Source organism: Phaethon aethereus, assembly GCF_964289735.1.
Source record: "Phaethon aethereus genome assembly, chromosome: 1".
NCBI classification, from domain to species: Eukaryota; Metazoa; Chordata; class Aves; order Phaethontiformes; family Phaethontidae; genus Phaethon; species Phaethon aethereus.
The window spans coordinates 223,153,061-223,224,145 of record NC_138575.1 but is presented as its reverse complement, the minus strand read 5'-3'; the positions used below and the strand labels follow the sequence as shown (position 1 = coordinate 223,224,145).

The window sequence follows — 71,085 nt, the reverse complement described above, 5'->3', positions numbered from 1 at the left end:
AGAAGCTGGACTGTCCTTGACTGCTTAGCAACAACTCGAAACATCAGCACATTATCAACATTTTATCATCCCAAATCCAAAACATAGCCTCACACTAGCTTCTAAGGAGAAAATTAACCCTCAGGTCCACGTTGCCACCTCTGTGTGGAGAGTGCGTGACTTGCCAAGCCCCACTGGATACAGAGGGGATCTATTGGGTGTATTGACCCTAAGAAGCCTCAAAGATGAACAATTTTAAGGCTTCTTCATGAATGGAGGTCCAATCCCAGGTGGCCCTTTTGCATGTCAAATCGTACAGGGCACGGGCTATGATGGAAAAAACTGGGATGTGTTTTCTCCAAAAGACAGCAGGCCTAGGGCTGTAGCTCCTTCTTCTTTCCAGGCATTTTTTCTTGCTCAAGGGTAGTCAAGGTTTTGGGAGGAGTACACACCGTTCTTCCCCTCCACCACCAGACATCCAGGAACTTTACCTCAGAAGATGGGAGCTGTCTTGAATCACCTCCCTGCCCTCCATGTGCCTCAGCATAGCTTCTAGGAGGATCCGCTCCATGACCTTCGCAGGCACAGACGGGAGGCTGATGGGTCAGCAGTTCCCAGGGTCCTCCTCACAGCCCGGAGCAACCACCTGTGGACCAGGACCTCTCAGCCCTGCAGCCAGGCCAGCCCCGGCCAAGGTGGGGGACCACTGTCGAGCTCCTCTTCCGTGGCACTGGTGAAGCTCCCACTCTGTAGCTCCATGGGGGCCCAGCTTGCTCAGGGAAAGCCACGCTCATGGGGCACCCGCGGCAACTGCCGGTTCTGGTGCTCCACTGGGGGGCAAGTGGGCAGGGGTGCAGCGGGGCCTCTTCCCTCTCCTCCTCTGCAGGGCCAGCATGGAGGTGTCGAGCAGGGACCGCCTGTCCCCGCGGGCTCCGCTGGCCTCCAAGGCCTCTCTGGGCTCCCTGTCAGGGAGCAACTCCTCTCCCCAGGGCTCCTTCTACTCCTCCCCAGAGCCCTGGCCCGGTGCGATGGCGGAGCCAGCAGCACTTACCCATGTGGGATTGCCCTGGACCCCCAAGGCTGTCGGCGAGCCGGGGCTGCAGCCAGGGTCAGTCCTTGGTCAGGACCCTCCACTGGAGCTGCCGTCAGGGACAGAGCAAGAGTGGCTCCCCGGGGATCATAGAATCACCGAATCACACAATCATTCTGGTTGGAAAAGACCTTTAAGATCATCAAGTCCAACCAGTAACCCAACACAATTGCCGTGTATTTCTCTCCCTAACGCTACAAATTATTTTCTTTTTCCCCTCTTCATTCCTTGGAGGGATCTGGGTCCTAATGTAGGGCACGAAGCCGTTGGCCTCGTTGACAGTAGTTTGCCACCAGTAGGAGTCTTTGCTCAAGCAAGAGCAAAAGACACACCGAAAAGCGTGACGGAGCAATCGGGTAGGGCTATAATCGTGCCTGGGAGCCGATTGCGCACATGAAGGTTTTGTGTCTCGCTCTGTGTAGTGGCCACAGAGTCAGTGTGATCTCCCTGTACAGCACTAGGAGACATCAATCTGTTTGCTTCTTTCCTCGACCAAGCTTCAAAGGCTGGCTTTGAAAGGAAAATGTGGTTAAAACGTGACATTCCTGCAGGAAGACCTCGTGTAACTGATTTACCAAAATTAAAACTTTTTTTCCCTGTGAAGCTTCATTTCCTCCATAGCAAGAAAAAGACCAGGTTTTGGACCAAATTGGTTGTGTGGGGTTCTAAGACATTTACTTTGTATATGCTGCCTGGAAGAAGTAGACTGCTCTGGCTTTTGCATTTGCTGATGGAAGTTGGGAATTGTCAGCGTTGGGCTTCATGTTAGGATTGTCTCATCCTCGCGTTACTGAAACGAAACTTTTGCTGCACGCAACTCAAAGAAAAACACCTCAGTGTCTTGCAGAACCCTGCTCTTCGGCCTGCTTTCACCACCACAGGCAAATAGCTGCTGCTTTTTTCTGCACTGGATGTTTGAGACCTCATAGCTTTGCATGAGGGACAGCTATGGGATCAGAGAGTGAAACAGAAGCAGAAGCCTCAGAAGTTCACGTTTCTCCAAAACTTTCACCAACGCCTCAAGTTCCAAAGCAAGGAGAAGATACTGGCAAAGGTGTCATTTCCTACCTCAGGGATAAAGTGGTGGTAGGAATCGTGTTATGGAACATCTTCAACAGGCTGCCTATTGCTCGAAAGGCCAGCACAGGGCTAGTGTGCTGACGAGTGGGGCTTGCTTAGACGGGGGATTTTCTTGTGGAAAAATCAATCTACCGGTTTAAAATGAGGATAAGTAAATGCAGACGCCCTGTCTGGAGCAGAGCTGTGCAACACCCAAGGGTAGCCCTGTCTCGGGTGAATTATGAGAGAAGTCCTTGTGCTTTTCTGCATGTTTGTTCAATATTCTTATGGAAACAACTTGGAAACTCCCCACCATGGGGAGCCATGGCAGCCTGTCCCCATGGTGGGACGAGGCCGGGCTCTGGCTACCCTGCGGCGCTGCATTTGGCTGCCTGTGGCGTGCCTGCGGCGTGCCTGCGGGCAGGAGGAGGAGAAGGCACGGGATGGAGGCGACCGCCTTGGCGCAGCAGCCCCCACAGTGCCAGCGAAGCCCGGCACCAAGGCAGCTCCGTGTGGCCCCGTCCCAGCGCCGGCCTCTCCCTCCTGCCCCGTCCCTCACCTGGTGCCTCTTCTGCAGGCTCGGCAGCCTGGTGTCAGGCTGGGAGCGGGCGTTCGCCTCCTCGTCCATGGGCATCTTTGGCGTCTTCTGCCGCAGACCTTCCACGGGCACCCAGGGGAGATGCTGCCTCCTGAGGGAGGTGCTGTCCTGGGATTGGGCACCCCAGGGCGCTCACTCCTTAAATACACCCCGTCACCGCGGGGACCCATGTCACAATGGCCTCTGGGCACGATGCGGCCCCCTGTCACAGAGCCCTGGCGGTCGCCGTGGAGACGCCCAGGCCCGGGACCGGCAGAGGCAGCTGTAGGCCTGCGCCCCTTGGGCACCTTCCTGCGGGGCTTGTGCTGGGCCAGTGCCACGGCCGCGGGTGCACGGCCCGCCACGGGCAGGGCCTGGCTGCTGCTGCTTTCCCCCCGAGAGGGAGAGCGCAGCCCCTGCCGGCGTTGCGTGATGTGAGCTGGCTTTTTCTCCCTTGCTTCAGGGCAACAAGCCGCGGCTCTCCCTGCCCCGTGGAAAGGGCATCCGCCCGACCGTTGCTGAAGAGAGAGGCGGCCAAGCAGAGCAGCGGGTGAACGCCAGCTCGGGCCGGCAGCGATCCTTTCGGGGTGTTCATTAAACCCTTTACCGCGTGGCTGTGTGACTGGCTGGGGCGCACGGCAGGGCTGGGGGCAGCCATGCCGTGCCAGCGTGAGGCCGCGCTCTGCCCGCTGATCTGGGGAGACTCCCGGCGATCCGAGCAACTGCCAGCGCCGTCTTCCAGAACGGCAAGGAGGAGCGGTGGGAGAACCTGCGGGCTGCGCCGGGGCTGCGGGGGCAGGCAGAGCGGGCAGAGCACAGGGGCTCTTCCCTGCCCGTGGGCACCGGCAGGCAGCAGGGAGGACGGGGAGAGGATGGAGCCAGACCCTTGCCAGAGGCATCCATCTGGGTGAGAAGCAATTGCGATTAGTGGCTAAGGGTCGGCAAGAAAACCCTCTAACACTTAGTTTGAAGCTTTAGAAGGCAGGCGTTCTTTATTGCAGTGCTGGATGCACGCGGGATTGCTCCGCCTAACATGTGTGCCTTGAAACAAAAGTTCATCCTTTAGATACCTTAAAGACATGAATATTCACACATTTCCCGGGAAATCTCCACCTCCCTGCCTACCTACTACATTTACGTAAGGCTGGCATTGCAAAACTACACTACGCATGCGCAGGGGTCTCGGGTGGTCCTCAGTGGTCGTTTGGGGAGTTAGCCCCCTACTCCTTTTTCCCTTTTATGGTCACAGGCCTCCCGAGGATAGTTTCTTCTCCTTGCATATTTGCCCCTTCTGTTGTACAGCCAAGCGATTTCTTTCTTCTCATCCTTGTTTGAGCACTCCTGCTAGGATGTTTCTATTCCCAAGGTTACTTTCTCAGTCCTTGCTCTTAACTCTTCTTTGTTTTGATTTCATGAGGCCACTTACCAATAAATTAGGAATAAAAATGAAATCCGCGAAGCCAAGTCAAAGCACAGCACCTGAATCGGAATCTCTTGCACATGGCCGCTGCCATCGGGGCTGTGTTTTCCCCGTGTGATAAATGATTGAGTCCCAAACAGGATTCCAATTTAAGTTTACAATTTATTAAACGAATAGAGGCAAGCAAACAGCGCTGGGTGCGCCGGGAGTCTCCGCTCCACCAAGACGCACGCGGTACAGTTCCTGTTCTTGGTTTATATGCTGTCTGCCAATACATATTCATGAATAGGCGTGCCTTCTTCGGCACATGCCCTCTTCTCCTTCTAGAGTCTTCTCGAATCTTCCTCAGCATGATCCTGTCTGCTAATACTTATTCATGAATAGGCCTGTCTGCTAATACATATTCATGAATAGGCGTGTCTTCTCCAGCACATGCCCGCCTCTCCTTCTAGAGTCTTCTCGAATCTTCCTCAGCGTGCCCCCAGGATGACCCCAAACTTTATGCATGCACTTTACAAGTTTCTCTTTACACAATACTATGCGGTCAGTGGTCAAACTGGTTTGTGCTGATATACCAGCAAAATAGTTTGAGTTTCTCCTGTAAAATACCCCTTTTTATGGTGCAGGAGAAATCCATAAAAGTACAGAAGGTTACACTTCATCACATGAAGTCAGATGAACATATTTCACAATCCCCCATCTTCTTCTTTACAGTATTGATTCGTGTTTTCATTTCCTGTCGAGTACTGCAGATATCTGCATTCCTTGTATAACCGAGTGGATTAATCTAGTAACAATCCCCCACGTATCCCCGATACAACTATCCCGATTTTAGTAAGCTAATCGCCACCCATAAAATGTCCCCAAAATCCTCCTAGATTGACTCCATTCCAAGTTTGTCTCTCAGGAGGCCATTCGTTATACACCTGGACTCCTAGTCGCTCTCCCTAATTTATGGGTAACAGGAAAAAACTAGGTCTTATAGTTCCAATTCTTTGGCAAATATGCATATGCTAGCTTGCCACAAATCCAATAATGTCCTTCAGGAGTTGGCCAGCTGCGGGAGAAGGATGGACTTCACAACTCTATGAGAGTTATATTCCGAAGCCCCTTATTGTCTTGTCTGACTCCAATATATATCATAATCTTTGTTTAGTCACTGCGCACACACTCAGGATTGGTTACAGCTTGTTACACACATTATTGCAGTTGGCTATATACAAAATATCACGCGCTGTCCACGCGCCTCTCACACAGTCAGGATTCGCTGCTTGCAGGTGTTCCTGTTTTCCTCCCTTCTTCTTAGTTGTTTTCCACAGCTCCTTCTCCTCAAGGCCGAGCCGTGCAGCTATCCAGCTGTTTACCAGCTTCTCAGTGCCACAGCTCCTTCTCCTTAAGGTCGAGCTGTGCAGGGTGATCCCAACAGCCAACCATTTGGTGTTTTGCCAACAACTCCTTCCAATTATACTCGTTTGCAGTACCCATTGTGGCCTCCTATTAGCCTTTCCCATTGTTTTCCAAACTTGGGGATAACTTCTATTGCTCTCCATAGCTTCCCCTGGCCATCGTTCACCTTGATTTGTTCCACCACAAACATAGCAATGTTTTCAGCAAGGTTTACAAATAGATTTTTAGCAACTGAGGGAATTTCATGTTTCCCTCCTGTTTCTATTTCATGATCAAATGAATTAAATAACAGTCTATGCTGTACCGATTCTTTTGTTCTTTCTTTTATTTCAATACTAATAACTATACCTGGGTCTTCTCCAGGTCCATATATCGTAAGTCCCATTTTGGTTACTTTTTCCTGTTTCCACTTTTCTAAGTTTATAAGAGTCACATTTATCGGATTACAGGTACGGGCTGTACAATTAGAAAAGGTCCTCAGTTTTTCAATTTTTGCCTCTAAGTTAGTTCCTACACACTTCTGGGGTAAACCCCAGCTGGATGCTGTTCAAATTGGTTACAACCTTACTCGTTCCAATTAATCTTCCTCCTTCTGTCTTCATCTCTACCCAATATTGATAAGGGAGTTCTTTTGGATACACGTTGACTACAGTTATTTGCCGTAGTCAGAGTCAAGGAACTCACCCCAAGTAGAACCAGAAGAGATCCGGTCAGGGCCATAGTGATCGGCGGTCACAGCCCAAAGGGGTTGCAGCCCTTGGCAGACCCTTTTTAAGCCGCAACACCAGTTCCCCTCCGGTCTTGCCCTCTTCCTTCCTTTAAGGGGGTGCGTTCTTAGTACCTAAATTAATTCTTCTAAGGGGGTGGATGTTCCACAGCGGATGCACCTGAAGTCTATATTATTTAAACTATCTTCTTGTCCTCCTCTTGGAGAGATACTGAGAACATTTTGCTTCTACACAAAGGCTTTGCTGATCCTCCCATACACTAGTATATTTGCAAAACTGATCCCTGTTATTAGACTCCCTGTTCACCAATTCTACAGGAGTAGCCACAATAAAATTCCCACAGCAATTTAGACGTTCTACTCCTTCAGTGGACCTTTCACTCGCGATACATGTGCCCATCCTTTTTCAGCAGTTCTCACAGCTGTTTCTGTAATTGCAAATGCTAAAGGCGGTGTTTGGGCCACCATCCCAATCTCTCTCAATTCTTTTACTCTTTTTCCAATGGTAATTATATATTGTTGGATACTATGATCCTCAATTACATCGTTCCCCAGAGGCATTCCTTGAAAATAAGGCATGCCATATAACATTTCGTATGGCGATAATCCAGTCTCACTGTCCAATGGTAAACATTTTGTCCAGGGCATTTGTGTCTCAATCATTAATTTATTCATTCTTTCTACCTTCCCCGAGCTTTGTGGGTGCCACGGAGTGTGGTATTCCCACTGAATACCTAATGACTGACATAATAGTTTTATTATTTTAGAAGTAAAATGTGTGCCCTGGTCAGAATCAATGTACTGGATTATCCCATATCTAGGTATCAAATGTTCCAATAAAATTTTTACCACCATCTGTGCCGTAGCTCGTGCTACAGGGTAAGCTTCTACCCGCTGTGTTAAATGATCTACTATTACCAATAAATATTTTTGAAATCGACTTGTACTTTCTCAAAGGGTCTGTAAGCTGTTTTTCTCCCTCCCGTGGAACATTTCTCGCCCATCGGGCAGTGTCCATTTTCCTTGTTCTAATTTAGCTCCTATTTTCTCCAATTTTGTTTGTTCTTCTGGGGTAAACGTCTCTCTTTCCTCTCGTCCTTCTTTGCTGGTGTCCTCCTTTGTTTGTATGACATTAATTTTGGCAACTTTAGTCCTCAAGGCTGCTTTGCGGGCCTCTTTATCTGCTAAGTTATTTCCTCTAGTTCGGTAATCTAATCCCTTTTGGTGTCCCCTCACATGTACCACTGCTATCTCCTTTGGTTCTCTTAACGCCTTTAAAATTTTTACTAGCAGTTCTTGATGTATTAAATTCCTCCCTTGGGAATTAATCAAAACCCCTTTCTTCCCAAATTTTTCCAAAAGTGTGACCACCCCATATGTGTCCTTTTAATAATTCCAGGGCCCTACATAGGGCATACAGCTCACAAGCCTGAGCTGACCATGATGGACTCAGAGGTCCTGATTCCACAAGTTCCAAGTCCTTAGTAATTATTGCATATCCCGATTTTCTCTTCCCTTCTACCACTCGGGAGGAGCCATCTATAAACAGTGCTTCTCCATTTTCCAACTCAGTATCTCTTAAATCTGGTCTCACCTTAGTCTGGGTCTCAATTGCCTCTAAACAGTTATGTTGTAATTCCTCTGATGGTTCTCCAAACAAAAATTGTGCTGGACTCTGAGCAGAAGTCACCCTCAGTTCTAAGTCAGGGGAGTCTATTAGTATTGCTTCATACTTTAGGATCCGGCTGTCCGTTAACCATTTTTCCGCTTTTTGTTGTAAAACATTTCTGACATTGTGTGGGGTATACACCTTTAAAGGAGCACTAAAGGTAATCTTCCTAACTTCCTCTATTAATAATGCTGTAGCAACCAAAGCTTGGAGACAAGCAGGCCATCCTCTGCTTCCTAATAATCCCAGTATTTGCCTAATTTCCTTTTTAGCTTGTGGGGGTCTTAAGGATAGAATCCCAGATACCCTATCAGGATCTAACTTCTTCCTTCCTTTACTCAGCCCATGTCCTAAGTATTTTACTTCTTGTTCTACAAACTGTAGCTTTGATCGGGACACCTTTAATCCCTTTTCCCCTAGAAAATTTAACAATTTAATGGTGGCTTTTCGGGTCCCCTCTTCAGTTTCTCCTGCTACTAATAAATCGTTCACATATTGCAATAATTTTACCTCCTTGGGTATTGTGAAATCTTGTAAGATTTTCTCTAAAGTTTGTCCAAATAGATCTGGTGACTCCGTAAACCCTTGTGGTAACACAGTCCATCTTAATTGTTGTTTTCGTCCTCCCACTCAAAGGCAAAATAATCTTTGGATCCCTCATCCAGAGGACAGGCCCAAAAAGCATCCTTCAAATCTATTACACTATACCAAGTATGTTTGGGCAACTACAGGTTTTAATCCTTTTCGACCCTCCATAGGTATAGGGTATTGCTTGATTCTAATTGGGCAATTTGTCCCCTTGACTCCGAATGCTCAAGTTTAACTTCAAAATCAAATCCCTTCCTAATAAATTGTATTTGGCTTCAGGGAGCCGAAGTAAATCATTAAGCAAGATATTTACTTTAAAAGGCTCTCCTTTTGCCCCTACTACTGACATACAGCTCTTCCCTTTTTCTATTCCTTTTGGAAATTTTTGAATGGTTGATTTTTCGGCCCCTGTATCCTCTTTATGGGGACCAATTAATAAGGCTGGCCCCGGGGTGTCTGCTCTATTCTTTTTTTTCGCTTTTCTCTCCAGACGGAGTCTTATTTTTCTGACTTTCTCTTGCTGCTGCTACAAAAATTTTTGCTTTTGCTTTTTGTTTTTCTTCGTCCCTCCTAACATGGACTTTCTGGGCTTCTCGAAGTCTTATATCCCCCCAGCATTTAGCTACAAATTGTGTTCTAAGGAATGCGGTCCCAGCCACTGTATTTGGCCTCGGGGAACCTCTTCCCTTATTCCCTGTATGATTATTTAATGGGACTGCCACAAACCCGATGCCTCCCTGATTGCCTCCGAGGGGTACTTCTCGTAAGGGATATAGAGAAGCTCCCTCAGACACAGCAGTCCTACTTCTCGTACATGCAGCCGGAGGTCGATCTATTTCCGGTGCTGTTGGTGGTGGAGGTAGGGGCAACGGTGGTACAGGTAGAGGTACTACGGCCACCGGAGGGGGAGCCGCTGCCGAAGACGGATATGGAAGCGGTAGGTTACCCAGTGGCTCCCATTTATCATCTTTTTCTTTCTCCTTTTCACTTTTAAATAGTGAGGCATAATCGCTTTCCTCTTGACTAAAAGCTTCCTTCGAATTAACATATATAAAGCCTGGCAGACCCAGTCTTCAAAAGATCCAAAAACCGGCCAAAAGACATGTGGTCTCAAAGGTTCTTTTGGCCATTCTACCATACAATATTGAACTAATTTTAATTGACTTTTTCCTTTTCTGGGGCCCCTATCATTTCAATTTTTAATCATTATTCCTAATGGACTCTCCGGAGGTATTTTTAGTAATTTGCTCCCTTTCTTCTGGTCCTGGGTTCTCGATTTCGTCTGACCCATCTAGGAAAGTTTACTGTGGCAATTCCTACAGCCCTTGCTTACCAGTAAGAGTGTCTTGCAGGGGGTTTAGGACCTATCACCCACCCACGAATCCCATAGGAATCCCTTCGGTCCTTCACCGGCCAAGTCCCTCGTGCGAGATTGGAACCGCGGTTAGAAGACCTCAGTCAGTGGTCAAACTGGTTTGAGCTGATATACCAGCAAAGTAGTTTAAGTTTCTCCTGTAAAATACCCCTTTTTATGGTGCAGGAGAAATCCATAAAAGTATAGAAGGTTACACTTCATCACACGAGTCAGATGAACATATTACACCCCCACAACAGGGGATATTCCTCCTCAAGAGAGATGAGAAATTTTAGTAGCAGCCGCGGGACAGCCCCAGGCTCCAGTGCGACGGCTCCCCTCGCACAGCCCTCAGCGGCCCGTTACAAGAGAAGGACCGTGCAGGTGGAGCACGACCTGCCGCAGCACCAGCTGGGCTTTGGCACCGTGCAGCTGGGATTATGACTCTGCCACTGGGGCAAGACCCCAGGCTTGCCTCCCGAGACATCTCATGGAAGCACGTGCTCTCCCAAGCTCCACGCCTGGGCCGGGACTCCTGGGGTCCAAGCTCAGTCGTGATTCTCTAACGGATCCTCACTCCCTGCAGCAGCAATCCTGGAGCCCTTCTTCCACTGACACTTGGTGTCCTGTCCCGTGTCAGTGTCCGGGCCCTGCGAGGATGCGAGCCGGACCTCTTGGCCCGGTGGTCGAAGGTCTGCAGCGCTCGCCCTCCCCGCAGCCGACGTAGCAGTTTCCCACAGCTCCAGGCCAAGCAGAAACAATCGCAGATCGTGGGATGAGCTTCCTGGCAGCGCTGGGGCACTCCTTGTGGTAGGGGAAGCAGGGGCAGCCGACGGACCCCCGGCTGTGCACCCTTCCCCTCACGTGCCAAAGGCATCAACCTGTCTCCAAGCACACGGTGAAACGCTACTTCTCCCTGCGAGTCCCAGCCCGCTGTGCAGTGTTGCGGCCTCTTCCTGCAGCCCTTTTACCTGGCACACACAGCCGAGAGCTCAGCGTTACCAGAAGGCACCCAAATTCCCACAGGGTGGCATAACATGCTCCTGACATCATCACACCCCCTGCAGAGAGCGCCGCGGCTCGTTGCCCTGAAGCAAGGGAGAAGAAGCCAGCTCACATCACACAACGCCGGCAGGGGCTGCGCTCTCCCTCTCGGGGGGAAAGCAGCAGCAGCCAGGCCCTGCCCGTGGCGGGCCGCGCACCCGCGGCCGTGGCACTGGCCCAGCACAAGCCCCGCAGGAAGGTGCCCAAGGGGCGCAGGCCTACAGCTGCCTCTGCCGGTCCCGGGCCTGGGCGTCTCCACGGCGACCGCCAGGGCTCTGTGACAGGGGGCCGCATCGTGCCCAGAGGCCATTGTGACATGGGTCCCCGCGGTGACGGGGGGTATTTAAGGAGCGAGCGCCCTGGGGTGCCCACTCCCAGGACAGCACCTCCCTCAGGAGGCAGCATCTCCCCTGGGTGCCCGTGGAAGGTCTGCGGCAGAAGACGCCAAAGATGCCCATGGACGAGGAGGCGAACGCCCGCTCCCAGCCTGACACCAGGCTGCCGAGCCTGCAGAAGAGGCGCCAGGTGAGGGACGGGGCAGGAGGGAGAGGCCGGCGCTGGGACGGGGCCACACGGAGCTGCCTTGGTGCCGGGCTTCACTGGCACTGTGGGGGCCGCTGCGCCAAGGCGGCTGCCTCCATCCCGTGTCTTCTCCTCCTCCTGCCTGCAGGCACGCCACAGGCAGCCAAATGCAGCGCCGCAAGGTAGCCAGAGCCCGGCCTCGTCCCACCATGGGGACAGGCTGCCACGGCTCCCCTGCCCAGAGAGCTCGCAGGCCGCGGGGAGCCACCAAGCACAGGTAGGGAGCCTGAGGGAGACGGGGCCGAACGTCTTCCCAACGCGCAGGCGGGAAGTGCAGGCGGGGACAGGTGGGCCTGGCCCCCGTAGCAAGAGCAGCCCCTCGTGCCATACCCGGCAGGATGGCCAGGTACATCAGGGGTGCTCCCGCGAGTGGCCGTGGGCCACACGGGGACCAGCTCTCTCCTCAGCGGGCTCTGGGAGCAGGGCAGCAGCCGCCTGCGGGGCCGAGCGCTGCCCTGGGGGTGGCAGGGGAGCCCGGCTGCAGGAGCTCTCCCAGCGGGGACGCAGGGGCAAGGGCTGCAGTCACGCAGCCTCTCTCCTCGGCTTCTCTTGCAGACAGAGAGCCTGGCGCACTGGGTGGCACTGCCCAGCAGTACAGCATTGCAGGAGGAGACAGCCCTTTCCAAATCCCCCTCTCTCTTTCAGCTATGCAAGGGCCACTCATTTTCCAGTCTGCAGCAGCCAGAGCTGACACCCCTGCAGCTCCCAGAGGCCACCACAAGCAAGCAGGACCTGCTGGAGCGACTGGAAGCCCATGTCCCCAGCAAACATCAGGCAGGGGCAGCAGTGGGGGCAGTCCTGCAGGTGCCAGAGGAGAAGCTGGAGGCCTTCGCCAAGGAGGAGCAGCGGGCAGATGACAGTAGCACAGAGGTGTCCCAAGCAGAAGTCACCATCTGCAACACTGGGGTCAACCCCTTGGGCCCGGAACTCTTCCAGGACCACCCCCAGGAGGGGCACGCCCAGCCCAGCAGCTTGGGACCGGAGGTGGTAGGAGAGGCAGCCGGAGAACTGCAGAACGTGTCTCCTGCCCCGGCGAGTCCAACAGATGCCGAGCCGGCAGCTTCTGCCCAGGCCGCAGCTCCTGAGGAAGAGGGGCAGGGCGTCCCTCTCTCTCCCGCGGCACAAGAGGATGCACCGGCACCAGCTGCCAGCGAGCGGGCCGCAGCTGCAGAGGCAGAGATCCAAGCACCTGCCCCACATGGCCCCATGGCCGACGAGGAGGCTCTGCAGGCCATGGCCCAGTACATAGTGCGGGAGGCCGTGAGGAGGGCGGTGCTTGCAGTCCAGGGACTTGAGCAGCAGCCGCCGCAACAGCGGGACCTGGAACAAAGCACAGATCTGTCTGTGGCTGCAACACCTGCAGCACTGCAGGACACCGAGTCTCCCCTGGCTGAAGAGCCTCAGGGAGAGGACACCACAGTCCCTCTGGTCCCAGCAGCGCACGAGGACGAAGAAATCACTGCTTCTCCCCGGTCTGGCCACCAGCAAGGAGAGGGCAGCTCCACCACTGTCTCCCCAGAAGCGCACGAGTGTGCAGTGGCTTCATTATTGCCTCAAAGCCCTCCGGCACGTGCTGGCACGCCCCACCTTGCTCCAGCAGCAGGCAACAAAGAAGATGTAGTGCCTTCGTCCTTGGAGCGGTACCAGTGGCACCAGGCGAGACAGGCACACATGGCTGGCGCTCAGCACCCCGAGGCGCCAGAGGCAGACGCAGTGCCCAGGGTGCGAGTGATAGGGAGATTCCTGGTGGTCCCTGTGTCACCTCCTCCCTTCCCTGCCTGTGCCTTTGCTCTCCCCATGCAGGCGGCCTCCATGCGCTCCTCCGGCTGCAGGGACATGTACGACGATGACTCAGGTACGTCCACGAGTTGAGCGCCAGCCTGGTGAGTGGCAACCAGGCCAGGCCAGGCCAGCAGCACTGCGCGCATGGAGGCTGGCCGCACCATGGCCATCCCTCCCTGGGGAAAGGCCTGGCAGGCGCGGGGCAGGCAGCAGCTTGTCTGTCGCCCACCCGGCCCCTCACCTACAGCTCTCCTCCCCCCACAGGCATCGCCACCCTCGTGCTGCCCGCCCAGGCTCAAAGGCAACGGCCGCCCTCCCTCTTCAGGAGGGCTCTGCGGGCTCTACACAGGGCTTTCCGCTGCAGCTGCATCACGGGACAGCAAGAGCTGCAGCCCCCCACTGCCAGCCCCCGGCGGGTCCCCGGAGATGGCGGCTGGCCCTGAGACTGCGCAGTGTCTGGAGGGAGCGGCACGGGGAGGCACGCGAGGGATGGGCGCATGGACGGTGCCCCATGCATCCTGCTGCCCTGAGGTCATCGTGCTGCCAGCGCCGCTCGACTGCGAATGCTTGCTCAGGACCATAAAAGACATCAATTGTCCCCCAGTGCGCGTCTGTGCCTGGTCTGTCTCGGGAGAAAGACGGGTGCGGGCAAGGCCCGTGCCGGTGGTGTGTGCTGGGAGGAGCAGGAGAGTCTCCCCAACAGCTTTTCCAGCTTGTCAACGGTGTCCCCCTGCTCCACGGTGCAAAAAGACAGTGCTGCTGGCTGAGCACCGCAGCACACGCCTGCCCCACGGCCCAGCTGCCTGGGGGCAGCTCTTGGCAGGCAGCCTCGCTGTCGCCCCTTGCTGACGCACGGGCTCAGGCCGCCACGCAAGGAGCCCTGCCCGCAGCGGGCATCAGACTCGGGACAAGGAAGGAAAGGCAGGAGACGGGGAGAGCCAGAAAACCCGAGACTGCCCCTTCCTCAGTCCTGTCAGCAACTCTACAGTGAAACTGTACCATCTGCCAGGATGCAGCCCTGCGCCGTGCCCACTCTCTCGCAGAGGGGTGCGGGGAATGGGGCAAGGCTGAGCAGAGGCTGCGCAGGGCAAGGAGGGGGTCTCCGCAGTGGCGAGAGCCCCGGGGCAGGGGGTCAAGCTCCCGGGAAGTGTGGGTTGCGCTCAGGGGCCGCAGTGGCACGAATGAGGTGCAGGACAGAGCCCACTGAGAGGATGGAGCAGCGGGGGTGGCTCTCGGCTGGCAAGTGAGCACCTGCCAGCACCAGAGGCCAGCTCCAAATCTAAGGGACGTGGCTACCCCGGGCTCTCCGCCCAGGTGATGTAATGCTCCACTCTCTCAGGAATGACATCTTTCCTAATATCCAATCTAAAGCTCCCCTGGCGCAACTTGAGGCCATTTCCTCTCATCCTATGGCTGGTTACTTGGGAGAAGAGACCAACCCCCTCCTCGCCACAACCCCCTTTCAGGTAGTTGTAGAGAGCGATGAGGGCTCTCCTCAGCCTCCTCCAGACTGAACACCCCCAGTTCCCTCAGCCGCTCCTCATCAGACTTGTGCTCCAGACCCCTCCCCAGCTCTGTTGCCCTCCTCTGGACACGCTCCAGCACTTCAACGTCCTTCCTGTCGTGAGGGGCCCAAAACTGAACACAGGATTCAAGGTGCGGCCTCACCAGTGCCCAGTACAGGGGCGCGATCCCTGCCCTGCTCCTGATGGCCACACTAGTCCGCATTGTTTTGGTTTAGCCCCAGCCGGCAACTAAGCCCCACGCAGCCGCTCGCTCACTCCCTCACGGTGGGACGGGGGAGAGAATCGGAAGAGTAAAAGTGAGGAAACTCATGGTTTGAGATACAGTTTAAGAGGTAAAGCAAAAGCCGCGCACGCAAGCAGAGCAAACCAGGGAATTTATTCACCACCCCCCGTTGGCAGGCTGGGGTTCAGCCACCTCCAGGGAAGCAGGGCTGTATCATGCGTAATGGTTTCTTGGGAAGACAGATGCCATCACTCCGAACGTCCCTCCACCCCTTCCTTCCTTTTTCATCCCAGCTTTATATACTGAGCATGATGTCATACGGTATGGAATATCTCTTTGGCCAGCCTGGGTCAACTGTCCTGGCTGTGTCCCCTCCCAGCTTCCCGTCCCGTGCACCCCCTGCCTTCTTGCTGACAGGCCAGCATGAGAAGCTGGACTGTCCTTGACTGCTTAGCAACAACTCGAAACATCAGCACATTATCAACATTTTCTCATCCCAAATCCAAAACATAGCCTCACACTAGCTTCTAAGGAGAAAATTAACTCTCTCCTGGCTGAAACAAGGACACTGATACAGTCCAGGATGCTCTTGGCCTTCTTGGCCACCTGGGCACACTGCCGGCTCATGTTCAGCCGGCTATCAACCCGCACCCCCAGGTCCTTTTCCGCCGGGCAGCTCTCCAGCCACTCCTCCCCAAGCCTGGAGCGTTGCACGGGCTTGTTGCGACCCAAGTGCAGGACCCGGCACTTGGCCATATTAAACCTCATACAGTTGACCTCTGCCCATCAATGCAGCCTGTCCAGATCCCTCTGCAGGGCCCTCCTACCCTCCAGCAGATCAACGCTCCCGCCCAACTTGGTGTCATCTGCAAACTGACTGAGGGAGCACTTGATCCCCTCATCCAGATCATCGATAAAGATATTGAACAAGACCGTCCCCAGAACTGAGCCCTGGGGAGCACCACTTGTGACCGGCCAACAACTGGATTTACCTCCGTTCACCAGGACTCTCTGAGCTCAGCCATCCAGCCAGCTCTTAACCCGGTGAAGAGCACGCCTGTCTAAGCCACAAGCTGCCAGCTTCTCCAGAAGAATGCTCTGGGAGATGCTGTCAAAGACTTTACTAAAGTCCATGTAGACAACATCCACAGCCTTCCCCTCATCCACTAGGCGGGTCACCTAGTCATAGAAGGAGATCAGGTGGGCCAAGCAGGATCTGCCTTTCATGAACCCATGCTGGCTGGGCCTGATCTCCTGGTTGTCCTGCACATGCCCTGTGAGCACGCTCAAGACCAACCGCTCCATGATCTTCCCCAGCACAGAGGTCAGGCTGACAGGCCTGTAGTTCCCAGGATCCTCCTTCCAGCCTTTCTTGTAGATGGGCGTCACATTGGCAAGCCTCCAGTCTTCTGGGACCTCCCCTGTTAACCAGGACTGCTGATAAATGATGGAGAGTGGCTTGGCAAGCTCCTCCGACAGCTCTCTCGGTACTCTCAGGTGGATCCCATCAGGCCCCATAGATTTGGGGTTGTCCAGGTGGCATAGCAGGTTGTTAACAGCTTCCTGCTGGATTACAGGGAGTTTACTGTGCTCTCCATCCCTGTCGTGCAGCTCAGGGGATGAATACCCTGCGGATACCTGGTCTGGCTATGAAAGACTGAGGCAAAGAAGGCATAAGTACCTCAGCCTTATCCTCAGCCTTGGTGACAATGTTCCCCGCCATATCCAGTAGGGGATGGAGATTCTCCTGGGCTCTCTTTTTGTTGTTAACATATCTGTAAAACCATTTTTTGTTGTCCCTTACGACCGTGTCCAGACTGAGCTCTAGCTGGGCTTTTGCCTTTCTAATTTTCTCTCTGCATGACCTAACGAGATCCTTGTATTCTTCTTGAGTTGCCTGCCCCTTTGTCCAAAGGTGATAAATTCTCCTCTTTTCCCTGAGACGCAGAAAAAGCTCCCTGTTCAGCCAGGCCGGTCGTCTTCCCGGCCAGCTCTTCTTAGGGCACATGGGGACCGCCTGCTCCTGCGCCTTTAAGATTTCCTCTTGAACGCTGTCCAGCCTTCCTGGACCCTTTTGTCCTTCAGGACTGTCTCCCAAGGGACTCTCTCAACCAGTGACGTGTACAGGCCAAAGTCTGCCCTCCGGAAGTCCATGGTAGTGGTTTTGCTGACCCCCCTCCTCAATTCATCAAGAATTGAGAATTCTATCATTTCGTGGTCACTAGGCCCAAGGCAGCCTCTGACCACCACATCACCCACTGGTCCTGCCTGTTCGTAAAGAGCAGGTCAAGCAGGGCACCTCCCCTGGTGGGCTCACTTACCTGCTGTGTCAGGAAGTTATCCTCCACACACCCCAAGAACCTCCTAGACTGTTTCCTCTCTGCTGTGTTATACTTCCAGCGGATGTCTGGTAAGTTGAAGTCCCTCACGAGAACAAGGGCTCATGGTTGGGAGACTTCTGCCTTGTAGAATGCTTGTCAAATGCTTCATCTGCCTCTTCGTCCTGGTTGGGTGGTCTATAACAGACTCTCAGCAGGATATCTGCCTCATTGGCCTACCGCCTCATCCTTACCCATGAGCCACTCGACCTTGTCACCACAATCGTTGGCCTTGAAAGGTCCCTTCCAACCCAAACTCGTCTGTGATTCTATGACTCTGTGACTTCTGGTTAGCGACGTTTAGGATTTCTTCCCATTTTTCTCATTGCCACACTGGTCGTGTCAGTGAACTATATGATCTTGAAGTGGGGTTCAAATGGCGGGGCAGGTTTTGTATAAGAAGGAGGAGGCCCTAGGTCTGGTTGATTACCAGGTGGCTCTAGTATTTGGAGCATTCTGGGTGCTCCCTCCTCTATCTGATACATATGGCAGTAACGATCTAATTGCGCATACCACTTTTTTACTGTTTCTCGTTGCGCAGCCCCCATGGCGGGGGCGGGTCCGGCCCATACCGGTTTCAAGGTATTGGTCCTCGTAGGGTGCTTGGTTGCTACCATATGATTTTTTCAGCTTCCTGTAGAGCTAGACTAACCAGAGAGAGGCCCTTCTCCCAAAGTGAACATCGGTTTTCTGCATCTTTGAAGCTGTGCAAATAAAACCCGATAGGGCGTTTCGGACCCTCGGGTCCACGTTGCCACCTCTGTGTGGAGAGTGCGTGACTTGCCAAGCCGCACTGGATACAGAGGGGATCTATTGGGTGTATTGACCCTAAGAAGCCTCAAAGATGAACAATTTTAAGGCTTCTTCATGAATGGAGGTCCAATCCCAGGTGGCCCTTTTGCATGTCAAATCGTACAAGGCACGGGCTATGATGGAAAAAACTGGGATGTGTTTTCTCCAAAAGACCAGCAGGCTTAGGGCTGTAGCTCCTTCTTCTTGCCAGGCATTTTTTCTTGCTCAAGGGTAGTCAAGGTTTTGGGGGGAGTACACACCGTGCTTCCCCTCCACCACCAGACATCCAGGAACTTTACCTCAGAAGATGGGAGCTGTCTTGAATCACCTCCCTGCCCTCCATGTGCCTCAGCATAGCTTCTAGGAGGATCCGCTCCATGACCTTCCCAGGCACAGACGGGAGGCTGATGGGTCAGCAGTTCCCAGGGTCCTCCTCACAGCCCGGAGCAACCATCTGTGGACCAGGACCTCTCAGCCCTGCAGCCAGGCCAGCCCCGGCCAAGGTGGGGGACCACTGTCGAGCTCCTCTTCCGTGGCACTGGTGAAGCTCCCACTCTGTAGCTCCATGGGGGCCCAGCTTGCTCAGGGAAAGCCAGGCTCATGGGGCACCCGCGGCAACTGCCGGTTCTGGTGCTCCACTGGGGGGCAAGTGGGCAGGGGTACAGCGGGGCCTCTTCCCTCTCCTCCTCCGCAGGGCCAGCATGGAGGTGTCGAGCAGGGACCGCCTGTCCCCGCGGGCTCCGCTGGCCTCCAAGGCCTCTCTGGGCTCCCTGTCAGGGAGCAACTCCGCTCCCCAGGGCTCCTTCTACTCCTCCCCAGAGCCCTGGCCCGGTGCGATGGCGGAGCCAGCAGCACTTACCCATGTGGGATTGCCCTGGACCCCCAAGGCTGTTGGGGAGCCGGGGCTGTAGCCAGGGTCAGTCCTTGGTCAGGACCCTCCACTGGAGCTGCCGGCAGGGACAGAGCAAGAGTGGCTCCCCGGGGATCATAGAATCACCGAATCACACAATCATTCCGGTTGGAAAAGACCTTTAAGATCATCAAGTCCAACCAGTAACCCAACACAATTGCCGTGTATTTCTCTCCCTAATGCTACAAATTATTTTCTTTTTCCCCTCTTCGTTCCTTGGAGGGATCTGGGTCCTAATGTAGGGCACGAAGCCGTTGGCCTCATTGACAGTAGTTTGCCACCAGTAGGAGCCTTTGCTCAAGCAAGAGCAAAAGACACACCAAAAAGCGTGACGGAGCAATCGGGTAGGGCTATAATCGTGCCTGGGAGCCGTCTGCGCACATGAAGGTTTTGTGTCTCGCTCTGTGTAGTGGCCACAGAGTCAGTGTGATCTCCCTGTACAGCACTAGGAGACATCAATCTGTTTGCTTCTTTCCTCGACCAAGCTTTAAAGGCTGGCTTTGAAAGGAAAATGTGGTTAAAACGTAACATTCCTGCAGGAAGACCTCGTGTAACTGATTTACCAAAATTAAAACCTTTTTTCCCTGTGAAGCTTCATTTCCTCCATAGCAAGAAAAAGACCAGGTTTTGGACCAAATTGGTTGTGTGGGGTTCTAAGACATTTACTTTGTATATGCTGCCTGGAAGAAGTAGACTGCTCTGGCTTTTGCATTTGCTGATGGAAGTTGGGAATTGTCAGCGTTGGGCTTCATGTTAGGATTGTCTCATCCTCGCGTTACTGAAACGAAACTTTTGCTGCACGCAACTCAAAGAAAAACACCTCAGTGTCTTGCAGAACCCTGCTCTTCGGCCTGCTTTCACCACCACAGGCAAATAGCTGCTGCTTTTCTCTGCACTGGATGTTTGAGACCTCATAGCTTTGCATGAGGGACAGCTATGGGATCAGAGAGTGAAACAGAAGCAGAAGCCTCAGAAGTTCAGGTTTCTCCAAACCTTTCACCAACGCCTCAAGTTCCAAAGCAAGGAGAAGATACTGGCAAAGGTGTCATTTCCTACCTCAGGGATAAAGTGGTGGTAGGAATCGTGTTATGGAACATCTTCAACAGGCTGCCTATTGCTCGAAAGGCCAGCACAGGGCTAGTGTGCTGAAGAGTGGGGCTTGCTTAGACGGGGGATTTTCTTGTGGAAAAATCAATCTACTGGTTTAAAATGAGGATAAGTAAATGCAGACGCCCTGTCTGGAGCAGAGCTGTGCAACACCCAAGGGTAGCCCTGTCTCGGGTGAATTATGAGAGAAGTCCTTGTGCTTTTCTGCATGTTTGTTCAATATTCTTATGGAAACAACTTGGAAACTCCCCACCATGGGGAGCCATGGCAGCCTGTCCCCATGGTGGGACGAGGCCGGGCTCTGGCTACCCTGCGGCGCTGCATTTGGCTGCCTGTGGCGTGCCTGCGGCGTGCCTGCGGGCAGGAGGAGGAGAAGGCACGGGATGGAGGCGACCGCCTTGGCGCAGCAGCCCCCACAGTGCCAGCGAAGCCCGGCACCAAGGCAGCTCCGTGTGGCCCCGTCCCAGCGCCGGCCTCTCCCTCCTGCCCCGTCCCTCACCTGGCGCCTCTTCTGCAGGCTCGGCAGCCTGGTGTCAGGCTGGGAGCGGGCGTTCGCCTCCTCGTCCATGGGCATCTTTGGCGTCTTCTGCCGCAGACCTTCCACGGGCACCCAGGGGAGATGCTGCCTCCTGAGGGAGGTGCTGTCCTGGGATTGGGCACCCCAGGGCGCTCACTCCTTAAATACACCCCGTCACCGCGGGGACCCATGTCACAATGGCCTCTGGGCACGATGCGGCCCCCTGTCACAGAGCCCTGGCGGTCGCCGTGGAGACGCCCAGGCCCGGGACCGGCAGAGGCAGCTGTAGGCCTGCGCCCCTTGGGCACCTTCCTGCGGGGCTTGTGCTGGGCCAGTGCCACGGCCGCGGGTGCACGGCCCGCCACGGGCAGGGCCTGGCTGCTGCTGCTTTCCCCCCGAGAGGGAGAGCGCAGCCCCTGCCGGCGTTGCGTGATGTGAGCTGGCTTTTTCTCCCTTGCTTCAGGGCAACAAGCCGCGGCTCTCCCTGCCCCGTGGAAAGGGCATCCGCCCGACCGTTGCTGAAGAGAGAGGCGGCCAAGCAGAGCAGCGGGTGAACGCCAGCTCGGGCCGGCAGCGATCCTTTCGGGGTGTTCATTAAACCCTTTACCGCGTGGCTGTGTGACTGGCTGGGGCGCACGGCAGGGCTGGGGGCAGCCATGCCGTGCCAGCGTGAGGCCGCGCTCTGCCCGCTGATCTGGGGAGACTCCCGGCGATCCGAGCAACTGCCAGCGCCGTCTTCCAGAACGGCAAGGAGGAGCGGTGGGAGAACCTGCGGGCTGCGCCGGGGCTGCGGGGGCAGGCAGAGCGGGCAGAGCACAGGGGCTCTTCCCTGCCCGTGGGCACCGGCAGGCAGCAGGGAGGACGGGGAGAGGATGGAGCCAGACCCTTGCCAGAGGCATCCATCTGGGTGAGAAGCAATTGCGATTAGTGGCTAAGGGTCGGCAAGAAAACCCTCTAACACTTAGTTTGAAGCTTTAGAAGGCAGGCGTTCTTTATTGCAGTGCTGGATGCACGCGGGATTGCTCCGCCTAACATGTGTGCCTTGAAACAAAAGTTCATCCTTTAGATACCTTAAAGACATGAATATTCACACATTTCCCGGGAAATCTCCACCTCCCTGCCTACCTACTACATTTACGTAAGGCTGGCATTGCAAAACTACACTACGCATGCGCAGGGGTCTCGGGTGGTCCTCAGTGGTCGTTTGGGGAGTTAGCCCCCTACTCCTTTTTCCCTTTTATGGTCACAGGCCTCCCGAGGATAGTTTCTTCTCCTTGCATATTTGCCCCTTCTGTTGTACAGCCAAGCGATTTCTTTCTTCTCATCCTTGTTTGAGCACTCCTGCTAGGATGTTTCTATTCCCAAGGTTACTTTCTCAGTCCTTGCTCTTAACTCTTCTTTGTTTTGATTTCATGAGGCCACTTACCAATAAATTAGGAATAAAAATGAAATCCGCGAAGCCAAGTCAAAGCACAGCACCTGAATCGGAATCTCTTGCACATGGCCGCTGCCATCGGGGCTGTGTTTTCCCCGTGTGATAAATGATTGAGTCCCAAACAGGATTCCAATTTAAGTTTACAATTTATTAAACGAATAGAGGCAAGCAAACAGCGCTGGGTGCGCCGGGAGTCTCCGCTCCACCAAGACGCACGCGGTACAGTTCCTGTTCTTGGTTTATATGCTGTCTGCCAATACATATTCATGAATAGGCGTGCCTTCTTCGGCACATGCCCTCTTCTCCTTCTAGAGTCTTCTCGAATCTTCCTCAGCATGATCCTGTCTGCTAATACTTATTCATGAATAGGCCTGTCTGCTAATACATATTCATGAATAGGCGTGTCTTCTCCAGCACATGCCCGCCTCTCCTTCTAGAGTCTTCTCGAATCTTCCTCAGCGTGCCCCCAGGATGACCCCAAACTTTATGCATGCACTTTACAAGTTTCTCTTTACACAATACTATGCGGTCAGTGGTCAAACTGGTTTGTGCTGATATACCAGCAAAATAGTTTGAGTTTCTCCTGTAAAATACCCCTTTTTATGGTGCAGGAGAAATCCATAAAAGTACAGAAGGTTACACTTCATCACATGAAGTCAGATGAACATATTTCACAATCCCCCATCTTCTTCTTTACAGTATTGATTCGTGTTTTCATTTCCTGTCGAGTACTGCAGATATCTGCATTCCTTGTATAACCGAGTGGATTAATCTAGTAACAATCCCCCACGTATCCCCGATACAACTATCCCGATTTTAGTAAGCTAATCGCCACCCATAAAATGTCCCCAAAATCCTCCTAGATTGACTCCATTCCAAGTTTGTCTCTCAGGAGGCCATTCGTTATACACCTGGACTCCTAGTCGCTCTCCCTAATTTATGGGTAACAGGAAAAAACTAGGTCTTATAGTTCCAATTCTTTGGCAAATATGCATATGCTAGCTTGCCACAAATCCAATAATGTCCTTCAGGAGTTGGCCAGCTGCGGGAGAAGGATGGACTTCACAACTCTATGAGAGTTATATTCCGAAGCCCCTTATTGTCTTGTCTGACTCCAATATATATCATAATCTTTGTTTAGTCACTGCGCACACACTCAGGATTGGTTACAGCTTGTTACACACATTATTGCAGTTGGCTATATACAAAATATCACGCGCTGTCCACGCGCCTCTCACACAGTCAGGATTCGCTGCTTGCAGGTGTTCCTGTTTTCCTCCCTTCTTCTTAGTTGTTTTCCACAGCTCCTTCTCCTCAAGGCCGAGCCGTGCAGCTATCCAGCTGTTTACCAGCTTCTCAGTGCCACAGCTCCTTCTCCTTAAGGTCGAGCTGTGCAGGGTGATCCCAACAGCCAACCATTTGGTGTTTTGCCAACAACTCCTTCCAATTATACTCGTTTGCAGTACCCATTGTGGCCTCCTATTAGCCTTTCCCATTGTTTTCCAAACTTGGGGATAACTTCTATTGCTCTCCATAGCTTCCCCTGGCCATCGTTCACCTTGATTTGTTCCACCACAAACATAGCAATGTTTTCAGCAAGGTTTACAAATAGATTTTTAGCAACTGAGGGAATTTCATGTTTCCCTCCTGTTTCTATTTCATGATCAAATGAATTAAATAACAGTCTATGCTGTACCGATTCTTTTGTTCTTTCTTTTATTTCAATACTAATAACTATACCTGGGTCTTCTCCAGGTCCATATATCGTAAGTCCCATTTTGGTTACTTTTTCCTGTTTCCACTTTTCTAAGTTTATAAGAGTCACATTTATCGGATTACAGGTACGGGCTGTACAATTAGAAAAGGTCCTCAGTTTTTCAATTTTTGCCTCTAAGTTAGTTCCTACACACTTCTGGGGTAAACCCCAGCTGGATGCTGTTCAAATTGGTTACAACCTTACTCGTTCCAATTAATCTTCCTCCTTCTGTCTTCATCTCTACCCAATATTGATAAGGGAGTTCTTTTGGATACACGTTGACTACAGTTATTTGCCGTAGTCAGAGTCAAGGAACTCACCCCAAGTAGAACCAGAAGAGATCCGGTCAGGGCCATAGTGATCGGCGGTCACAGCCCAAAGGGGTTGCAGCCCTTGGCAGACCCTTTTTAAGCCGCAACACCAGTTCCCCTCCGGTCTTGCCCTCTTCCTTCCTTTAAGGGGGTGCGTTCTTAGTACCTAAATTAATTCTTCTAAGGGGGTGGATGTTCCACAGCGGATGCACCTGAAGTCTATATTATTTAAACTATCTTCTTGTCCTCCTCTTGGAGAGATACTGAGAACATTTTGCTTCTACACAAAGGCTTTGCTGATCCTCCCATACACTAGTATATTTGCAAAACTGATCCCTGTTATTAGACTCCCTGTTCACCAATTCTACAGGAGTAGCCACAATAAAATTCCCACAGCAATTTAGACGTTCTACTCCTTCAGTGGACCTTTCACTCGCGATACATGTGCCCATCCTTTTTCAGCAGTTCTCACAGCTGTTTCTGTAATTGCAAATGCTAAAGACGGTGTTTGGGCCACCATCCCAATCTCTCTCAATTCTTTTACTCTTTTTCCAATGGGAATTATATATTGTTGGATACTATGATCCTCAATTACATCGTTCCCCAGAGGCATTCCTTGAAAATAAGGCATGCCATATAACATTTCGTATGGCGATAATCCAGTCTCACTGTCCAATGGTAAACATTTTGTCCAGGGCATTTGTGTCTCAATCATTAATTTATTCATTCTTTCTACCTTCCCCGAGCTTTGTGGGTGCCACGGAGTGTGGTATTCCCACTGAATACCTAATGACTGACATAATAGTTTTATTATTTTAGAAGTAAAATGTGTGCCCTGGTCAGAATCAATGTACTGGATTATCCCATATCTAGGTATCAAATGTTCCAATAAAATTTTTACCACCATCTGTGCCGTAGCTCGTGCTACAGGGTAAGCTTCTACCCGCTGTGTTAAATGATCTACTATTACCAATAAATATTTTTGAAATCGACTTGTACTTTCTCAAAGGGTCTGTAAGCTGTTTTTCTCCCTCCCGTGGAACATTTCTCGCCCATCGGGCAGTGTCCATTTTCCTTGTTCTAATTTAGCTCCTATTTTCTCCAATTTTGTTTGTTCTTCTGGGGTAAACGTCTCTCTTTCCTCTCGTCCTTCTTTGCTGGTGTCCTCCTTTGTTTGTATGACATTAATTTTGGCAACTTTAGTCCTCAAGGCTGCTTTGCGGGCCTCTTTATCTGCTAAGTTATTTCCTCTAGTTCGGTAATCTAATCCCTTTTGGTGTCCCCTCACATGTACCACTGCTATCTCCTTTGGTTCTCTTAACGCCTTTAAAATTTTTACTAGCAGTTCTTGATGTATTAAATTCCTCCCTTGGGAATTAATCAAAACCCCTTTCTTCCCAAATTTTTCCAAAAGTGTGACCACCCCATATGTGTCCTTTTAATAATTCCAGGGCCCTACATAGGGCATACAGCTCACAAGCCTGAGCTGACCATGATGGACTCAGAGGTCCTGATTCCACAAGTTCCAAGTCCTTAGTAATTATTGCATATCCCGATTTTCTCTTCCCTTCTACCACTCGGGAGGAGCCATCTATAAACAGTGCTTCTCCATTTTCCAACTCAGTATCTCTTAAATCTGGTCTCACCTTAGTCTGGGTCTCAATTGCCTCTAAACAGTTATGTTGTAATTCCTCTGATGGTTCTCCAAACAAAAATTGTGCTGGACTCTGAGCAGAAGTCACCCTCAGTTCTAAGTCAGGGGAGTCTATTAGTATTGCTTCATACTTTAGGATCCGGCTGTCCGTTAACCATTTTTCCGCTTTTTGTTGTAAAACATTTCTGACATTGTGTGGGGTATACACCTTTAAAGGAGCACTAAAGGTAATCTTCCTAACTTCCTCTATTAATAATGCTGTAGCAACCAAAGCTTGGAGACAAGCAGGCCATCCTCTGCTTCCTAATAATCCCAGTATTTGCCTAATTTCCTTTTTAGCTTGTGGGGGTCTTAAGGATAGAATCCCAGATACCCTATCAGGATCTAACTTCTTCCTTCCCTTACTCAGCCCATGTCCTAAGTATTTTACTTCTTGTTCTACAAACTGTAGCTTTGATCGGGACACCTTTAATCCCTTTTCCCCTAGAAAATTTAACAATTTAATGGTGGCTTTTCGGGTCCCCTCTTCAGTTTCTCCTGCTACTAATAAACCGTTCACATATTGCAATAATTTTACCTCCTTGGGTATTGTGAAATCTTGTAAGATTTTCTCTAAAGTTTGTCCAAATAGATCTGGTGACTCCGTAAACCCTTGTGGTAACACAGTCCATCTTAATTGTTGTTTTCGTCCTCCCACTCAAAGGCAAAATAATCTTTGGATCCCTCATCCAGAGGACAGGCCCAAAAAGCATCCTTCAAATCTATTACACTATACCAAGTATGTTTGGGCAACTACAGGTTTTAATCCTTTTCGACCCTCCATAGGTATAGGGTATTGCTTGATTCTAATTGGGCAATTTGTCCCCTTGACTCCGAATGCTCAAGTTTAACTTCAAAATCAAATCCCTTCCTAATAAATTGTATTTGGCTTCAGGGAGCCGAAGTAAATCATTAAGCAAGATATTTACTTTAAAAGGCTCTCCTTTTGCCCCTACTACTGACATACAGCTCTTCCCTTTTTCTATTCCTTTTGGAAATTTTTGAATGGTTGATTTTTCGGCCCCTGTATCCTCTTTATGGGGACCAATTAATAAGGCTGGCCCCGGGGTGTCTGCTCTATTCTTTTTTTTCGCTTTTCTCTCCAGACGGAGTCTTATTTTTCTGACTTTCTCTTGCTGCTGCTACAAAAATTTTTGCTTTTGCTTTTTGTTTTTCTTCGTCCCTCCTAACATGGACTTTCTGGGCTTCTCGAAGTCTTATATCCCCCCAGCATTTAGCTACAAATTGTGTTCTAAGGAATGCGGTCCCAGCCACTGTATTTGGCCTCGGGGAACCTCTTCCCTTATTCCCTGTATGATTATTTAATGGGACTGCCACAAACCCGATGCCTCCCTGATTGCCTCCGAGGGGTACTTCTCGTAAGGGATATAGAGAAGCTCCCTCAGACACAGCAGTCCTACTTCTCGTACATGCAGCCGGAGGTCGATCTATTTCCGGTGCTGTTGGTGGTGGAGGTAGGGGCAACGGTGGTACAGGTAGAGGTACTACGGCCACCGGAGGGGGAGCCGCTGAGGTACTACGGCCACCGGAGGGGGAGCCGCTGCCGAAGACGGATATGGAAGCGGTAGGTTACCCAGTGGCTCCCATTTATCATCTTTTTCTTTCTCCTTTTCACTTTTAAATAGTGAGGCATAATCGCTTTCCTCTTGACTAAAAGCTTCCTTCGAATTAACATATATAAAGCCTGGCAGACCCAGTCTTCAAAAGATCCAAAAACCGGCCAAAAGACATGTGGTCTCAAAGGTTCTTTTGGCCATTCTACCATACAATATTGAACTAATTTTAATTGACTTTTTCCTTTTCTGGGGCCCCTATCATTCCAATTTTTAATCATTATTCCTAATGGACTCTCCGGAGGTATTTTTAGTAATTTGCTCCCTTTCTTCTGGTCCTGGGTTCTCGATTTCGTCTGACCCATCTAGGAAAGTTTACTGTGGCAATTCCTACAGCCCTTGCTTACCAGTAAGAGTGTCTTGCAGGGGGTTTAGGACCTATCACCCACCCACGAATCCCATAGGAATCCCTTCGGTCCTTCACCGGCCAAGTCCCTCGTGCGAGATTGGAACCGCGGTTAGAAGACCTCCACAATCGCTTCGCAACTAGGTTCCGTCTCAGTCACACTCTTACACACACAGGCAACCGAATGCCACCCAACCGAATGGTATACACCTGTTGGGATCACCCTGCATGGCTCGACCTTAAGGAGAAGGAGCTGTGGCGCTGAGAAGCTGGTAAACAGCTGGATATCTGCACGGCTCGGCCTTGAGGAGAAGGAGCTGTGATAAACAACTAAGAAGAAGCGAGGAAAACAGGAACACCTGCAAGCAACAATCCTGACTGTGTGAGGGGTGCGTGGACAGCGCGTGATATTTTGTATATAGCCAATTGCAATAGTGTGTGTAACAAGCTGTAACCAATCATGAGTGTGTGCGCAGTGACTAAGCGAAAATTATGATATATATTGGAGTCAGACAAGACAATAAACGGCTTCGGAATATAACTCTCATAGAGTTGTGAAGTCCATCCTTCTCCCGCAACTGGTGACCCCGACGTGATACGATCTCTGGGATCTCATCGTTGAACACCGGTCGAGCGCAGAGGACGCCGCGGGAGAAGCCCGGTTGGAAGAATTGCAGTCAGCGGGACTGACGCAAGGAAAAAGAAAAAGGAATACGTTGCAACGGAGAAGCACCCAGCGAGGTGAGGTGAGCAACCGGGGCGGCATGGGGCAGAACACATCGCGTGAAGAAGGGGCGATAGTCAGACTCCTGCTGCACATGCTCTCTAAGAGAGGACTGAAATATGATGAAGATACACTTAGAAGGCTTCTAATTTGGAGCCGAAAGAAAGGGTACCCCCCTGATCCGTCTGTGGCCTTTAAAGCAGAGACGTGGGAGGAGATAGGAAAAATGTTATGGGAGCGTATTGAGAAAACTGCCGCAGAGTTAGTGACGGCGTGGAAGTTGATATTAACCACATGTAAAGCCTTAAAGGCAGAGAGAAAAGCTGCAGCTGATCTGGAGGAGGCTGTTAAACCGCCTTCAACCAATCCCTTCTTAACCGAGTCAGAGGGTCCAGGACCTTCAGTGACTCCGACTGCACCTCCTGAGGTGCCAGATGCACCGGGTGAACTGGCCGCATTAGATAAGTCAGAGAAACAGATCTACGATGATATATGTGAGGGCAAGACGGGACAAAGCTGCCCAGAACAATGTACTCAGTGTTCCTCTGTGTGCCCATGTGAAAGATTGATGGGGCGGGCTTCACTACCTCCGAAACCACCCAGACTTAACCGATCGAAAACCGTAGTTTTGAAGCCCTCAGCCGAGCCCCTGCCACCTTTACGGCCCCCGTTGCCTGATAGCAGTGATAAAGGAGAAGAGCCTGTTGTAGAGACTATAGGGAGGCAAGAGCCTAGAATGAAAGGCGACCCTAGGGAGCGGTGGAAAGACGTTCTTTTAGGAGCGATGAAAGACGAGGAAACAGAGTTACCGATGGCATTTCCTGTTAGTGTACAGCCTCACGGGCCCAATCGCTGGGACCCATTTCACTGGGACTTGATTAAGAAAGTGCGGAAGGCAGTACAAAATTATGGCTTGCAATCACCTTTCACGCAAGCTCTATGAGATAACATATTCACAGGAATGGTTCTTACACCATGGGATTGTCGGCAGGTGATAGATATGTTGTTGACACCAACCCAAAGGTTATTGTGGGCAGACAGATGGTATAAACTCTGTATGCAAGAAGCCCTGAGAAACCTGGAGCGTCAAGACGGCGATCCACTCCAGAACATTACTATGGAACAAATGACAGGCCAGGGACTGTTTGTGGATGTTAGATTGCAAGCTCAGCTGCCCTTAGAAGCCTTGTAATTAGTTGGGCGACTAGCATTGAATGCGTTGCGAACAGTCCCTGAGGAGGGAAAGAGGCAACCATCTTACACTCAAATTAGACAAGGGAGAGATGAACCATATATGTCTTTTGTTGATCGTCTGAGAGACACTTTGAATAAAGTGTATACCAATGAAGAGGCAAAACTAGCAGTGTTGTTGAATTTAGCGGTAGAAAATGCCAATGTAGATTGTAAAAGAATTTTGTTGACTTTGCCAAAAGAAGCAACGTTAGTACAAATGGTAGAAGCCTGCAACAGAGTAGGCTCTGCCACGCATCAGGCAGAAACACTCGCAAGTGCCTTTGCAGCAGCAATTAAGCCATTTATAAATAAAAAAGGGGAGAAAAAATGTTCTAATTGTGGAAAAAGAGGACATTTTAGAGCTCAGTGCAAGGCTACAAGGAAAGGACCTAGGCAGATTGAGACAGGTCATAAATCCTTCCAACAAGGACCCTTTCAGCAAGGAATAGGCCCAGCAGGAGCACCATGTAGACGATGTCAAAAATTTGGTCATCAAGCCTCAGAATGCTGTTCAAAGTATCATCGGGATGGTATGAAATTGGGAAACGGGCGACCGAGCGCGAAGGCACCCCGCACGACGACACAAATGGGGAAGCACCACCAGGCTGCTTGGCAAGCCTCAGCGCCCAAACCAGAGGGAGCGCCGGAATGGACGTGGAAACAACACTAGAAGTTACCTTATGGGACATGTCGGTTTATGATGTCCCGACTAACGCAAATGGACCATTAGGATATGGATTGAGTGCTTTGTTATTAGGATGATCTTCAGCAACAAAGTAGGGACTTTTTGTTCTCCCTGGAGTCATTGACGAAAAAGGCCATATTGTGCCAACCACTAGTCCTTGGAACACACCTGTTTTTGTGATTCCAAAGAAAAGTGGAAAATGGAGACTATTACATGACTTGTAAGAAGTCAATAAGGTATAGTGGACATGGGAGCCTTGGAACCAGGGCTATCATCTCCCTGTATGATACTGAAGTATTGGAAGCTTTTGATTATAGATCTTAAAGACTGCTTTTTTACAATCCCTCTGCATGAAGATGATGCCAAACATTTTGCATTCTCAGTCCCAAGTACAAACAAGGCGCAACCCATGCAAAGATATCATTGGACAGTATTGCCACAAGGCATGAAAAATTCGCCCACGATGTGTCAAATTTATGTAAATTGGGCTTTACAGCCAATCAGAAAAAGGTGTCCTCAATATTTCATCTATCATTATATGGATGACATATTGTTGGCTGGTGATCAATTAAATCCGGAAGAAATGATCGGGGAGCTCGTTGAGCTTTTGAGGCAAAGTGGGCTGCAAGTGGCGCCGGAAAAGATACAAGCTGAAGCGCCATGGAGGTACTTGGGGTGGATGATCACTGAAACATCGGTGACCCTCCAAAAGGTTGAATTAAGAATTCAGATTAAAACATTAAATGATGTACAAAAATTGGTAGGAGACGTTAACTGGATTCGACCTATTTATGGGATCACAAACCAAGATATGGAGCCTTTGGTTCAGCTCTTGCGAGGGGATAGCAGGTTAAACTCTCCTCGGCAATTGACCAAGGAAGCCCGGGAAGCAGTAGCAAACATTTCTGAAAAGGTAACTCAAGCATTTAGTTCTAGGATAGACCCCTCGATAAGGATCACTTTGGCAGTAATCAATCACGAGTGACATCCCTATGCGCTTATAATAGAGTAGATAACAAAGCTAGAATCAAAAGCGGACCCATTGAGAATTTTAGAGTGGGTCTTTTTACCTCAGTAGCACAGAAAAACCATCACCATGAAAGTAGAGTGTTTTGCAAATTTGATTATGAAAGGGCGCAACAGAATTATTGATATATCGGCAAAGGACCCGAAAACGATTTTAATACCATTACAACAAGAATATTTGACTTGGGCTTTGCAGCACTCTGTTCCCTTCCAAACTGCATTAGCAGAATTTGAGGGTGACATTTAGATTCATTATCCATCACACAAAATGTTTACCCTTAAAAAAAACAAAAAAACAAAAAAAAAAAACCCCAAACAAAAAAAAAAACCCCAAACATGAAGTAGAAGAAAAATCAAAGTGTAGTCAATATCCAGTTCAAGGTGCTACAGTATTTACGGGTGGTGGTGGGAAAACAGGCAAGGCAGCAATAGTATGGCGAGAGCATGGAGAATGGAAAGAACGGGCACTTGTCGTGCCAGGATCAGTTCAAAAGGTAGAACTACAGGCAGTAATTGAAGCCTTTAAATTATGGTCTGAAGAACCTGTGAATATAATTACTGATTCTTTCCAAAGATTGGAAGTTTCAATCCTCAGACAGGAACAGCTGAGGAACAGCTATATCAACAATTTAGAACGCTTTGGTTTTTATTGCAGAACAGACGACATCCTTATTACGTTATGCATATACGCAGCCATACCAACCTTCCAGGGGACTTGGTGGAAGGAAATGCAAGAGCTGATCGGCTGACTGCCGCAGTATGGGCTGGACCTGCTCCGGACCGTTTAGGTCAAGCACAAGCCTCTCATGCCTTTTTCCATCAATCTGCCAAAGTTTTAGCGAGACAATTTAATCTAAGTGCAGGTGACGCTAGAGCTATCATACAGACTTGTGCTGATTGTCAACAAATAGGCCCAGGAATCGCGATTACAGTTAGTCCCTGACGACTGCATTCGCTACAACTATGGCAGATGGATGTGACACATGTTGCTGACTTTGGAAGATTTAAATATGTTCATGTTTCAATTGATTGCTATTCTGCAGTAGTTTGGGCCACTGCACAAACAGGAGAAACTAGTAGGCATGTACAAAAGCATTTGCGAGCTGCATCCGCAGCCCGTGGTATACCCCTACAAATTAAAACCGATAATGGTCCTTGTTATGTAGCCCAGTCAACCCAACCATTTTTTGCTCAATGGGGAGTGACGCATGTTACTGGAATACCACATCCCCCAACTGGACAAGCTATTGTTGAATGAATGAATCATTCCCTGAAGTGTTTATTGCAAAAACAAAAAGGGGGAGAGGCTACCACACCACCCCAAGAACGTTTGAATAAAGCCTTATATGTGTTAAATTATTTGCATCTAGCAGAAGGAGAAACATGTAAAAGGAATGACAGGAAGTCTGTTTGAGTTAACACAAAATGTGCAAGTAAAAGTTAAAAATTTGGAAAAGAATATGTGGGAAGGACCTTTTCAACTGCTAACCTGGGGACGAGGTTATGCTTGTGTCATTACAGATTCTGGAACTTGTTTGGTGCCCGCAAAATGGGTAAAACCATGGGTGGAACAGTCACCATCGTCATTGTCAGACACATCTTGATACTGTTAGGTGTCATCGCAACCTGGATGCCACCTCAGCCAAAAGAAAATGTGTGGGTAACATTAGCAAATCAAACAGGACAAGACACCTTCTGTCTGTCTTTTTCCTCCCCGGGCAATCCCTTTTCAGTCTGCCAGAAGGGTCATGATGGCTGTGTGGAGATCAATGGGCTGGGAAACAGCTGCCCGGGAACTGGTCAGGGGACTGTGCTATGGGCATCCTAGTTCCTAATTTGAGAATTATCATTAGACAAACATGGAAAGCTTTTAAGGCAAAGTGCTCTATAACTACAAATCCTTTGGTAAGATATAATATTGGTTTTCATAGCTTTATAGCTTCTATTGCTAGCAGTAGTACAACTAGAATTGTTTGCCTTGTAATATTCTGCTATTAATTTAAGCATAGTTGATATGTGACTGCTGGATTATAGTAAGATGCCATGTGAACAAAGCCTACGAACCAATAGACGGGGTGGCTGTGGCGCGTGCAGCACGTCTGGCCAGCGGGCACATGCGCCATAGGCTCCCTGTGTTGAGAGGTGGCAACCGAGGCGTGTTCCGACACTCATTGGCCACGTGTGTCGAAACTCGTTCCTTGGCAAATGTATAAATACCGGGATTTCCCGAAGAGCAGGGGGATCGGTGTACGGCAAGGCCACCGTTGCCTCCGTGGGGACGCCCACGTAAAGCTGGCACCTACCGACTGCTGGGCTGAGTTCGTGGCACAGGATGATACAAGAAGGTACAGATAGTCCATCTTCCTCACAGTCCTTAGGTTGCAAATGATCCATCAGGTTTTGTTTTTAGATAAACAAAAAGGGGGAGGTGTTGGGATCACCCTGCACAGCTCGACCTTAAGGAGAAGGAGCTGTGGCACTGAGAAGCTGGTAAACAGCTGGATATCTGCACGGCTCGGCCTTGAGGAGAAGGAGCTGTGATAAACAATTAAGAAGAAGCGAGGAAAACAGGAACACCTGCAAGCAACAATCCTGACTGTGTGAGGGGCACGTGGACGGCGCGTGATATTTTGTATATAGCCAATTGCAATAGTGTGTGTAACAAGCTGTAACCAATCATGAGTGTGTGCGCAGTGACTAAGCGAAAATTATGATATATATTGGAGTCAGACAAGACAATAAACGGCTTCGGAATATAACTCTCATAGAGTTGTGAAGTCCATCCTGCTCCCGCATACACCTTAAATACTTACGACTCCGTCGTCTTCGTTCGGATCTTCGCGCGCAGAATTACGGGCAAAATAAACTGCTGCAGCCGGCAAGGGAGCTCATAAAAAAATCAAACTCTTTGCTTGCCCTTATTCAGGTTCAGGATGGCGTTATTCCCGACCCGACCCGACCAGGAGCCACCAAATGGTGGGGCGCCCCTCCTAGATCAACTCCCAATTCAGGAACCAAGACCATCCCGGTCGAGCCCCCAGTTGTGATAAATGATTGAGTCCCAAACAGGATTCCAATTTAAGTTTACAATTTATTAAACGAATAGAGGCAAGCAAACAGCGCTGGGTGCGCCGGGAGTCTCCGCTCCACCAAGACGCACGCGGTACAGTTCCTGTTCTTGGTTTATATGCTGTCTGCAAATACATATTCATGAATAGGCGTGCCTTCTTCGGCACATGCCCTCTTCTCCTTCTAGAGTCTTCTCGAATCTTCCTCAGCATGATCCTGTCTGCTAATACATATTCATGAATAGGCCTGTCTGCTAATACATATTCATGAATAGGCGTGTCTTCTCCAGCACATGCCCTCCTCTCCTTCTAGAGTCTTCTCGAATCTTCCTCAGCGTGCCCCCAGGATGACCCCAAACTTTATGCATGCACTTTACAAGTTTCTCTTTACACAATACTATGCAGTCAGTGGTCAAACTGGTTTGAGCTGATATACCAGCAAAGTAGTTTAAGTTTCTCCTGTAAAATACCCCTTTTTATGGTGCAGGAGAAATCCATAAAAGTACAGAAGGTTACACTTCATCACACGAGTCAGATGAACATATTACAGCCCCACAACAGGGGATATTCCTCCTCAAGAGAGATGAGAAATTTTAGTAGCAGCCGCGGGACAGCCCCAGGCTCCAGTGCGACGGCTCCCCTCGCACAGCCCTCAGCGGCCCGTTACAAGAGAAGGACCGTGCAGGTGGAGCACGACCTGCCGCAGCACCAGCTGGGCTTTGGCACCGTGCAGCTGGGATTATGACTCTGCCACTGGGGCAAGACCCCAGGCTTGCCTCCCGAGACATCTCATGGAAGCACGTGCTCTCCCAAGCTCCACGCCTGGGCCGGGACTCCTGGGGTCCAAGCTCAGTCGTGATTCTCTAACGGATCCTGGAGCAGCAATCCTGGAGCCCTTCTTCCACTGACACTTGGTGTCCTGTCCCGTGTCAGTGTCCGGGCCCTGCGAGGATGCGAGCCGGACCTCTTGGCCCGGTGGTCGAAGGTCTGCAGCGCTCGCCCTCCCCGCAGCCGACGTAGCAGTTTCCCACAGCTCCAGGCCAAGCAGAAACAATCGCAGATCGTGGGATGAGCTTCCTGGCAGCGCTGGGGCACTCCTTGTGGTAGGGGAAGCAGGGGCAGCCTACGGACCCCCGGCTGTGCACCCTTCCCCTCACGTGCCAAAGGCATCAACCTGTCTCCAAGCACACGGTGAAACGCTACTTCTCCCTGCGAGTCCCAGCCCGCTGTGCAGTGTTGCGGCCTCTTCCTGCAGCCCTTTTACCTGGCACACACAGCCGAGAGCTCAGCGTTAACAGAAGGCACCCAAATTCCCACAGAGTGGCATAACATGCTCCTGACATCATCACACCCCCTGCAGAGAGAGCCGCGGCTTGTTGCCCTGAAGCAAGGGAGAAGAAGCCAGCTCACATCACGCAACGCCGGCAGGGGCTGCGCTCTCCCTCTCGGGGGGAAAGCAGCAGCAGCCAGGCCCTGCCCGTGGCGGGCCGCGCACCCGCGGCCGTGGCACTGGCCCAGCACAAGCCCCGCAGGAAGGTGCCCAAGGGGCGCAGGCCTACAGCTGCCTCTGCCGGTCCCAGGCCTGGACGTCTCCACGGCGACCGCCAGGGCTCTGTGACAGGGGGCCGCATCGTGCCCAGAGGCCATTGTGACATGGGTCCCCGCGGTGACGGGGGGTATTTAAGGAGCGAGCGCCCTGGGGTGCCCACTCCCAGGACAGCACCTCCCTCAGGAGGCAGCATCTCCCCTGGGTGCCCGTGGAAGGTCTGCGGCAGAAGACGCCAAAGATGCCCATGGACGAGGAGGCGAACGCCCGCTCCCAGCCTGACACCAGGCTGCCGAGCCTGCAGAAGAGGCGCCAGGTGAGGGACGGGGCAGGAGGGAGAGGCCGGCGCTGGGACGGGGCCACACGGAGCTGCCTTGGTGCCGGGCTTCGCTGGCACTGTGGGGGCCGCTGCGCCAAGGCGGCCGCCTCCATCCCGTGCCTTCTCCTCCTCCTGCCCGCAGGCACGCCACAGGCAGCCAAGTGCAGCGCCGCAGGGTAGACAGAGCCCGGCCTCGTCCCACCATGGGGACAGGCTGCCACAGCTCCCCTGCCCAGAGAGCTCGCAGGCCGCGGGGAGCCACCACGCACAGGTAGGGAGCCTGAGGGAGACGGGGCCGAACGTCTTCCCAACGCGCAGGCGGGAAGTGCAGGCGGGGACAGGTGGGCCCGGCCCCCTTAGCAAGCGGAGCCCCTCGTGCCATGCCCGGCAGGATGCCCAGGCACATCAGGGGTGCTCCCGCGAGTGGCCATGGGCCACACGGGGACCAGCTCTCTCCTCAGCGGGCTCTGGGTGTAGGGCAGCAGCCGCCTGCGGGGCCGAGCGCTGCCCTGGGGGTGGCAGGGGAGCCTGGCTGCAGGAGCTCTCCCAGCGGGGACGCAGGGGCAAGGGCTGCAGTCACGCAGCCTCTCTCCTCGGCTTCTCTTGCAGACAGAGAGCCTGGCGCACTGGGTGGCACCGCCCTGCAGTACAGCATTGCAGGAGGAGACAGCCCTTTCCAAATCCCCCTCTCTCTTTCAGCTATGCAAGGGCCACTCATTTTCCAGCTTGCAGCAGCCAGAGCTGACACCCCTGCAGCTCCCTGAGGCCACCACAAGCAAGCAGGACCTGCTGGAGCGACTGGAAGCCCATGTCCCCAGCAAACAGCAGGCAGGGGCAGCAGTGGGGGCAGTCCTGCAGGTGCCAGAGGAGAAGCTGGAGGCCTTCGCCAAGGAGGAGCAGCGGGCAGATGACAGTAGCACAGAGCTGTCCCAAGCAGAAGTCACCATCTGCAACACCTGGGTCAACTCCTTGGGCCCGGAACACTTCCAGGACCACCCCCAGGAGGGGCACGCCCAGCCCAGCAGCTTGGCACCGGAGGTGGTAGGAGAGGCAGCCAGAGACCTGCAGAACGTGTCTCCTGCCCCGGCGAGTCCAACAGATGCCGAGCCGGCAGCTTCTGCCCAGGCCGCAGCTCCTGAGGAAGAGGGGCAGGGCGTCCCTCTCTCTCCCGCGGCACAAGAGGATGCACCAGCACCAGCTGCCAGCGAGCGGGCTGCAGCTGCAGAGGCAGAGATCCAAGCACCTGCCCCACACAGCCCCATGGCCGATGAGGAGGCTCTGCAGGCCATGGCCCAGTACATAGTGCAGGAGGCCGTGAGGAGGGCGGTGCTTGCAGTCCAGGGACTTGAGCAGCAGCCGCCGCAACAGCGGGACCTGGAACAAAGCACAGATCTGTCTGTGGCTGCAACACCTGCAGCACTGCAGGACACCGAGTCTCCCCTGGCTGAAGAGCCTCAGGGAGAGGACACCACAGCCCCTCTGGTCCCAGCAGCACACGAGGACGAAGAAATCACTGCTTCTCCCCGTTCTGGCCACCAACAAGGAGAGGGCAGCTCCACCACTGTCTCCCCAGAAGCGCATGAGGGTGCAGTGGCTTCATTACTGCCTCAAAGCCCTCCGGCACGTGCTGGCACGCCCCACCTTGCTCCAGCAGCAGGCAACAAAGAAGATGTAGTGCCTTCGTCCTTGGAGCGGTACCAGTGGCACCAGGCGAGACAGGCACACATGGCTGGCGCTCAGCACCCCGAGGCGCCAGAGGCAGACGCAGTGCCCAGGGTGCGAGTGATAGGGAGATTCCTGGTGGTCCCTGTGTCACCTCCTCCCTTCCCTGCCTGTGCCTTTGCTCCCTCCATGCGCTCCTCCGGCTGCAGGGACATGTACAACAATGACTCAGGTACGTCCACGAGTTGAGTGCCAGCCTGGTGAGTGGCAACCAGGCCAGGCCAGGCCAGCAGCACTGCGCGCACGGGGGCTGGCCGCACCACGGCCACCCGTCCCTGGGGAAAGGCCTGGGAGGCGCGGGGCAGGCAGCAGCTTGTCTGTCGCCCACCCGGCCCCTCGCCTACAGCTCTCCTCCCCCCACAGGCATCGCCGGCCTCGTACTGCCCGCCCAGGCTCAAAGGCAACGGCCGCCCTCCCTCTTCAGGAGGGCTCTGCGGGCTCTGCGCAGGGCTTTCCGCTGCAGCTGCATCACGGGACAGCAAGAGCTGCAGCACCCCGCTGCCAGCCCCTGGCGGGTCCCCGGAGATGGCGGCTGGCCCTGAGACTGCGCAGTGTCTGGAGGGAGCGGCACAGGGAGGCACGCGAGGGATGGGCGCATGGACGGTGCCCCATGCATCCTGCTGCCCTGAGGTCATCGTGCTGCCAGCGCCGCTCGACTGCGAATGCTTGCTCAGGACCATAAAAGACATCAATTGTCCCCCAGTGCGCGTCTGTGCCTGGTCTGTCTCGGGAGAAAGACGGGTGCGGGCAAGGCCCGTGCCGGTGGTGTGTGCTGGGAGGAGCAGGAGAGTCTCCCCAACAGCTTTTCCAGTTTGTCAACGGTGTCCCCCTGCTCCACGGTGCAAAAAGACAGTGCTGCTGGCTGAGCACCGCAGCCCACGCCTGCCCCACGGCCCAGCTGCCTGGGGGCAGCTCTTGGCAGGCAGCCTCGCTGTCGCCCCTTGCTGACGCACGGGCTCAGGCCGCCACGCAAGGAGCCCTGCCCGCAGCGGGCATCAGACTCGGGACAAGGAAGGAAAGGCAGGAGACGGGGAGAGCCAGAAAACCCGAGACGGTCCCTTCCTCAGTCCTGTCAGCAACTCTACAGTGAAACTGTACCATCTGCCAGGATGCAGCCCTGCGCCGCGCCCGGGCGGCGGGCGCCGTGCCCACTCTCTCGCAGAGAGCTGCTCCTGGGGACACAGGAGGGGTGCGGGGAACGGGGCAAGGCTGAGCAGAGGCTGCGCAGGGCAAGGAGGGGGCCTCCGCAGTGGCGAGAGCCCCGGGGCAGGGGGTCAAGCTCCCGGGAAGTGTGGGTTGCGCTCAGGGGCCGCAGCGGCACGAACGAGGTGCAGGAAAGAGCCCACTGAGAGGATGGAGCAGCGGGGGTGGCTCTCGGCTGGCAGGTGAGCACCTGCCAGCACCAGAAGCCAGCTCCAAATCTAAGGGACGTGGCTACCCCGGGCTCCCCGCCGAGGTGATGTAATGCTCCACTCTCTCAGGAATGACATTTTTCCTAATATCCAATCTAAAGCTCCCCTGGCGCAACTTGAGGCCGTTTCCTCTCATCCTATGGCTGGTTACTTGGGAGAAGGGACCAATCCCCTCCTCGCCACAACCCCCTTTCAGGCAGTTGTAGAGAGCCATGAGGTCTCCCCGGAGCCTTCTCTGCTCCAGGCTGAGCCCCCCCAACTCTCCCAGCCTGGCCTCCCAGCAGAGCTGTTCTAGCCCTTGGAGCATTGTTGGGGCCTCCTCCAGCCCCGCTCCAGCAGGTCCATGTCTCTCCTGTGCCGAGGGCTCCAGAGCTGGACGCAGCACTGCAGGGGGGTCTCCCCAGAGTGGGGCAGAGGGGCAGAATCCCCTCCCTCACCCTGCTGGCCATGCGGCTTTGGGGGCAGCCCAGGACACGGTTGGCCTTCTGGGCTGCGAGTGCACATTGCCGGCTCCTGTCCAGATTTTCATCCACCAGGATGGCCAAGTCCTTCTCCATGGGGCTGCTCTCCACCCCTTCATCCCCAGCCCGTACTGATACCGGGGGTTGCCCCAACCCAGGTGCAGGACCCTGCCCTTGGCCTTGTTAAACCTCATGAGGTTCACGCGGGCCCATTCCTCGAGCTTGTCCAGGTCCCTCTGGATGGCATCCCATCCCTCAGGCGTGCCAACCACCCCACTCAGCTTGGGGTCATCTGCAAAGTGGCTGAGGGTGCTCTCCATGCAAACCCACTGTCTGTGTCATTGATGAAGGTATTAAAGAGTACTGGTCCCAGTATGGACCCCTGAGGGACACCGCTCGTCACCAGTCTGCATCTGGACATTGAGCCATTGCCCAAAAGTCCACCCATCAAATCCATCTCTCTCCAGCTTAGAGAGAAGGTTGTTGTGGGGGACCTTGTGAAAGGCCTTCCAGAAGTCCAGACAGACAACATCGGTAGCTCTTCCCTTGTCCACTCATGTGGTCACTCCATCCTAGAAGGCCACTAGGTTGGTCAGGCAGGACTTGCCCTTGGTGAAGCCAAGCTGGCTGTCTCGAATCACCTCCCTGCCCTCCATGTCCCTCAGCACAGCTTATGGGAGGATCCGCTCCATGACCTTCCCAGGCACAGAGGGGAGGCTGACGGGTCGGCAGTTCCCAGGGTCCTCCTCACAGCCCAGAGCAACCACCTGTGGGCCAGGACCTCTCAGCCCTGCAGCCAGGACAGCCCCGGCCAGGGCAGGGGACCGCTGTCGAGCTCCTCTTCCGTGGCACTGGTGAAGCTCCCACTCTGTAGCTCCATGGGGGCCCAGCTTGCTCAGGGAAAGCCACGCTCATGGGGCACCTGCGGCAACCGCCGATTCTGGTGTTCCACCGGGGGCCACGTGGGCAGGGGTGCAGCGGGGCCTCTTCCCTCTCCTCCTCCGCAGGGCCAGCATGGAGGTGTCGAGCAGGGACCGCCTGTCTTACCCGTGTGGGATTGCCCTGGACCCCCAAGGCTGTCGGGGAGCCGGGGCTGTAGCCCGGGCAAGTCCTTGGTCAGGACCCTCCACTGGAGCTGCCGGCAGGGACAGAGCAAAAGTGGCTCCCCGGGGATCATAGAATCATCGAATCACACAATCATTCCGGTTGGAAAAGACCTTTAAGATCATCAAGTCCAACCATTAACCCAACACAATTGCCGTGTATTTCTCTCCCTAATGCTACAAATTATTTTCTTTTTCCCCTCTTCATTCCTTGGAGGGATCTGGGTCCTAATGTAGGGCACAAAGCCGTTGGCCTCGTTGACAGTAGTTTGCCACCAGTAGGAGCCTTTGCTCAAGCAAGAGCAAAAGACACACCAAAAAGCGTGACGGAGCAATCGGGTAGGGCTATAATCGTGCCTGGGAGCCGTCTGCGCACATGAAGGTTTTGTGTCTCGCTCTGTGTAGTGGCCACAGAGTCAGTGTGATCTCCCTGTACAGCACTAGGAGACATCAATCTGTTTGCTTCTTTCCTCGACCAAGCTTTAAAGGCTGGCTTTGAAAGGAAAATGTGGTTCAAATGTAACATTCCTCCAAGAAGTCCTCGTGTAACTGATTTACCAAAATTAAAACTTTTTTTCCCTGTGAAGCTTCGTTTCCTCCATAGCAACAAAAAGACCAGGTTTTGGTCTTTGGGCTGACCCGCCGTGGATGCCCCCGCCAGCGCCACTGACACCTCCACGCCACACGTGCCACAACCTGCCCCGTCCTCAGCAGCGTGACGGTGCGGGGTCAGTGCAAGCACTGCGTCCCGGGTCGGTGGGGCCCGATCTGGCGGCGGCTCCTGCAGGAAAAGGCAGAGCCCCCAGCGGGACAGCACCTGCACCCAGGTTATAGCAAAGGCAATTTATCCCACGGGGGTTTCCTGACCGTCCCCTGCAGCCGCGCAGCACGGCAGGAGGGGTCAGCGGCTGCTCTGGGCGCTTGGGGCAGGGGACGGTAAAATTAACCAGGAGGACAGAGGTGGGGGCTGGATCCGGGCCCGAGCAATCCCAGCCAGGGCTGCTATAAAAAGAAAGAGCGGACGCTTCTCGCCTCTCCTGCCGGCAGCGGGCGGGCGCCAAGAGGCTGGGTGCCACGGGAGCTGGGGAGCAGCACCCTGACCCCGCGCCCACCGTGGGGCACAGGTAACACTGTGGGGATCCTGGGCGGTTTGCTCCCAGCGGGGAATGCTGCAGTCCTGTGGGCTGCGGGGGCCGTGGGGCCAGGCGCCGGGGACGCCCGCCTGTCGGCAGCATTTAACACGAGTAAAGGCATTGGGGTCTCGGCCGGTGCCGAGAGGTTTGCCGAGCGGGGTGCCCCTGGCCAGGGATGCAATGGTGGGTGCATTCCTCCAGCCTGCCCTGCTTCTCTCTGCAGCCCCCTCCCAGGCCCCGCCGCCATCCCGGAGCTGACCCTGCTCTTGCTCCCCCACCTCCCCAGCCACTTGCGGAGGAACCGGCTGCCTCCCTGCCCACGGCACTGCGGCAGCCGGGGGCTTCCCCTGGGGCGCCTCTGCCTGACATGGAGCATCTGGTGCTGGGTTTGGTGCTGCTGGCCGGGACGCTGGCCACCGGCAGCTCCCCGCACCAGCGAGACCTCATCCCCGTCAAGGAGGTGGCACTGGACATGGCCCCCACGTCCTTCAACGACCCGGGTACCTGCAGTACCGGGGCTGCAGCCGCATGATGGAGGAGGAGCTGGGAGACCTCAACCGCACCGAGTTTGCCAACAACAGTGTCTACGCTCAGGCGTGGACCCTCGCCGCCGCTGAATGGCGGAGCCGGAGGGGACACTTGCCCCAGTCACCGGCGCTGCGGCCGGAGCAGGCGGTCGCCCTCCTGGCGTACACCCTGCAGGGTCCCCTGCACCAGGCGTTCAACGCAGCCGTGCGCGAGGCTGGGCGATCCCGCGGTGAATACCTGGGTGCCTTCCACTTCAAGGCGCTGCATTTCCTCCTGAGCAAGGCCCTGCGTGCCCTGCAGGACGCCCAGCCCCATCGCTGCCACCGCGTCTACCGGGGTGTCCGGGGCATCTGCTTCACTGCCCAGCACCGCCAATCCATCCGCTTCGGCCACTTCACCTCCGCCTCCCTCCGGAACGAGAGCACCCTGCCCTTCGGCCGGGACACCTTCTTCTCAGTGGAGACCTGCTACGGCATCCCCATCAGGGACTTCTCCTTCTTCACTGAGGAGGAGGAGGTCCTCATCCCGCCCTACGAGAGCTTCGAGGTCACCAACATCACCCGTGACGGGGACAGAGCCTTCATCCACCTCCGCTCCCAGACCGTGCTCAGCACCGACAACTGCGAGTTGGTGGAAGGTGACGTCCCCTCCATTGGGGTGCTGGGGAAGGGGGGCGTGGGGTGGCCCTGTCCCACCAGCTCCACCAGGAAGTGGGGATTGGGACCATAGGGAGGGCAATGGGGGGGAGGTTGCCTTCAGGTGCGTGTCCTTGCCTGTCTCCCAGCCGCTCTCCCCCAGCATTTGCAATGGGGACCCTCTGCAGCAAAGCACAACACGGCATGGCACGGTACGGTATGGCACAGCATGGTGTGATGCAGGACAGCACTGCTCAGCACGGTGTGGCATGGCATGATGCAGCACAGCACAACATGGCATAGCATGGTACGGCACAGCACGGCACAGCCCGGCACGGCACGGCATGGCACAGCACAGCACGGCATGTTGTCAGATGCACAGCACAGCAGAGCACGGCATGGCAGAGCAGAGCACAACACAGCACAGCACAGCACGGCACAGCATGGCACAGCTGGGCCGCGGCGCAGAGCGTGCAGCAGCCGTGCAAACAGAGTTGGTTTCTTTGGCAGAGAAGAGATGCAAGAGCCGGCCGTGCGTCTTCAGTGCAGGTGAGCCGAGAGCCCCCGCTGCAGCTCGGGGGTGACCCTGGCTGAGCCCCCTGCCCCCTGTCTGCCCCTCACTCCCCCCCTCTGGCACTCCCAGGCAGGAGCGTCCGCCAGGACCCCCTGCTCCTCGGGGGGCTCCTCCTGGCAGCCGTGGCCCTGGCAGCAGCTGCCAGGGGCCCCTGAGCCACAACAGCACCGCAGTCACGGCACCATGGCGAGGAAGAGGCGCCAGGAACAGGAGCCACCAGCTTCACCGAGACGGTGGGATGGGACAGAGCAGCAGGAGGGGCTGGGGCTATGGGGACAGCCCCACTGCAGGGTCCCCATGGCGGCCGCCAGTGCCCAGCTCAGCCCTGCCATGGTGCCACCGGCCCCGGGACGTGTCAGCAGTGCCGGGGCAGCAGCGGAGCCTGGATGAGGCCTTTGGCAGAGCTGTGGACAGGGCTTTTGGGTGCAGCTGAGCGTGGGGTCTGTGAGGGGCTGCCCCAGGGACAGGGGCTGGCACTGACGGGGACCAGGGGGGCGCAGCAGGGCCGCTTTTGGGGGTGTCCCTGACCAGCCGGCCACTCGCCTTCCCCTGGCTCCCGGAGGAATAAAGGCTCGCTGTGGGACCGGGGTGTCTCTGCGGGCTTCCTGCGGCTCCGTGGGCTGGGGGCAGCTCGGGGGGGCTGCAGGCAGGGTCTTCTCCAACCTCCCCACATCCCCAGCCCTCTCGTATCCAGAGCATCCCCCAAAGCATCGGCCCACGCCCAGGGTCCTGCTCAAGGGGTCTCGAGTGGGTCTCCTCCCAGCATCTCTTCCCAGCGCCCAAGGGAGCAGGAAGGGGGCTGGCACCAGCCACCCCAGCCCCGGTGCCTGGGAGCAGGACCCTTCCAGGACAAGATGGGTGGGGGGCTGCCCCACGGAGCAGCACATGGGGCTCAGCAGCGCTGTGCTGGGCGGGTGCAGAGGGGGACACGATGGGCCCAGCTCTGTAGGGGTCCCCGAGCGCCAGGGCTCCCCACTCTCCTCCTCCTCTTCCTCCTCCTCCTCCGGGGCAGGGCGCAGCCATGGGGCCAGGCACCCCCAGGGCAGGACCAGGGATGTCCGGGGCTCTGCAACCCCTTGCTGGGCAGGGAGGAGGTCAGGAACGGATCCTGCTCTTCGCAGGCAACCAGGGCTGCCTCCTCTTCCTCCCTCCTCACCCCACGGGTGCCCTCTGCACCCAGGGGTGGCCCCATCCCCAGGACACAGGTGACACCGGGCAGCCTTGATGTGCTTTAATAAGCCCTGAGGTCCCAGAGCCGGCGCAGCCAGGTCAGGCGGGTGGCCCGGGCAGCACTCCCGGCTCGGGGTGCTGGGAGCCCCCACGCACAGTGGGGCCAGCAGACGTGGGGCTGTGCCATGGGGCGGTGACACTTGGGGCAGCAGCGCTTTATGGGGCGGCCCGAGGGGGCGGCGGGGGCAGCGCCGTGACTCACCGGAGCCGCCCTCGGCCCCGGCCCCGCCGGCTGGGCGCAACCGCCACCGCACTGTGTCCCCCAGCCCCCCCAGGACGTGCCCCGGGCCCCTTGCGCCCGAGGCGGCACCCCACATCTCCACGTGCCCACATGCTCGTCCCACATCGGGGGACCGCCCATGACCAGCCTCGCTGCACCCCGTGTGTCCCCACCCTGCCCCACATCCCCCCCGTGCCCGCGGGCAAACAGCCCTGGGCACCCCGTGTCCCTCGCGTGGGCACTGAGCCGGCCTTGCCCCGGGGTGCTGGCAGCACTGGCGAGCGGGGGGCTTGGGGCCAGCGCGGTCACCAAGGGGCACGGCAGGCTGTGGGGGAGAGAGGTGCGGGTGAAGCCCCCCGGGCACCGAGCACCTGTGCTGGGGTGGGGGAGCCCTTGGGTGTGTGGGGGCGGCCCCAGGGTGTCCCACGACGCAGCCCCCCAGCTCCAAGGGCTGAAGGAGAAAAACCCCCAGGCACCCAGGCGGGGCTTCGCTCGGGGCTCAGCCGTGGGGCAGCCAGCGCTTGTAGAGAGCGACGAGGTCTCCCCTCAGCTTCCTCTTCTCCAGACTGACCAACCCCAGTTCCATCAGCCACTCCTCATAACACTTGCTCTCCAGACGCCTCACCAGCTTCGTTGCCCTTCTCTGGACATGCTCCAGCACCTCAAAGTCCTTCTTGTCATGACGGACCCAACACTGAACACAGGATTCGAGGTGCAGCCTCACCAGTGCCAAGTACAGGGGTACGATCACTGCCTTACTCCTCCTGGCCACACTATTTCTGATACAGGCCAGGATGCTATTGGCCTTCTTGGCCACCTGGGCACACTGCCGGATCATGTTCAGCCGGCTGTCAACCCGCACCCCCACGTCCTTTTCCGCTGGGCAGCTCTCCAGCCACTCCTCCCCAAGCCTGGAGCGTTGCACGGGGTTGTTGTGACCCAAGTGCTGGACCCAGCACTTGGCCATATTGAACCTCATACAGCTGACCTCAGTCCATCCATCCAGCTTGTCCAGATCCCTCTGCAGAGCCCTCCCAGCCTCCAGCAGATCAACGCTCCCGCCCAACTTGGTGTCATCTGCAAACTGACTGAGGGGGCACTCGATCCCCTCATCCAGATCATCGATAAAGATATTGAACAAGACCGTCCCCAGTACTGAGCCCTGGGGAGCACCACTTGTGACCGGCCAACAACTGGATTTACCTCCGTTCACCAGGACTCTCTGGGGTCGGCCGTCCAGCCAGTTCTTTACCCAGCGAAGAGTAAACCTGTCTAAGCCACGAGCCGCCCGTTTCTCCAGGAGAATGCTCTGGGAGATGCTGTCAAAGGCTTTAGTAAAGTCCAGGCAGACAACATCCACAGCCTTTCCCTCATCCACTAGGTACGTCACCTGGCCATAGAAGGAGATCAGGTTGGTCAAGCAGGACCTGCCTTTCATGAACCCGTGCTGGCTGGGCCTGATCTCCTGGTTGTCCTGCACATGCCCTGTGAGCACCCTCAAGATGAACCTCTCCATAATCTTCCCCAGTACCAAGGTCAGTCTGACAGGTCTATAGTCAGTCATGGAGGCAGGCTAAGCAGCTACTCAGGGCTGCTTCTAACCCTGACTTTTCGTGGCTGTGTGTGTAGCGTGAGAGATGTTTAAGACTGTTTTAGACACTTGTACATCTGACCAAGTAGCACAAAAATAGGACATTTCACTCTGATGCTCAGTCGCATGTGATTCTTGCCGGTACTTGTTACAGGTCTGAAATATCGGCCATGCAATGGCAAGGCTTGAAACATAAACCTGACCCAAGTTGTTTCCGTAAGAATATTGAACAAACATGCAGAAAAGCACAAGGACTTCTCTCATAATTCACCCGAGACAGGGCTACCCTTGGGTGTTGCACAGCTCTGCTCCAGACAGGGCGTCTGCATTTACTTATCCTCATTTTAAACCGGTAGATTGATTTTTCCACAAGAAAATCCCCCGTCTAAGCAAGCCCCACTCGTCAGCACACTAGCCCTGTGCTGGCCTTTCGAGCAATAGGCAGCCTGTTGAAGATGTTCCATAACACGATTCCTACCACCACTTTATCCCTGAGGTAGGAAATGACACCTTTGCCAGTATCTTCTCCTTGCTTTGGAACTTGAGGCGTTGGTGAAAGGTTTGGAGAAACGTGAACTTCTGAGGCTTCTGCTTCTGTTTCACTCTCTGATCCCATAGCTGTCCCTCATGCAAAGCTATGAGGTCTCAAACATCCAGTGCAGAAAAAAGCAGCAGCTATTTGCCTGTGGTGGTGAAAGCAGGCCGAAGAGCAGGGTTCTGCAAGACACTGAGGTGTTTTTCTTTGAGTTGCGTGCAGCAAAAGTTTCGTTTCAGTACAGTTTCGTTTCGCTACAGCCCCGGCTCCCCGACAGCCTTGGGGGTCCAGGGCAATCCCACATGGGTAAGTGCTGCTGGCTCCACCATTGCACCGGGCCAGGGCTCTGGGGAGGAGTAGAAGGAGCCCTGGGGAGAGGAGTTGCTCCCTGACAGGGAGCCCAGAGAGGCCTTGGAGGCCAGCGGAGCCCGTGGGGACAGGCGGTCCCTGCTCGACACCTCCATGCTGGCCCTGCGGAGGAGGAGAGGGAAGAGGCCCCGCTGCACCCCTGCCCACTTGCCCCCCAGTGGAGCACCAGAACCGGCGGTTGCCACGGGTGCCCCATGAGCCTGGCTTTCCCTGAGCAAGCTGGGCCCCCATGGAGCTACAGAGTGGGAGCTTCACCAGTGCCATGGAAGAGGAGCTCGACAGTGGTCCCCCACCTTGGCCGGGGCTGGCCTGGCTGCAGGGCTGAGAGGTCCTGGTCCACAGGTGGTTGCTCCAGACTGTGAGGAGGACCCTGGGAACTGCTGACCCATCAGCCTCCCGTCTGTGCCTGGGAAGGTCATGGAGCGGATCCTCCCAGAAGCTATGCTGAGGCACATGGAGGGCAGGGAGGTGATTCAAGACAGCTCCCATCTTCTGAGGTAAAGTTCCTGGATGTCTGGTGGTGGTGGGGAAGAACGGTGTGTACTCCCCCCAAAACCTTGACTACCCTTGAGCAAGAAAAAATGCCTGGCAAGAAGAAGGAGCTACAGCCCTAGGCCTGCTGGTCTTTTGGAGAAAACACATCCCAGTTTTTTCCATCATAGCCCGTGCCCTGTACGATTTGACATGCAAAAGGGCCACCTGGGATTGGACCTCCATTCATGAAGAAGCCTTAAAATTGTTCATCTTTGAGGCTTCTTAGGGTCAATACACCCAATAGATCCCCTCTGTATCCAGTGGGGCTTGGCAAGTCATGCACTCTCCACACAGAGGTGGCAACGTGGACCCGAGGGTCCGAAACGCCCTATCGGGTTTTATTTGCACAGCTTCAAAGATGCAGAAAACCGATGTTCACTTTGGGAGAAGGGCCTCTCTCTGGTTAGTCTAGCTCTACAGGAAGCTGAAAAAATCATATGGTAGCAACCAAGCACCCTACGAGGACCAATACCTTGAAACCGATATTGGCCGGAACCGCCCCCCCCGTGGGGGCTGCGCAACGAGAAACAGTAAAAAAGTGGTGTGCGCAATTAGATCGTTACTGCCATATGCATCAGATAGAGTAGGGAGCACCCAGAATGCTCCAAATACTAGAGCCACCTGGTAATCAACCAGACCTAGGGCCTCCTCCTTCTTATACAAAACCTGCCCCGCCATTTGAACCCCACTTCAAGATCATATAGTTCACTGATGCGACCAGTGTGGCAATGAGAAAAATGGGAAGAAATCCTACACGTCGCTAACCAGAAGTCACAGAGTCAAAGAATCACAGACGAGTTTGGGTTGGAAGGGACCTTTCAAGGCCATCTAGTCCAACCCCTGCTGCAGTGAGCAGGGACATCTTCAACGGGAGCAGGTTGCTCGAGTTGTCCTTTCTAGTAGGGTGGATCGCTGCACACCAGGCAGGGAATCATCCAGCTCACCTTTTGAATACTCCGGCGGATTCACTGACTCGCTTAGCAGCGGTGGCCGTAGAGAATGAGGGGGAAAAATGGGAACATTTGTTGGAATAGTTGCATGTACAGGGCAGCAAACAGGAGGAGCTGGTAGCCATTGTGCGGCGGGACAGCTATGACTTAGTTGCCATCACAGAAACACGGTGGGATGACTCTCATGACTGGAGTACTGCAACGGTTGGCTATAAGCTCTTCAGAAGGGATAGGCATGGAAGGAGAGGCGGTGGGGTGGCTCTGTATGTTGGGGAGTGTTTTGATTGTGTAGAGCTCAACGATTGTGGTGACAAGGTCGAGTGGCTCATGGGTAAGGATGAGGCGGTAGGCCAATGAGGCAGATATCCTGCTGAGAGTCTGTTATAGACCACCCAACCAGGACGAAGAGGCAGATGAAGCATTTGACAAGCATTCTACAAGGCAGAAGTCTCCCAACCATGAGCCCTTGTTCTCGTGAGGGACTTCAACTTACCAGACATCCGCTGGAAGTATAACACAGCAGAGAGGAAACAGTCTAGGAGGTTCCTGGGGTGTGTGGAGGATAACTTCCTGACACAGCAGGTAAGTGAGCCCACCAGGGGAGGTGCCCTGCTTGACCTGCTCTTTACGAACAGGCAGGACCAGTGGGTGATGTGGTGGTCAGAGGCTGCCTTGGGCCTAGTGACCACGAAATGATAGAATTCTCAATTCTTGATGAACTGAGGAGGGGGGTCAGCAAAACCACTACCATGGACTTCCGGAGGGCAGACTTTGGCCTGTACACGTCACTGGTTGAGAGAGTCCCTTGGGAGACAGTCCTGAAGGACAAAAGGGTCCAGGAAGGCTGGACAGCGTTCAAGAGGAAATCTTAAAGGCGCAGGAGCAGGCGGTCCCCATGTGCCCTAAGAAGAGCTGGCCGGGAAGACGACCGGCCTGGCTGAACAGGGAGCTTTTTCTGCGTCTCAGGGAAAAGAGGAGAATTTATCACCTTTGGACAAAGGGGCAGGCAACTCAAGAAGAATACAAGGATCTCATTAGGTCATGCAGAGAGAAAATTAGAAAGGCAAAAGCCCAGCTAGAGGTCAGTCTGGACACGGTCGTAAGGGACAACAAAAAATGGTTTTACAGATATGTTAACAACAAAAAGAGAGCCCAGGAGAATCTCCATCCCCTACTGGATATGGCGGGGAACATTGTCACCAAGGCTGAGGATAAGGCTGAGGTACTTATGCCTTCTTTGCCTCAGTCTTTCATAGCCAGACCAGGTATCCGCAGGGTATTCATCCCCTGAGCTGCACGACAGGGATGGAGAGCACAGTAAACTCCCTGTAATCCAGCAGGAAGCTGTTAACAACCTGCTATGCCACCTGGACAACCCCAAATCTATGGGGCCTGATGGGATCCACCCGAGAGTACCGAGAGAGCTGTCGGAGGAGCTTGCCAAGCCACTCTCCATCATTTATCAGCAGTCCTGGTTAACAGGGGAGGTCCCAGAAGACTGGAGGCTTGCCAATGTGACGCCCATCTACAAGAAAGGCTGGAAGGAGGATCCTGGGAACTACAGGCCTGTCAGCCTGACCTCTGTGCTGGGGAAGATCATGGAGCGGTTGGTCTTGAGCGTGCTCACAGGGCATGTGCAGGACAACCAGGAGATCAGGCCCAGCCAGCACGGGTTCATGAAAGGCAGATCCTGCTTGGCCCACCTGATCTCCTTCTATGACCAGGTGACCCGCCTAGTGGATGAGGGGAAGGCTGTGGATGTTGTCTACATGGACTTTAGTAAAGCCTTTGACAGCATCTCCCAGAGCATTCTTCTGGAGAAGCTGGCAGCTTGTGGCTTAGACAGGCGTGCTCTTCACCGGGTTAAGAGCTGGCTGGATGGCTGAGCTCAGAGAGTCCTGGTGAACGGAGGTAAATCCAGTTGTTGGCCGGTCACAAGTGGTGCTCCCCAGGGCTCAGTTCTGGGGACGGTCTTGTTCAATATCTTTATCGATGATCTGGATGAGGGGATCAAGTGCTCCCTCAGTCAGTTTGCAGATGACACCAAGTTGGGCGGGAGCGTTGATCTGCTGGAGGGTAGGAGGGCCCTGCAGAGGGATCTGGACAGGCTGCATTGATGGGCAGAGGTCAACTGTATGAGGTTTAATATGGCCAAGTGCCGGGTCCTGCACTTGGGTCGCAATAAGCCCGTGCAACGCTCCAGGCTTGGGGAGGAGTGGCTGGAGAGCTGCCCAGCGGAAAAGGACCTGGGGGTGCGGGTTGATAGCCGGCTGAACATGAGCCAGCAGTGTGCCCAGGTGGCCAAGAAGGCCAAGAGCATCCTGGACTGTATCAGTGTCCTTGTTTCAGCCAGGAGAGAGTTAATTTTCTCCTTAGAAGCTAGTGTGAGGCTATGTTTTGGATTTGGGATGAGAAAATGTTGATAATGTGCTGATGTTTCGAGTTGTTGCTAAGCAGTCAAGGACAGTCCAGCTTCTCATGCTGGCCTGTCAGCAAGAAGGCAGGGGGTGCACGGGAAGCTGGGAGGGGACACAGCCAGGACAGTTGACCCAGGCTGGCCAAAGAGATATTCCATACCGTATGACATCATGCTCAGTATATAAAGCTGGGATGAAAAAGGAAGGAAGGGGTGGAGGGACATTTGGAGTGATGGCATCTGTCTTCCCAAGAAACCATTACGCATGATACAGCCCTGCTTCCCTGGAGGTGGCTGAACCCCAGCCTGCCCACGGGGGGTGGTGAATGAATTCCCTGGTTTGCTCTGCTTGTGTGCGCGGCTTTTGCTTTACCTCTTAAACTGTCTTTATCTCAAACCATGAGTTTCCTCACTTTTACTCTTCCGATTCTCTCCCCCGTCCCACCGTGAGGGAGTGAGCGAGCGGCTGCGTGGGGCTTAGTTGCCGGCTGGGGCTAAACCAAAACAATGCGGACTAGTGTGGCCATCAGGAGCAGGGCAGGGATCGCGCCCCTGTACTGGGCACTGGTGAGGCCGCACCTTGAATCCTGTGTTCAGTTTTGGGCCCCTCACGACAGGAAGGACGTTGAAGTGCTGGAGCGTGTCCAGAGGAGGGCAACAGAGCTGGGGAGGTGTCTGGAGCACAAGTCTGATAAGGAGCGGCTGAGGGAACTGGGGGTGTTCAGTCTGGAGGAGGCTGAGGAGAGCCCTCATCGCTCTCTACAACTACCTGAAAGGGGGTTGTGGCGAGGAGGGGGTTGGTCCCTTCTCCCAAGTAACCAGCCATAGGATGAGAGGAAACGGCCTCAAGTTGCGCCAGGGAAGCTTTAGATTGGATATTAGGAAGAATGTCATTCCTGAGAGAGTGGAGCATTACATCACCTCGGCGGGGAGCCCGGGGTAGCCACGTCCCTTAGATTTGGAGCTGGCTTCTTGTCCTGGTTTCAGCCAGGGTAGAGTTAATTTTCTTCATAGAAGCTAGCGTGAGGCTATGTTTTGGATTTGGGATGAGAAAATGTTGATAAGGTGCTGATGTTCTGAGTTGTTGCTAAGTAGTCAAGGACAGTCCAGCTTCTCATGCTGGCCTGCAGCGAGCAGGCTGGGGGTGCACGGGAAGCTGAGAGGGGACACAGCTGGGACAGCTGACCCAGGCTGGCCAAAGAGATATTCCATACCATATAATGTCATGCTCAGTATATAAAGCTGGGACAAAGAAGAAGGAAGGGGTGGAGGGACGTTCGGAGTTATGGCGTCTGTCTTCCCAAGAAACCATTACGCGTGACGGAGCCCTGCTTCCCTGGAGATGGCTGAACACCTGCCTGCCCATGGGGAGTGGTGAACAAATTCCTTGTTTTGCTTTGCTTGCGTGCGCGGCTTTTGCTTTACTTATTAAACTGTCTTTATCTCAAACCATGAGTTTCCTCACTTTTACTCTTCCAGTTCTCTCCCCCGTGCCACTGTGGGGGAGTGAGCGAGCGGCTGCGTGGCGCGTAGTTGCTGGCTGGGGCTAAACCACGACACTTCTGGTGCTGGCAGGTGCTCACCTGCCAGCCGAGAGCCACCCCCGCTGCTCCATCCTCTCAGTGGGCTCTTTCCTGCACCTCGTTCGTGCCGCTGCGGCCCCTGAGCGCAACCCACACTTCCCGGGAGCTTGACCCCCTGCCCCGGGGCTCTCGCCACTGCGGAGGCCCCCTCCTTGCCCTGCGCAGCCTCTGCTCAGTCTTGCCCCGTTCCCCGCATCCGTCCTGTGTCCCCAGGAGCAGCTCTCTGCGAGAGAGTGGGCATGGCGCCCGCCGCCCGGGCGCGGCGCAGGGCTGCATCCTGGCAGATGGTACAGTTTCACTGTAGAGTTGCTGACAGGACTGAGGAAGGGGCAGTCTCGGGTTTTCTGGCTCTCCACGTCTCCTGCCTTTCCTTCCTTGTCCCGAGTCTGATGCCCGCTGCGGGCAGGGCTCCTTGCGTGGCGGCCTGAGCCCGTGTGTCAGCAAGGGGCGACAGCGAGGCTGCCTGCCAAGAGCTGCCCCCAGGCAGCTGGGCCGTGGGGCAGGCGTGGGCTGCGGTGCTCAGCCGGCAGCACTGTCTTTTTGCACCGTGGAGCAGGGGGACACCGTTGACAAGACGGAAAAGCTGTTGGGGAGACTCTCCTGCTCCTCCCAGCACACACCACCGGCACGGGCCTTGCCCGCACCCGTCTTTCTCCCGAGACAGACCAGGCACAGACGCGCACTGGGGGACAATTGATGTCTTTTATGGTCCTGAGCAAACATTCGCAGTCGAGCGGTGCTGGCAGCACGATGACCTCAGGGCAGCAGGATGCATGGGGCACCGTCCATGCGCCCATCCCTCGCGTGCCTCCCTGTGCCGCTCCCTCCAGACACTGCGCAGTCTCAGGGCCAGCCGCCATCTCTGGGGACCCGCCGGGGGCTGGCAGTGGGGTGCTGCAGCTCTTGCTGTCCCGTGATGCAGCTGCAGCGGAAAGCCCTGCGCAGAGCCCGCAGAGCCCTCCTGAAGAGGGAGGGCGGCCGTTGCCTTTGAGCCTGGGCGGGCAGCACGAGGGTGGCGATGCCTGTGGGGGGAGGAGAGCTGTAGGTGAGGGGCCGGGTGGGCGACAGACAAGCTGCTGCCTGCCCCGCGCCTGCCAGGCCTTTCCCCAGGGAGGGGTGGCCGTGGTGCGGCCAGCCCCCGTGCGCGCAGTGCTGCTGGCCTGGCCTGGCCTGGTTGCCACTCACCAGGCTGGCGCTCAACTCGTGGACGTACCTGAGTCATCGTCGTACATGTCCCTGCAGCCGGAGGAGCGCATGGAGGCCGCCTGCATGGGGAGAGCAAAGGCACAGGCAGGGAAGGGAGGAGGTGACACAGGGACCACCAGGAATCTCCCTATCACTCGCACCCTGGGCACTGCGTCTGCCTCTGGCGCCTCGGGGTGCTGAGCGCCAGCCATGTGTGCCTGTCTCGCCTGGTGCCACTGGTACCGCTCCAAGGACGAAGGCACTACATCTTCTTTGTTGTCTGCTGCTGGAGCAAGGTGGGGCGTACCAGCACGTGCCGGAGGGCTTTGAGGCAGTAATGAAGCCACTGCACCCTCATGCGCTTCTCGGGAGACAGTGGTGGAGCTGCCCTCTCCTTGTTGGTGGCCAGAACGGGGAGAAGCAGTGATTTCTTCGTCCTCGTGTGCTGCTGGGACCAGAGGGGCTGTGGTGTCCTCTCCCTGAGGCTCTTCAGCCAGGGGAGACTCGGTGTCCTGCAGTGCTGCAGGTGTTGCAGCCACAGACAGATCTGTGCTTTGTTCCAGGTCCCGCTGTTGCGGCGGCTGCTGCTCAAGTCCCTGGACTGCAAGCACCGCCCTCCTCACGGCCTCCCGCACTATGTACTGGGCCATGGCCTGCAGAGCCTCCTCGTCGGCCATGGGGCCGTGTGGGGCAGGTGCTTGGCTCTCTGCCTCTGCAGCTGCGGCCCGCTCGCTGGCAGCTGGTGCTGGTGCATCCTCTTGTGCCGCGGGAGAGAGAGGGACGCCCTGCCCCTCTTCCTCAGGAGCTGCAGCCTGGGCAGAAGCTGCCGGCTCGGCATCTGTTGGACTCGCCGGGGCAGGAGACACGTTCTGCAGTTCTCCGGCTGCCTCTCCTACCACCTCCGGTCCCAAGCTGCTGGGCTGGGCGTGCCCCTCCTGGGGGTGGTCCTGGAAGAGTTCCGGGCCCAAGGGGTTGACCCCAGTGTTGCAGATGGTGACTTCTGCTTGGGACACCTCTGTGCTACTGTCATCTGCCCGCTGCTCCTCCTTGGCGAAGGCCTCCAGCTTCTCCTCTGGCACCTGCAGGACTGCCCCCACTGCTGCCCCTGCCTGATGTTTGCTGGGGACATGGGCTTCCAGTCGCTCCAGCAGGTCCTGCTTGCTTGTGGTGGCCTCAGGGAGCTGCAGGGGTGTCAGCTCTGGCTGCTGCAGGCTGGAAAATGAGTGGCCCTTGCATAGCTGAAAGAGAGAGGGGGATTTGGAAAGAGCTGTCTCCTCCTGCAATGCTGTACTGCAGGGCGGTGCCACCCAGTGCGCCAGGCTCTGCGTCTGCAAGAGAAGCCGAGGAGAGAGGCTGCGTGACTGCAGCCCTTGCCCCTGCGTCCCCGCTGGGAGAGCTCCTGCAGCCGGGCTCCCCTGCCACCCCCAGGGCAGCGCTCGGCCCCGCAGGCGGCTGCTGCCCTGCTCCCAGAGCCCTCTGAGGAGAGAGCTGGTCCCCGTGTGGCCCATGGCCACTCGCGGGAGCACCCCTGACGTGCCTGGGCATCCTGCTGGGCATGGCACGAGGGGCTCCGCTTGCTACGGGGGCCAGGCCCACCTGTCCCCGCCTGCACCTCCCGCCTGCGCGTTGGGAAGACGTTCGGCCCCGTCTCCCTCAGGCTCCCTACCTGTGCGTGGTGGCTCCCCGCGGCCTGCGAGCTCTCTGGGCAGGGGAGCCGTGGCAGCCTGTCCCCATGGTGGGACGAGGCCGGGCTCTGGCTACCCTGCGGCGCTGCACTTGGCTGCCTGTGGCGTGCCTGCGGGCAGGAGGAGGAGAAGGCACGGGATGGAGGCGGCCGCCTTGGCGCAGCGGCCCCCACAGTGCCAGCGAAGCCCGGCACTAAGGCAGCTCCGTGCGGCCCCGTCCCAGCGCCGGCTTCTCCCTCCTGCCCCGTCCCTCACCTGGTGCCTCTTCTGCAGGCTCGGCAGCCTGGTGTCAGGCTGGGAGCGGGCGTTCGCCTCCTCGTCCATGGGCATCTTTGGCGTCTTCTGCCGCAGACCTTCCACGGGCACCCAGGGGAGATGCTGCCTCCTGAGGGAGGTGCTGTCCTGGGAGTGGGCACCCCAGGGCGCTCGCTCCTTAAATACCCCCCGTCACCGCGGGGACCCATGTCACAATGGCCTCTGGGCACGATGCGGCCCCCTGTCACAGAGCCCTGGCGGTCGCCGTGGAGACGCCCAGGCCCGGGACCGGCAGAGGCAGCTGTAGGCCTGCGCCCCTTGGGCACCTTCCTGCGGGGCTTGTGCTGGGCCAGTGCCACGGCCGCAGGTGCGCGGCCCGCCACGGGCAGGGCCTGGCTGCTGCTGCTTTCCCCCCGAGAGGGAGAGCGCAGCCCCTGCCGGCGTTGCGTGATGTGAGCTGGCTTCTTCTCCCTTGCTTCAGGGCAACAAGCCGCGGCTCTCTCTGCAGGGGGTGTGATGATGTCAGGAGCATGTTATGCCACCCTGTGGGAATTTGGGTGCCTTCTGGTAACGCTGAGCTCTCGGCTGTGTGTGCCAGGTAAAAGGGCTGCAGGAAGAGGCCGCAACACTGCACAGCGGGCTGGGACTCGCAGGGAGAAGTAGCGTTTCACCGTGTGCTTGGAGACAGGTTGATGCCTTTGGCACGTGAGGGGAAGGGTGCACAGCCGGGGGTCCGTAGGCTGCCCCTGCTTCCCCTACCACAAGGAGTGCCCCAGCGCTGCCAGGAAGCTCATCCCACGATCTGCGATTGTTTCTGCTTGGCCTGGAGCTGTGGGAAACTGCTACGTCGGCTGCGGGGAGGGCGAGCGCTGCAGACCTTCGACCACCGGGCCAAGAGGTCCGGCTCGCATCCTCGCAGGGCCCGGACACTGACACGGGACAGGACACCAAGTGTCAGTGGAAGAAGGGCTCCAGGATTGCTGCTCCAGGATCCGTTAGAGAATCACGACTGAGCTTGGACCCCAGGAGTCCCGGCCCAGGCGTGGAGCTTGGGAGAGCACGTGCTTCCATGAGATGTCTCGGGAGGCAAGCCTGGGGTCTTGCCCCAGTGGCAGAGTCATAATCCCAGCTGCACGGTGCCAAAGCCCAGCTGGTGCTGCGGCAGGTCGTGCTCCACCTGCACGGTCCTTCTCTTGTAACAGGCCGCTGAGGGCTGTGCGAGGGGAGCCGTTGCACTGGAGCCTGGGGCTGTCCCGCGGCTGCTACTAAAATTTCTCATCTCTCTTGAGGAGGAATATCCCCTGTTGTGGGGGTGTAATATGTTCATCTGACTCGTGTGATGAAGTGTAACCTTCTGTACTTTTATGGATTTCTCCTGCACCATAAAATGGGTATTTTACAGGAGAAACTTAAACTACTTTGCTGGTATATCAGCTCAAACCAGTTTGACCACTGACCGCATAGTATTGTGTAAAAAGAAACTTGTAAAGTGCATGCATAAAGTTTGGGGTCATCCTGGGGGCACGCTGAGGAAGATTCGAGAAGACTCTAGAAGGAGAGGAGGGCATGTGCCGGAGAAGACACGCCTATTCATGAATATGTATTAGCAGACAGGCCTATTCATGAATATGTATTAGCAGACAGGATCATGCTGAGGAAGATTCGAGAAGACTCTAGAAGGAGAAGAGGGCATGTGCCGAAGAAGGCACGCCTATTCATGAGTATGTATTTGCAGACAGCATATAAACCAAGAACAGGAACTGTACCGCGTGCGTCTTGGTGGAGCGGAGACTCCCGGCGCACCCAGCGCTGTTTGCTTGCCTCTATTCGTTTAATAAATTGTAAACTTAAATTGGAATCCTGTTTGGGACTCAATCATTTATCACAACTGGGGGCTCGACCGGGATGGTCTTGGTTCCTGAATTGGGAGTTGATCTAGGAGGGGCGCCCCACCATTTGGTGGCTCCTGGTCGGGTCGGGTCGGGACTAACGCCATCCTGAACCTGAATAAGGGCAAGCAAAGAGTTTGATCTTTTTATGAGCTCCCTTGCCGGCTGCAGCAGTTTATTTTGCCCGTAATTCTGCGCGCGAAGATCCGAACGAAGACGACGGAGTCGTAAGTATTTAAGGTGTATACCGTTTGGTTGGGTGGCATTCGGTTGCCTGTGTGTGTAAGAGTGTGACTGAGACGGAACCTAGTTGCGAAGCGATTGTGGAGGTCTTCTAACCGCGGTTCCAATCTCGCACGAGGGACTTGGCCGGTGAAGGACCGAAGGGATTCCTATGGGATTCGTGGGTGGGTGATAGGTCCTAAACCCCCTGCAAGACACTCTTACTGGTAAGCAAGGGCTGTAGGAATTGCCACAGTAAACTTTCCTAGATGGGTCAGACGAAATCGAGAACCCAGGACCAGAAGAAAGGGAGCAAATTACTAAAAATACCTCCGGAGAGTCCATTAGGAATAATGATTAAAAATTGGAATGATAGGGGCCCCAGAAAAGGAAAAAGTCAATTAAAATTAGTTCAATATTGTATGGTAGAATGGCCAAAAGAACCTTTGAGACCACATGTCTTTTGGCCGGTTTTTGGATCTTTTGAAGACTGGGTCTGCCAGGCTTTATATATGTTAATTCGAAGGAAGCTTTTAGTCAAGAGGAAAGCGATTATGCCTCACTATTTAAAAGTGAAAAGGAAAAAGAAAAAGATGATAAATGGGAGCCACTGGGTAACCTACCGCTTCCATATCCGTCTTCGGCAGCGGCTCCCCCTCCGGTAGCCGTAGTACCTCTACCTGTACCACCGTTGCCCCTACCTCCACCACCAACAGCACCGGAAATAGATCGACCTCCGGCTGCATGTACGAGAAGTAGGACTGCTGTGTCTGAGGGAGCTTCTCTATATCCCTTACGAGAAGTACCCCTCGGAGGCAATCAGGGAGGCATCGGGTTTGTGGCAGTCCCATTAAATAATCATACAGGGAATAAGGGAAGAGGTTCCCCGAGGCCAAATACAGTGGCTGGGACCGCATTCCTTAGAACACAATTTGTAGCTAAATGCTGGGGGGATATAAGACTTCGAGAAGCCCAGAAAGTCCATGTTAGGAGGGACGAAGAAAAACAAAAAGCAAAAGCAAAAATTTTTGTAGCAGCAGCAAGAGAAAGTCAGAAAAATAAGACTCCGTCTGTAGAGAAAAGCGAAAAAAAAGAATAGAGCAGACACCCCGGGGCCAGCCTTATTAATTGGTCCCCATAAAGAGGATACAGGGGCCGAAAAATCAACCATTCAAAAATTTCCAAAAGGAATAGAAAAAGGGAAGAGCTGTATGTCAGTAGTAGGGGCAAAAGGAGAGCCTTTTAAAGTAAATATCTTGCTTAATGATTTACTTCGGCTCCCTGAAGCCGAATACAATTTATTAGGAAGGGATTTGATTTTGAAGTTAAACTTGAGCATTCGGAGTCAAGGGGACAAATTGCCCAATTAGAATCAAGCAATACCCTATACCTATGGAGGGTCGAAAAGGACTAAAACCTGTAGTTGCCCAAACATACTTGGTATAGTGTAATAGATTTGAAGGATGCTTTTTGGGCCTGTCCTCTGGATGAGGGATCCAAAGATTATTTTGCCTTTGAGTGGGAGGACGAAAACAACAATTAAGATGGACTGTGTTACCACAAGGGTTTACGGAGTCACCAGATCTATTTGGACAAACTTTAGAGAAAATCTTACAAGATTTCACAATACCCAAGGAGGTAAAATTATTGCAATATGTGAACGATTTATTAGTAGCAGGAGAAACTGAAGAGGGGACCCGAAAAGCCACCATTAAATTGTTAAATTTTCTAGGGGAAAAGGGATTAAAGGTGTCCCGATCAAAGCTACAGTTTGTAGAACAAGAAGTAAAATACTTAGGACATGGGCTGAGTAAAGGAAGGAAGAAGTTAGATCCTGATAGGGTATCTGGGATTCTATCCTTAAGACCCCCACAAGCTAAAAAGGAAATTAGGCAAATACTGGGATTATTAGGAAGCAGAGGATGGCCTGCTTGTCTCCAAGCTTTGGTTGCTACAGCATTATTAATAGAGGAAGTTAGGAAGATTACCTTTAGTGCTCCTTTAAAGGTGTATACCCCACACAATGTCAGAAATGTTTTACAACAAAAAGCAGAAAAATGGTTAACGGACAGCCGGATCCTAAAGTATGAAGCAATACTAATAGACTCCCCTGACTTAGAACTGAGGGTGACTTCTGCTCAGAGTCCAGCACAATTTTTGTTTGGAGAACCATCAGAGGAATTACAACATAACTGTTTAGAGGCAATTGAGACCCAGACTAAGGTGAGACCAGATTTAAGAGATACTGAGTTGGAAAATGGAGAAGCACTGTTTATAGATGGCTCCTCCCGAGTGGTAGAAGGGAAGAGAAAATCGGGATATGCAATAATTACTAAGGACTTGGAACTTGTGGAATCAGGACCTCTGAGTCCATCATGGTCAGCTCAGGCTTGTGAGCTGTATGCCCTATGTAGGGCCCTGGAATTATTAAAAGGACACATATGGGGTGGTCACACTTTTGGAAAAATTTGGGAAGAAAGGGGTTTTGATTAATTCCCAAGGGAGGAATTTAATACATCAAGAACTGCTAGTAAAAATTTTAAAGGCGTTAAGAGAACCAAAGGAGATAGCAGTGGTACATGTGAGGGGACACCAAAAGGGATTAGATTACCGAACTAGAGGAAATAACTTAGCAGATAAAGAGGCCCGCAAAGCAGCCTTGAGGACTAAAGTTGCCAAAATTAATGTCATACAAACAAAGGAGGACACCAGCAAAGAAGGACGAGAGGAAAGAGAGACGTTTACCCCAGAAGAACAAACAAAATTGGAGAAAATAGGAGCTAAATTAGAACAAGGAAAATGGACACTGCCCGATGGGCGAGAAATGTTCCACGGGAGGGAGAAAAACAGCTTACAGACCCTTTGAGAAAGTACAAGTCGATTTCAAAAATATTTATTGGTAATAGTAGATCATTTAACACAGCGGGTAGAAGCTTACCCTGTAGCACGAGCTACGGCACAGATGGTGGTAAAAATTTTATTGGAGCATTTGATACCTAGATATGGGATAATCCAGTACATTGATTCTGACCAGGGCACACATTTTACTTCTAAAATAATAAAACTATTATGTCAGTCATTAGGTATTCAGTGGGAATACCACACTCCGTGGCACCCACAAAGCTCGGGGAAGGTAGAAAGAATGAATAAATTAATGATTGAGACACAAATGCCCTGGACAAAATGTTTACCATTGGACAGTGTGACTGGATTATCGCCATACGAAATGTTATATGGCATGCCTTATTTTCAAGGAATGCCTCTGGGGAACGATGTAATTGAGGATCATAGTATCCAACAATATATAATTACCATTGGAAAAAGAGTAAAAGAATTGAGAGAGATTGGGATGGTGGCCCAAACACCGCCTTTAGCATTTGCAATTACAGAAACAGCTGTGAGAACTGCTGAAAAAGGATGGGCACATGTATCGCGAGTGAAAGGTCCACTGAAGGAGTAGAACGTCTAAATTGCTGTGGGAATTTTATTGTGGCTACTCCTGTAGAATTGGTGAACAGGGAGTCTAATAACAGGGATCAGTTTTGCAAACATACTAGTGTATGGGAGGATCAGCAAAGCCTTTGTGTAGAAGGTGGTGTTTATTTATAAGAGCGAAATGTTCTCAGTATCTCTCCAAGAGGAGGACAAGAAGATAGTTTAAATAATATAGACTTCAGGTGCATCCGCTGTGGAACATCCACCCCCTTAGAAGAATTAATTTGGGTACCAAGAAAGCACCCCCTTAAAGGAAGGAAGAGGGCAAGACCGGAGGGGAACTGGTGTTGCGGCTTAAAAAGGGTCTGCCAAGGACTGCAACCCCTTTGGGCTGTGACCGCCGATCACTATGGCCCTGACCGGACCTCTTCTAGTTCTACTTGGGGTGAGTTCCTTGACTCTGACTACGGCAAATAACTGTAGTCAACGTGTATCCAAAAGAACTCCCTTATCAATATTGGGTAGAGATGAAGACAGAAGGAGGAAGATTAATCGGAACGAGTAAGGTTGTAACCAATTTGAACAGCATCCAGCTGGGGTTTACCCCAGAAGTGTGTAGGAACTAACTTAGAGGCAAAAATTGAAAAACTGAGGACCTTTTCTAATTGTACAGCCCGTACCTGTAATCCGATAAATGTGACTCTTATAAACTTAGAAAAGTGGAAACAGGAAAAAGTAACCAAAATGGGACTTACGATATATGGACCTGGAGAAGACCCAGGTATAGTTATTAGTATTGAAATAAAAGAAAGAACAAAAGAATCGGTACAGCATAGACTGTTATTTAATTCATTTGATCATGAAATAGAAACAGGAGGGAAACATGAAATTCCCACAGTTGCTAAAAATCTATTTGTAAACCTTGCTGAAAACATTGCTATGTTTGTGGTGGAACAAATCAAGGTGAACGATGGCCAGGGGAAGCTATGGAGAGCAATAGAAGTTATCCCCAAGTTTGGAAAACAATGGGAAAGGGTAATAGGAAGCCACAATGGGTACTCCAAACGAGTATAATTGGAAGGAGTTGTTGGCAAAACACCAAAGGGTTGGCTGTTGGGATAAACCCTGCACAGCTCGACCTTAAGGAGAAGGAGCTGTGGTGTTGATCTGCACGGCTCGACCTTAAGGAGAAGGAGCTGTGGCACTGAGAAGCTGGTAAACAGCTGGATAGCTGCACGGCTCGGCCTTGAGGAGAAGGAGCTGTGGAAAACAACTAAGAAGAAGCGAGGAAAACAGGAACACCTGCAAGCAGCGAATCCTGACTGTGTGAGAGGCGCGTGGACAGCGCGTGATATTTTGTATATAGCCAATTGCAATAAGGTGTGTAACAAGCTGTAACCAATCCTGAGTGTGTGCGCAGTGACTAAACAAAGATTATGATATATACTGGAGTCAGACAAGACAATAAGGGGCTTCGGAATATAACTCTCATAGAGTTGTGAAGTCCATCCTTCTCCCGCAACTGGTGACCCCGGCGTGATACAATCTCTGGGATCTCATCGTTGAACACCGGTCGAGCGCAGAGGACGCTGCGGGAGAAGCCCGGTTGGAAGAATTGCAGTCAGTGGGACTGACGCAAGGAAAAAGAAAAAGGAATACGTTGCAACGGAGAAGCACCCAGCGAGGTGAGGTGAGCAACCGGGGCGGCCTGGGGCAGAACACATCGCATGAAGAAGGGGCGATAGTCAGACTCCTGCTGCACATGCTCTCTAAGAGAGGACTGAAATATGATGAAGATACACTTAGAAGGCTTCTAATTTGGAGCCGAAAGAAAGGGTACCCCCCTGATCCGTCTGTGGCATTTAAGGCAGAGTCGTGGGAGGAGATAGGAAAAATGTTATGGGAACATATTGAGAAAACCGCCGCAGAGTTAGTGACGGCGTGGAAGTTGATATTAACCACATTAAAAGCCTTAAAGACAGAGAGAAAAGCTGCAGCTGATCTGGAGGAGGCTGTTAAACTGCCTTCAACCAATCCCTTTTTAACTGAGTCAGAGGGTCCAGGACCTTCAGTGACTCCGACTGCACCTCCTGAGGTGCCAGATGCACCGGGTGAACTGGCCGCATTAGATAAGTCAGAGAAACAGATCTACGATGATATATGTGAGGGCAAGACGGGACAAAGCTGCCCAGAACAATGTACTCAATGTTCCCCTGTGTGTCCATGTGAAAGATTGATGGGGCGGGCTTCACCACCTCCGAAACCACTCAGACTTAACCGATTGAAAGCCGTAGTTTTGAAGCCCTCAGCCGAGCCCCTGCCACCTTTACGGCCCCCGTTGCCCGATAGCAACGACGAAGAAGAAGAGCCTGTTGTAGAGACTATAGGGAGGCAAGAGCCTAGAATGAAAGGCGACCCTAGGGAGCGGTGGAAAGACCTTTTTTTAGGAGCAATGAAAGACGAGGAAACGGAGTTACTGATGGCATTTCCTGTAGTGTACAGCCTCACGGGCCCAATCGCTGGGACCCATTTCACTGGGACTTGATTAAGAAAGTGCGGAAGGCAGTGGAAAATTATGGCTTGCAATCACCTTTCACACAAGCTCTATGAGATAACATATTCACAGGAATGGTTCTTACACCATGGGATTGTCGGCAGATGATAGATATGTTGTTGACACCAACCCAAAGGTTATTGTGGGCAGACAGGTGGTATAAACTCTGTATGCAAGAAGCCCTGAGAAACCTGGAGCGTCAAGACGGCGATCCACTTCAGAACATCGCTATGGAACAAATGACAGGCCAGGGACTGTTTGTGGATGTTAGATTGCAAGCTCAGCTGCCCTTAGAAGCCTTGCAATTAGTTGGGCGACTAGCGTTGAATGCGTTGCGAACAGTCCCTGAGGAGGGAAAGAGGCAACCATCTTATACTTAAATGAGACAAGGGAGAGATGAACCATATATGTCTTTTGCTGATCGTCTGAGAGACGCTTTGAATAAGGCGTATACCAATGAAGACGCAAAACTAGCAGTGTTGTTGAATTTAGCGGTAGAAAATGCCAATGTAGATTGTAAAAGAATTTTATTAGCTTTGCCAAAAGAAGCAACGTTAGTAGAAATGATCGAAGCCTGCAACAGAGTAGGCTCTGCCACACATCAGGCAGAGACACTCGCAAGTGCCTTTGCAGCAGCAATTAAGCCATTTATAAATGGAAAAGGGGAGAAAAAATGTTTTAATTGTGGAAAAACAGGCCATTTTAGAGCTGAGCGCAAGGCCACAAGGAAAGGATCTAGGCAGATTGAGACAGGTCATAAATCCTTCCAACAAGGACCCTTTCAGCAAGGAATAGGCCCAGCAGGAGCACCATGTGGTCGATGCCAAAAATTTGGTCATCAAGCCTCAGAATGTTGTTCAAAGTATCATCGGGATGGTATGAAATTGGGAAATGGGCGACCGAGCATGAAGGCAGCCCACACGACGACACAAATGGGGAAGCACCACCAGGCTGCTTGGCAAGCCTCAGCGCCCAAACCGGAGAGAGCGCTGGAATGGACGTGGAAACAACAGTAGAAGTTACCTTATGGGACATGTCGGTTTATGATGTCCCGACTAACGCGAATGGACCATTAGGATATGGATTGAGTGCTTTGTTATCAGGACGATCTTCAGCAGCAAAGCAGGGACTTTTTGTTCTCCCTGGAGTCATTGATTAAAAAGGCCATATTGTGCCACCCACTAGTCCTTGGAACACACTTGTTTTTGTGATTCCAAAGAAAAGTGGAAAATGGAGACTATTACATGACTTGCGAGAAGTCAATAAGGTTGTAGTGGACATGGGAGCCTTGCAACCAGGGCTACCATCTCCCTGTATGATACTGAAGTATTGGAAACTTTTGATTAGAGATCTCAAAGATTGCTTTTTTACAATCCCTCTGCATGAAGATGATGCCAAACATTTTGCATTCTCAGTCCCAAGTACAAACAAGGCGCAACCCATGCAAAGATATCATTGGACAGTATTGCCACAAGGCATGAAAAATTCACCCACGATGTGTCAAATTTATGTAACTTGGGCTTTACAGCCAATCAGAAAAAGGTGGCCTCAATAGCTCATCTATCATTATATGGATGACATATTGTTGGCTGGTGATCAATTAAATCCGGAAGAAATGATCGGGGAGCTCGTTGAGCTTTTGAGGCAAAGTGGGCTGCAAGTGGCGCCGGAAAAGATACAAGCTGAAGCGCCTTGGAGGTACTTGGGGTGGATGATCATTGAAACGTCGGTGACCCCCCAAAAGGTTGAATTAAGAATTCAGATTAAAACATTAAATGATGTACAAAAATTGGTAGGAGACGTTAACTGGATTCGACCTATTTGTGGGATCACAAACCAAGATATGGAGCCCTTGGTTCAGCTCTTGCGAGGGGATAGCAGGTTAAATTCTCCTCGACAATTGACCAAGGAAGCCCGGGAAGCAGTAGCAAACATTTCTGAAAAGGTAACTCAAGCATTTAGTTCTAGGATAGACCCCTCGATAGGGATCACTTTGGCAGTAATCAATCACGAGCGACATCCCTATGCGCTTATAATACAGTGGATAAAAAAGCTAGAATCAAAAGCAGACCCATTGAGAATTTTAGAGTGGGTCTTTTTGCCTCAGTAGCACAGAAAAACCATCACCACGAAAGTAGAGTGTTTTGCAAATTTGATTATGAAAGGGCGCAACAGAATTATTGATATATCGGCAAAGGACCCGAAAACGGTTTTAAAACCATTGCAACAAGAATATTTGACTTGGGCTTTGCAGCACTCTGTTCCCTTCCAAACTGCATTAGCAGGATTTGAAGGTGACATTCAGATTAATTATCCATCACACAAAATGTGTGCCTTTTTTAAAAACCATGAAGTAGAAGAAAAATCAAAGTGTAGTCAATATCCAGTTCAAGGTGCTACAGTATTTACGGATGGTGGTGGGAAAACAGGCAAGGCAGCAATAGTATGGCGAGAGCACGGAGAATGGAAAGAACGGGTACTTGTTGTGCCAGGATCAGTTCAAAAGGTAGAACTACAGGCAGTAATTGAAGCCTTTAAATTATGGTCTGAAGAACCTGTGAATATAATTACTGATTCTTTATATGGAGTTGGAGTACTCCAAAGATAGGAAGGTTCAATTCTCAGACAGGTACAGCAGGAACAGCTATATCAACAATTTAGAACGCTTTGGTTTTTATTGCAGAACAGACGACATCCTTATTACGTTATGCATATACGCAGCCATACCAACCTTCCAGGGGAACTGGTGGAAGGAAATGCAAGAGCTGATCGGCTGACTGCCGCAGTATGGGCTGGACCTGCCCCGGACCGTTTAGGTCAAGCACAAGCCTCTCATGCCTTTTTCCATCAATCTGCCAAAGTTTTAGCGAGACAATTTAATCTAAGTGCAGGTGACGCTAGAGCTATCATACAGACTTGTGCTGATTGTCAACAAATAGGCCCAGGAATCGTGATTACAGTAAGTCCCCGAGGACTGCATTCGCTACAACTATGGCAGATGGATGTGACACATGTTGCTGACTTTGGAAGATTTAAATATGTTCATGTTTCAATTGATTGCTATTCTGCAGTAGTTCGGGCCACTGCACAAACAGGAGAAACTAGTAGGCATGTACAAAAGCATTTGCGAGCTGCATCCGCAGCCCGTGGTATACCCCTACAAATTAAAACTGATAATGGTCCTGGTTATGTAGCCCTGTCAACCCAACCATTTTTTGCTCAATGGGGAGTGACGCATGTTACTGGAATACCACATCCCCCAACTGGACAAGCTATTGTTGAACGAATGAATCATTCCTTGAAGTGTTTATTGCAAAAACTAAAAGGGGGAGAGGCTACCACACCACCCCAAGAACGTTTGAATAAAGCCTTATATGTGTTAAATTATTTGCATCTAGCAGAAGGAGAAACATGTAAAAGGAATGACAGGAAGTCTGTTTGAGTTAACACAAAATGTGCAAGTAAAAGTTAAAAATTTGGAAAAGAATATGTGGGAAGGACCTTTTCAACTGCTAACCTGGGGACGAGGTTATGCTTGTGTCATTACAGATTCTGGAACTTGTTGGGTACCCGCAAAATGGGTAAAACCATGGGTGAAACAGTCACCATCATCATCATCGGACACATCTTGACACTATCGGGTGTCATCGCAATCTGGATGCCACCTCAGCCAAAAGAAAATGTATGGGTAAATCACACTGAAATGAGCAGTATCATGAGAGGAACACGGAAAGCTTTTAGGGCAAACCGCTCTATAACTACAAATCCTTTGGTAAGATATAGTATTGGTTTTCATAGCTTTATACAAGCACTTTTTCCATCTCTAGAAGTAGCTTCTATCGCTAGGAGTAGTACAGCTAGAATTGTTTGCCTTGTAACATTCTGCTGTTAATTTAAGCATAGTTGGTATGTGACTGCTGGATTACGGTAAGATGCCGTGTGAACAAAACCTATGAACCAAAAGACGGGGTGGCTGTGGCGCGTGCAGCACGTCTGGCCAGCGGGCACATGCGCCATAGGCTCCCTGTGTTGAGAGGTGACAACCGAGGCATGTTCCGACACTCACTGGCCACGTGTGTCGAAACTCGTTCCTTGGCAAATGTATTAAATACCGGGATTTCCCGAAGAGCAGGGGGATCGGTGTATGGCAAGGCCACCGTTGGCTCCGTGGGGACGCCCACGTAAAGCTGGCACCTACCGACTGCTAGGCTGAGTTCGCGGCACAGGACGATACAAGAATGTACAGATGGTCCATCTTCCTCACAGTCCTTAGGTTGCAAATGATCCATCAGGTTTTGTTTATAGATAAACAAAAAGGGGGAGATGTTGGGATCACCCTGCACAGCTCGACCTTAAGGAGAAGGAGCTGTGGTGTTGATCTGCACGGCTCGACCTTAAGGAGAAGGAGCTGTGGCACTGAGAAGCTGGTAAACAGCTGGATAGCTGCACGGCTCGGCCTTGAGGAGAAGGAGCTGTGGAAAACAACTAAGAAGAAGCGAGGAAAACAGGAACACCTGCAAGCAGCGAATCCTGACTGTGTGAGAGGCGCGTGGACAGCGCGTGGTATTTTGTATATAGCCAACTGCAATAATGTGTGTAACAAGCTGTAACCAATCCTGAGTGTGGGCTAACTCCCCAAACGACCACCGAGGACCACCCGAGACCCCTGCGCATGCGTAGTGTAGTTTTGCAACGCCAGCCTTACGTAAATGTAGTAGGTAGGCAGGGAGGTGGAGATTTCCCGGGAAATGTGTGAATATTCATGTCTTTAAGGTATCTAAAGGATGAACTTTTGTTTCAAGGCACACATGTTAGGCGGAGCAATCCCGCGTGCATCCAGCACTGCAATAAAGAACGCCTGCCTTCTAAAGCTTCAAAGTAAGTGTTAGAGGGTTTTCTTGCCGACCCTTAGCCACTAATCGCAATTGCTTCTCACCCAGATGGATGCCTCTGGCAAGGGTCTGGCTCCATCCTCTCCCCGTCCTCCCTGCTGCCTGCCGGTGCCCACGGGCAGGGAAGAGCCCCTGTGCTCTGCCCGCTCTGCCTGCCCCCGCAGCCCCGGCGCAGCCCGCAGGTTCTCCCACCGCTCCTCCTTGCCGTTCTGGAAGACGGCGCTGGCAGTTGCTCGGATCGCCGGGAGTCTCCCCAGATCAGCGGGCAGAGCGCGGCCTCACGCTGGCACAGCATGGCTGCCCCCAGCCCTGCTGTGCGCCCCAGCCAGTCGCACAGCCACGCGGTAAAGGGTTTAATGAACACCCCGAAAGGATCGCTGCCGGCCCGAGCTGGCGTTCACCCGCTGCTCTGCTTGGCCGCCTCTCTCTTCAGCGATGATAGGGCGGATGCCCTTTCCACGGGGCAGGGAGAGCCGTGGCTTGTTGCCCTGAAGCAAGGGAGAAGAAGCCAGCTCACATCACGCAACGCCGGCAGGGGCTGCGCTCTCCCTCTCGGGGGGAAAGCAGCAGCAGCCAGGCCCTGCCCGTGGCGGGCCGTGCACCCGCGGCCGTGGCACTGGCCCAGCACAAGCCCCGCAGGAAGGTGCCCAAGGGGCGCAGGCCTACAGCTGCCTCTGCCGGTCCCGGGCCTGGGCGTCTCCACGGCGACCGCCAGGGCTCTGTGACAGGGGGCCGCATCGTGCCCAGAGGCCATTGTGACATGGGTCCCCGCGGTGACGGGGGGTATTTAAGGAGCGAGCGCCCTGGGGTGCCCACTCCCAGGACAGCACCTCCCTCAGGAGGCAGCATCTCCCCTGGGTGCCCGTGGAAGGTCTGCGGCAGAAGACGCCAAAGATGCCCATGGACGAGGAGGCGAACGCCCGCTCCCAGCCTGACACCAGGCTGCCGAGCCTGCAGAAGAGGCGCCAGGTGAGGGACGGGGCAGGAGGGAGAGGCCGGCGCTGGGACGGGGCCACACGGAGCTGCCTTGGTGCCGGGCTTCGCTGGCACTGTGGGGGCCGCTGCGCCAAGGCGGCCGCCTCCATCCCGTGCCTTCTCCTCCTCCTGCCCGCAGGCACGCCACAGGCAGCCAAGTGCAGCGCCGCAGGGTAGCCAGAGCCCGGCCTCGTCCCACCATGGGGACAGGCTGCCACGGCTCCCCTGCACAGAGAGCTCAGAGGCAACTGGGAGCCGCCGTGCACAGGTAGGGAGCCTGAGGGAGACGGGGCCGAACGTCTTCCCAACGCGCAGGCGGGAGGTGCAGGCGGGAACAGGTGGGCCCGGCCCCCGTAGCAAGCGGAGACCCTCGTGCCGTGCCTGGCAGGCTGCCTGGGCACGTCGGGGGTGCTCCCACGAGTGGCCGTGGGCCACACGGAGACCAGCCTTCTCCTCAGAGGGCTCTGGGAGCAGGGCAGCAGCCGCCTGC

At 53.6% G+C, this 71,085-nt stretch overlaps 1 protein-coding gene across 1 annotated transcript; it reads left to right on the top strand.

The window, feature by feature from the left end:
- Window positions 1-42,690: 42,690 nt before the first annotated feature.
- On the top strand, window positions 42,691-44,230 carry LOC309417700 (erythroblast NAD(P)(+)--arginine ADP-ribosyltransferase-like; the record flags this gene model as incomplete). The annotated part of the gene is given in 3 exon segments (XM_082015229.1): window positions 42,691-42,843; window positions 42,846-43,503; window positions 44,145-44,230. Coding segments are annotated over 3 exon segments (882 nt in total). The 5' UTR covers window positions 42,691-42,705.
- Between the last annotated feature and the right edge of the window lie 26,855 nt (window positions 44,231-71,085).